General features: G+C 47.1%; 3 protein-coding genes across 4 annotated transcripts in view; 2 read left to right on the top strand and 1 right to left on the bottom strand.

Annotated features, from left to right (window-relative positions):
* The first annotated feature begins 24658 nt into the window (after positions 1-24658).
* Positions 24659-46492, top strand: Psmf1 (proteasome inhibitor subunit 1). Its single transcript, XM_050151103.1, has 7 exons — positions 24659-24959; positions 30627-30779; positions 32408-32490; positions 37647-37832; positions 42462-42515; positions 43489-43647; positions 44421-46492. The coding sequence occupies exons 1-7, from the start codon at positions 24831-24833 to the stop codon at positions 44470-44472; spliced, it is 816 nt and encodes a 271-aa protein (XP_050007060.1). The 5' UTR covers positions 24659-24830; the 3' UTR covers positions 44473-46492.
* Positions 46493-46628: 136 nt separating this feature from the next.
* On the bottom strand, positions 46629-60223 carry Tmem74b (transmembrane protein 74B). 2 transcript variants are annotated; one of them, XM_050151106.1, is made up of 3 exons: positions 59951-60223; positions 58055-58115; positions 46629-56688 (listed from the first exon to the last, which is right to left on the bottom strand). In XM_050151106.1, exon 3 carries the CDS (start codon positions 56645-56647, stop codon positions 55949-55951), a length of 699 nt encoding a protein of 232 aa, XP_050007063.1. In that variant the 5' UTR covers positions 56648-56688; positions 58055-58115; positions 59951-60223; the 3' UTR covers positions 46629-55948. The 2 variants fall into 2 exon arrangements, with proteins under 2 accessions (XP_050007063.1, XP_050007061.1); XM_050151104.1 differs by lacking the exon at positions 59951-60223 and having other exon boundaries at positions 58055-59860.
* A 7934-nt stretch (positions 60224-68157) lies between these two features.
* CUNH20orf202 (chromosome unknown C20orf202 homolog) overlaps positions 68158-71036 on the top strand; it is a 4203-nt gene continuing 1324 nt past the window's right edge. Inside the window, exon 1 of the mRNA XM_050150728.1 lies at positions 68158-68274. Coding sequence (XP_050006685.1) covers positions 68209-68274 — 66 coding nt within the window. The 5' untranslated portion in view covers positions 68158-68208. The remainder of the gene's footprint in view (positions 68275-71036) is intronic.

Raw genomic sequence — 71036 nt, forward strand, 5'->3', positions numbered from 1 at the left:
GCTGGCATTTGGATTCATTTAGGCAAGTAATGGCATTTTTTTTTTTTTTTTTGGTTTTTTGAGACAGGGTTTCTCTGTGGTTTTGGAGCCTGTCCTGGAACTAGCTCTTGTAGACCAGGCTGGTCTCGAACTCACAGAGATCCGCCTGCCTCTGCCTCCCGAGTGCTGGGATTAAAGGTGTGCGCCACCACCGTATAACAATACATTGCTGTCCCCAACTGGCTCTCCACTCCTCAGCTAAGCACGAGCCTCCCCAAGATATTTGCAGTGATTTCTGTTTGTTGCAATAGTGTCTCACTCTGTAGCCCACTCTGTGCTTGAACTCACCACAATCCTCCTGCCACCGTCTCCAAAGTGTTGGGATTACAGGCATGCACCAGTGCACATAAGATTTATTTACAAGAAATCTTTTGAGAAATGAGTTTGGGGGAATGCAGGCCTTTTGCAAGCGATCCAGCCTCCACATTAGTATTGTAAAGAGTGCCAAGCCCCGCAATGAAGGGACCTTTATTAGATCAGCATTTCCTGACACCACTTGAAGCCGGGCCCCATAGCCTGCTTGAGAATGTCTAATGAAAGTTTGCTTCACAGGTTTTTCTCAAATGATTTTTTTTTCCTTGAAATGACAGACCATGGAGAATTAGTGGGCTGGTTTCAAAAGCAAAACTGAATTCTCTTGTTAGCGCACCAGTCATTCCTCATCCACAAGCATGGTCCTCGGGTCCTCAGTCTGAAAGAAGAGCCTTGGAGAACAAGACGCTCCCCCAAGTCCCTTATCAGGAGAATAAGAGCAGCTCAGGTAGAAGAGGCCACGACTGACCCCCACCCCAGGATGGAGGTGGTCAGCACCCCTAGCTGCCCTCCACGCTTCCTGACATTGTGCTTTAATCAAGTCCCACTCATCCCTCCCAGTTTCAAAGCCCAGTGAGGAACCACAAACTCCCACAGCCTCTGGCGGGAAAGCCAAGGGAACTCTTTGAAAGGTAATTAGCGTCCTTTGAATCCTAGACCCTTTGATTCTGCTTCCTGGGCTTAAACGGTCACAGGAGATTTTGAAAAAAAAAAATGGGAGGAAAACAAGGCATGAAGCAGAGCCCCTTCCATTGGTGCTTTTCAAGTTGAGCCGAGCCTGAGAGAGGACACTTGTCACCGTGGGGGTTGGGGTGGCAGCAGAAGTGGTAGTGATGTTCCCCCAAACCACTCATTCATTCAGTTAGTCAGTCTGTCAGCCAGTTAGTCAGTCAGTCAGTGTGCCAGGCACAATGCCAAGTGTCAAGCACACAGTTTTAGTTACCATTCCTTCGTTAGTTCACTCAGCCCGACGTCTCTGTGCAGACACAGAGCTGGACTCCAGGGCTGTAAACGTACACTAGAGGGCTAGGCAGACAGTAAACAAGCGACTGAATAAAGTTGTGACTGTTGAGAATGGCTCCGTCAGTGAAGGGTTTACCACAAAAGCCTGAGGGACTGAGATCAGAACCCCTCGGACATGTGAAAGACCTAGAGGTGGCTCTCAGATGTGTGACCACAATGCTGGGAGGGGCACTCCCAGACTGGTGGATCCCTGGAGCTACTATCTAACCTATCTATTAGCTCTAGGTTCAGAAAGGGACTCTGCATCAAAGGATGAGGTAGGGTATGGCCTGGTGTCACATGCCTTTCTTCTCAGCACTCAGGAGGCAGAGGCAGATGGATCTCCATGAGTTCTAGACCAGCCTGATCTGATCTAAACTCTCATGAAAGACTCCTGACATTGACCTCCGACACACACACACACACACACACACACACACACACACACTTAAGTCCCAGGAACTACTGTTGTTGCTGTTTTGGAAGGCAAGGGTATTGACTCTTTAATGAGTTCATCTGCACAAGGTATCTTGGGGACATCTACAGGAAGGCCATATCTTATCCCCGTCTTCTTCTTCCTTCTCCTCCTCCTCCTTCTCCTTCCTTCCCCCCTCTGCTTCTTGGCTGTCATGAAGAAATTTTGCACAAAGACATTGTGGGTGATCTGAAGTCCGAATTAGAAGTTACTGGAAGATGAGCATTGACGAGCAATGGTTCCAAGCAAAGATGGGACAAGACTTAAGAATGGAGATGTTTGAGTCCACATGATAACCAAGAGGCTTTTTATGCTCCCTGTGGGTTAACACAAGGATGATGTCCAGGCCATGATGGACATCTTTTTTTTTTTAACCTCTCCCTTGAACCATATACATCCCCTCTTCAACAGTCCTATAATGAGCAGGTGGAAAAGAGAAAGAAGCCTTTCCCATGGCGGGGCTGCAAACTGCATGCAGAACTGACATTGGCCAGCTCCTAAGGTGGTGTGACAAGGCTCAACTAAGTCATGAGCTCAGACAGCACAATGCCGTGGGAAGGGTTCTGGGAGCACTGCCTCCTACCTGGTCCCTCTACCCCTCCACACACTGTTTGCTTCCTGTTCTTCCTGCTCCTGCCAGGCCAGTGCTGGAAAAGAGCTGAGTTAAGAGACATGGTCCACCATGGACAGAGTACACACAGCTCATCTGCTGCCAGGAGGTGGGAGGAGAGGAGGAAGGAACAGGAAAGAGGAGGAAGAGCACACAATAGCTCCAGTCTCGCTCCTCAGCCTGGATAACTGTTCTCCAGGGACCTGGTGCCTCCAGCCTCTGAATCCCAAAGTTACAGTAATCAGGGAGAATCTACTGATCACCTCAGCAGCAGTTTTGGGGGTTCCCTAGTGGTTTTCAGTCCCTGTGCCCAGAGAAGGATGGTCCAGAGTCTGTAATTCTGATTGCTTTATGATCTCTGTGAGTTCAAGTTAGAGGTCAGCCTGATCTACAAGAGATAGTTCCAGGACAGGCACCAAAAGCTACACATAGAAACCCTGTCTTGGAAAAAAAAAAAAGGAAAAATAAAAGAAGGAAAGAAGGAAGGAACACGAATCATGAAAACTCCCCCTAAAGTCAGGGCTTCGTAAGAAGGAAAGGAAATGTATGCTAAACAAGCAAGACATTGCAAGCCATAAATCATCCCTTAAAGGGCTTCCTGGGCCTGGACCAGTCCCAGATAGGTTATCCAATCTCAAGTGGTCAGCCCCAAACACATACATAAGTGCAACACTAAATATTCGCTTAGTAGGTTGTGTGTGTGTGTGTGTGTGTGTGTAACAGTAATGATTACAGAAGAGGTCATGGACTTGAGAAGGAGTGGCAGGGGTCATGGGAGGATATGGGGGAGGAAGAGGGGTGGAAATGATGTAAATACAGTAATCATGTATGAAATCCCCAAAGTGAATTTTTTTAATCTCTGGGAAGATGATTGGCAAGCAAGCATCTTCCGTCTGACTCAAGCCCAGGAGGCTGCAAGTGATTATTTGACACCCACATTGAGAGCTGGGGAGGCCTGATGAAATGGATGAAAATTCCCTCTTCTCTCCCTTCCTCTGAACAGTCCAGGGAGGGAGGCTGCACTCACCCACCAGCATCTAGCCTCGGGCTTCTAAGCCTGCTGCTCTCTGGCAATGTCTCTGGGGCAAGACCGTAGTAACCAGACCCAAATGGAGTCGATACAGACTCTGAAATCCCCAGGGAAGGTTTCTAGTGAGTGTGGGAGGAGGAAGAGGAGCTGATCTCTGAGCAACAGCCTGAGGGTGACAGTATGTTGTCTGGAGGAGACAGGCTTCCCCTGTGCTCACATTTGCCGGTCTGTAAGGGAATGAGGCCGAGGGGAACGAGCGTGACCTGGCTGCTGCAGAGCAAAATAGGTTCTGTACACAGACTTTCGACCAGTGTAGAGTCACGGAGGCTGCCTGGTAACGTGATGTTTGAGTTGGAATTTAAAGCATAAATACAGGTAGAAATAGTGGAAGGTCTTCCCTATGATGGAGATGGAGCATATACAAACTCCGGAGAAGCTGTTAGAAAAGCACATGGCTCAGCATAAGTGGACATGCCAGTGGTGAGGGTCAAATGTTATGCTTTGAGTGTTCCCACCAAAATTAATATTGAAATTCAATCTTTGGGGGCTGGGAAGAGCTGTCAGCAAAGTGCTTGCCTTGTAAACATGTGGACCAGGTATGAGCCTATGAAACTATGACCAAAAAAAGAAAGGAAGGAAGAAAAAAGGAAGGGAGGGAGGGGGGAGGGAGGGAAGGAGGGAGGAAGGAAGGAAGGAAGGAAGGAAGGAAGGAAGGAAGGAAGGAAGGAACCAAACATGGTGGAACATACTTGTAATCTAGCAAGGGACAGGTGCTGATCTAGCCTACTTAGATGTTTCCAGGCTAATGGGAGAATCTGTCTCAAAAAAAAAAAAAAAAGTGGATGCTCCCGAGAAAGGACGTCTAGGATTGTCTCCTGGCCTCTACACATGTATACACATGCACATACACAAAAGAAATTTAATATTCTTTATGTATTAAGAGGTGGGACCAGATAGGACCTTGAAGAGTGATTAGATGGCCAGGGCTTTGTCCTCCTAAATGGACTATTTCATTCATAAATTAAGGAAGTGATAGGTTCTCTTAGAATTGGGTCTTTTTTAAAAAGCAACTTAGTTCTAGCTTTGCTACATACCCCTCACTTCCCTTTCTAAGCATGGACATGTGATGACCTGAGCCACTAGCAAAAGGTCTTCATCAGGTCTGACTCTTCGGTGTGGGGTCTCCCATGCTCTGGAACCATGAGTTGATTCAACCTCTATTGCTTACAGCCTATTCCATCTCTGGCGTTTGGTTATAGCAATAGCAAGTGGACCAACACGACCATGATGCTTTGGTTGTCTGTAGGCCTCGTGCCCGTGTCCTGCTGAATGGTTAGAGCTCTGAGTGATGGATTCCAGGATGGGTGACACCATATGCAAATATGCAGTGACCCTAGTCTTGCCACAGCTGGAGAGGGTGTTAGATGTATGGATCAGCACCCCCGCTGGGAAGGGACGGAAGGCAACCAGCTCTAGGGATGGTGGCGCAAAGCACAGTCCAGACAGGATCCTGTGGTAACTTGTCATCACTGCAAGCTGTGTGAAACATCTGGAAAGAGGTGACAGCGTGACTTGGTATTTTCTTTCTGGGAGGCAATGGGCCAGATGAGTAAATGTCTGAATAATCTTCTACCTGGAAAGTTCTCTCTGAAGAATTTACCCAAAGGAAATCATTAAAGATGAGGAAAAGACTTTACCTCAGCGATGCTTCCTACTTAGGGAATAACAGGAAACAGTGTGAATGACCAATCTGCCCCCCACCCCAGGTCTCATAATGACTAGCAGCCTGCTGTTGGGTGCTCTCTAGCGACTTCAGCCACCGCTAGAGTAAAAATGGAAAATTCCCACAGATGTTGTTTGTCCATGGGCAAAGTTGCTGCTTGAAACTTTTTGCTAGCTCATGGTACACTCGGAAAAACAACAACAGAAGATGTTCATCGTGTCTCTGCTCTACTTCTTTGGCTTCTCAGTGATAAGGGATGTTTATTATGTCTTCTAGAAAGGAAGAGACCCAGTTTAATTGTGGCCTAAACACAAAACTAAATCTGGAGGCAGCAAAGACTTGGGGAGAGCCAGTGTTCACCAAGGGCGCACCTGGGAGGTTCTGTGAGTCTTTTACCATTTCCCTCAAGGTTCTAAGGCATGGAGCGGCTCTTATCACAGTTCTCTCATTTAAAGCAGGAAGACAGGCATGAGAAGATACCAGTGACATTTCCCCACTACTAAAAAGCAACAGCTGACACCCAAGTCTCCAGCAGACTGCTTATATTCCACAGCTTCAGTGAATTCACAGGGACATAGCAGCAAGGGAGTCAGCAAGGGAGGCAGCAGTAAGGGAGTCAGTCCCAGAAATGCAGACTCCAGCAAAGGCAATGGGATTAGCATACCAGGCTTTCTGATGATGACTCAGGGCAAGGTACACCAGTCCTTTGAACAAAATCCAGAAATGAAGTGACAGAGCAGTAGGAAATGACTATTCAGAGAGCAGCCACGCCTGCCACACCTTAGGGAAAAAAGAGGCAACCCCAGATTAGTGCCCCCTGATTTTTGAAAAGCAGAGTGTATTGGCCTACGGAGGACTGAAGACTCAAAGCTATTAGAATGATAACTGATTTCAAACCAGACTTCTGTGTCACCCTGCTATTTTAGGGACTGCTACTGGAGTGAGAAGGAAGAAGGAAAGGGTGTGGGCCCAGGGTCTCAGTCTTCAACACAAACATCTTCCTTTTGTCTGAACATTATACTGAGTGTACACATAAAACTCTGCTGAATTTTATATGTGTGTATTTATCTGTATATATGTGTATGTACATGTATATATATTTATTTCATATATATGTATATATACACATATGAAATTATCTAGAAGCCTACCTAATAGGGATTTTAAAGTGGTGGTTTCTGAAACTTAAGTCTATACTTAAAATATTTTTAAGAGACTGAGTATGGTGACACACTCCTTTAATCCCAGCACCAGGGAGGCAGAGGCAGGTGGATCTCTATGAGTTCCAGGCCAGCTTGGTCTACACAGCATATTCATGCTGGCTTCTATACATAAGACTCTGTCTCAAAAGAAAATTCTTTTTCTCTTGCCAGGTATGGTGGCACACACCTTCAATTCTAACACAGGAAGCAGAGGCAGAGGCAGGAGGATCTCTCTGAATTCAAGACCAGCAGATTCTAGGCTAGTCAGGGTTTCATAGTAAGACCCTATTTTAAAACAAAGCAAAACACCACCTACATAATCTATATTACAAACTACCCTAGTAACTTGCAGTAGTCACGAGTGGACTCATGATGATAATAGCACAGTCGCCAGGAGCTATATATCTATCAACAGCCCTCCCTGGTCAGAACAAACATGTGTGATAGTTCTAATGTCACAGTTCACTCATTTATAATAATTTTCACATGAACTAATTCACTCTATGTACATATACATGCTAATAAATGGGTTCCTGCTCAGGTAAACGCACATGAGCATATGAGTATGTGTGCATGTATGTGCTGTGGAAGCTAAGGCAACAACCTCAGTTCTTTCCTTTGGGGCCATCTATTTTATATTTTGAGGCAGACTCTCTCACTGCTCTGGAGATCACCAACTGGGCTAGATTGACTGGCCAGTGAGCCCAGGATTGCACCTGTCTCTGACTCCCCAGTGCTGGGATCCCAAGTAAGTTACCACCATGCCTGAGTTTTTTGCATGGGTCCCAGGGCTTAAACTCAGTGTCTCATGCTTACATGCAAGCACCGTACTGACTGAGCCACTTCTCCAGTTCCCTGCTATTAAGTTTAACACCCATTTCACATTTACATTTACAGTCTGGCCCCATGGGCATTCAGTTCATGACTCCCGGATGTACGTGGGTGTTAACAGCTCTCTGTGGGTCATGGGTCGTTTTTAATTTTTCCTTTTTCTGGTCTGTCTTTTCTAATTTTGATAAAATAAACAGACATGGCTTTTGTAATAAGGGGGAAAGACGCCGTTTTAATTAAAAAGTAATAACCATGTGGCCTGTGACCTTGTGGGCTCCCACAGTCCCCACTGAGCCTGGCTCTTCTGGGCCTCTGCTCTTCCTGCCTCCCCAGCGTGCCTCAAATGTGCAGCCAAGTGAGTAGCAGGGTCCCTGCCCTGCCTCATCCTGTCCTATGAGTGGAGCCAGGGCTAGACACTTCTGAGGAGCAGGGCCCTCCTGGAAGGGCTCTGAAGCCCAGCTGGGGTCTGAGGGTTTTCAAATGCCAAGATCAAATGTGGGGATGCTGTGCCTGCCAGCGCCAATGGCTGCGCTCTGTCCGGAGCTGTTGATAGATATATGGCTTCACACTAATGCACTGTTATCACAGTGCATCCACCCTCGGCTACTGCAACTCAGCAGCACATCTGGCTTGAATCTTTCCTTATTATGATCTAAAAAAAAAAAAAAAAAAAAAAAAAAAAAAAAAAAAAAAAAAAAAAAACTGAAGTCCCAGTCACCCCTTAACACCCCGTGTCCCTCCCTCCTTCTTCTCCCTTCCCTTCCTTTCTCTCCTCTGCCCCCACCCTGCCTTTTCTCTAGCACTCCAGAAACTTCAAGCAACTTTGAGGGAGGACTTTAGAAACTACCCAGAGTCCTCTTGTCCCCACTTTACAGATGATGGCACCGAGGTCCAGGAAGAGCCAGCCCTAGCTTGTCATATCCATTCTTACTGAGCTGCTAGGTGATGTGTAGTAAGCAGCCCAGACCCCTTAGGTTCCTGATCGAAGGACAGAGAGGTGCTGCCAGGCTGTATCAGTCGCTTTTCTATCGTGTGATAAACACCACGATAGGGCGCGCAACTTACAGGCAACTTACAGAAGGAAGAGTTTACCTGGGCCTTACGGTTGTAGGGGATAAGAGTCCATCAGCATCATGGTGGGGAGGGGATGAGGATGGGAGGCAGCAGCAGGTGGACAGGATGATGCTGGAGCAACAGCTGAGAGCTCACATCCCAGCTCACAAACAGGAAGCGGAATGTACACTAGGGATGGTGGCAGAATTTTGAAGCCTCAGAGTCTGCCCCCATGCCATCCAACAGGCCACACCTGATCCTTCCCAAAAAATTCCATCAACTGGGGACCAAGAAGTCAAACATGTGAGCCTGTAGGGGCATTCTCATCCAAACCACACCATGTGTGCCTTGGATTAGCATCTTCCTAAAAGTCCCTGTGTTGAAGGCTTGGTCCCCAGAATGATACTGCTGCTGCCAGTGTGGGGTGAGCTAATGATGGGTCTTTAGATCCCTGGGGTGTGCGCTGCCCTCTTAGTCTTTCTTCTGCTTCCTGGCTCAAAGCCTATGCAGTTTGCTTTGACATGGCTGCCTCCATGATGTCCCATTGCTTGATCAGGGGCCCCAAGCAACAGGACCACAAAGCTAGCCTGCAATCCCCAAAACCATGAGCTGGAGTACATCTTTCTTTTTTATAAATTCATTAGCCCCAGATACTTCATTTCAGTAATGGAAGCTGACTAACCCAGGTTCCCTACAACCAGCATCACAGCCCTCAAGACAGCCAGGGAAAACTAGGCGGAGAGAGACCAGGGAGGCAGACGTTAGGATCTGGCGTTATTGCACAAGGGTTCCTAGCTCACTGGAAGATCTGTTAAATCTTCGCAGAATCAAGTCCTCTTACTTCTAATCATGGTTTATTATGCATTTGGGAAGAAGCTCTAGGGACACAATAGTGGCTTTTAACAGCTTTTTGCTGCACTGAGCATTTTATGAATACCTCATGAGGCTTTCCTCCAGGGACATCCCATGGCTTTGGCCCCTCCAACATCCTGGGTCTCCTCTGCAACTGAAGGTTTCACCTGCCCAGCTTCATACTAGGGTCTCTTTGGGCCTCCTTCAGAGACACACATTGGCTAGCCACACAGTGACACTCTGAAGCTATGGAGGGAGACACAGTGATCCTCTCAGCATTGCATCTTTCATGCCTGTGAAACCATCACAATGTGGACAATGCCGCCCAGTTCTGCTGTCAGCCTGGCCACCCTTGGACCACAGTGCAGTGGTCCCTGTGTGTCAACCCTAGGGAGACACTCTCCCAGGCAGTCGCTTTCCAGGAGCAGGGACCCCTTAGGCATTCTGAGCTTAGGCTCCTTCCTTTCGAATTATTTTGGATTTTCACATGTTGGAGCCTTTGATGGGCAGGGTCTTGCCCTGGGCTCCTTTCTTACTGCTCCAGTGCAGAACACTCTAACAGTTACATCCTCTTTCTTATTATGCGCCTTGGCTGTAAAGTTAATCTTGCTTGTTGCTATTGTTTTTGTTTTTGTTTTTTTTAACAACTGCACTTTTAAAATGTGTTTCTGCCCTGCTTTCTGCTCTTCTTCACTGTAGGTCTGGATATGTGCAGTAATAGTAGCCATGCCTCGGCCTGAACCTTCTATTATCTTGAAATTACCCCCACCTATGAGATTAGCCTGTCGCTTCTCACTTCATTCAGGCCCATTTAAGCTCTCAAGCCCTAGGTCAAATGCAGTCAGGTTCTTCGTCAGATAATAATTTGAATAGATTCCAGCCCTGTTTGTGATAGAGTCCTTCCTGTTCCCTGTCTGAAACCTCGTGAACTGCGCCACCCACTAGCTTTCCAAACTCCCACCAGAATGACCTCTTAAACTCTGCTTACAACATTCAACGTTTTTTTTTTCCTTTCTGTATCCGAGAATTTCAGATTCTTCTACATTCCTCTTGCAAACCAGATCTAAAGGCCTAAGAACCACATGGTCAGGGTTACCATAGCAACAGCCTCACTTCTCAGTACCAATTTTCTGTATTAATTACGTTTCCTATTGTAATAAAACACTTTGACTAAAGAGACTTAAGGGAGAAAGGGCTTATTCTGGCCCACAGTTCTGAGAATTGTTCTGTCATTGTGGGGAAGACATCTGTCTTTGTTGTTGTTGTTGTTTTGAGACAGGATTTCTCTATGTGACAGTCTTGGCTGACTTGGAACCCAGTTTGAAGACCAATCTGGCCTCAAACTCAGAGATCTGCCTGTTTCTGCCTCCCAAGAGCTGGGATTAAAGGTGTGCACCACTATCATCCAGAGACATCGTTATTCTTTTTCCTCACTTTTTAATATATCCATCCTAGTATGTGTGAAGTGACACCTGACTGTGGTTCTGATTAATATTACCCTACTTATTAATGATGTTAAGCATTTTCAAGTGTATATTAGACAGTCCTGTATTTTCTTTGAAATATTATGTACTAAAATTCTATTCCCATTGTGAATTGGTATACCTAATTATTTGTTGAGTTGTAAAAGTCCTGTATATATTCTAGGCATTATACCATTATCAAAAATACAATGGTAAAATATTTTCTAGTTGTATGTTGTCTTTTCATTTACTTAGTGGCATCCTTTGAATTTAAAATGTTTAAAGTTTTCTTCATTTGGTTGTATGTATTTGGTATTGTATTTATTGCGTGGTGATAAGACATACTCCCCAGCATTATTCTGAGAGTTTTATTGTGTTAGTTTTCAACGTGAAGATTTGCATCCTGCGTGTGTATGTGTGCATGTGTGTGTGCATGCATGTGTCTGTGTATGTGTGTGTGTGCATGCATGTGTGTGTGTGTGTGTGTGTGTGTGTGTTGAGCTAGAGAGAGACCTTCAATCCTCCCCACCTGGTTTTTCCAGCATTATTTATCTAAAAGACTGTTCTTTCTCCACTGAATTATGTTGATGTCTTTATCAAAATTCAATTGCTCTTAGAGTACAAACTGTCTATTGTATTTCAATAATTTCTGTCCTTAAGCCAGTGCCATACAGTCTCTGAAAACTTTGCAATAGATTTTAAAATACAGAATTAAGAATTTTCCAATGCTATCTCTTAAAGATTATGTTGACCATTCTAGGTCTTGTGCATTTTCATATGAATTTTAGAATTGGCTTATCGGTGTGTAAAATTTTTCAGCTGAGATTTCGACAGAAGTGTATTGAATCTGTAGTCCGAGAATACAAATACCTTCACATGTACTCAGACTTCCTTTAGATGATATTTTGTACTTTTCAGTGTGCATGTCCTATTTCCTTAACTTTATTCCTAGGCATTCCATTCTAATTGTGTTCTTTTTAAATTTTTGGATTGCTCATTATTGATACAAAGAAATATAATTGATTTTGGGGGCTGGAGAGATGGCTCAGTGGTTGGGAGAACTGGATGTTCTCCTAGAGAACCTGAGTTCAATTCCCAGCACCCACATGGGAGCTTGCAACTGTTTATAACTCCAAGATCTGACACCCTCACATAGACATACATCCACACCAATGCACATAAAATAAAAATAAAGAAAGAAAGAAATATAATTATTTTCATATTGATTTTGTATATTATACTTGCTGAACTCTTACTTCTCTCATTTGTAAAGAGATTAATTTTTTTTCATATGTATGAGTGTTCTGTCTGCATATCTGTCTGTGCACTGTGTGCCTACCTGGTGCCCATGGAGACCAGAAGAAGTCTTCAAATCCCCTAGAACTGGAGTTACAGATCATTGTAAGTCACGTGTAGGTTCTGGGAACTGAATGAGCAACAAGTGCTCTTAACCACTGAGCCAACTCTCCAGTCTCTAAACTCCTCTCTCTCTCTCTCTCTCTCTCTCTCTCTCTCTCTCTCTCTCTCTCTCTCTTTCTCTCTTCTCTGTGTGTGTCTTTATCTCTATCTCTCTGTCTGTGTCTATGTCTCTTTCTCCTGTGGGGTGTATGTATGTGTGTGTGTGTGAGAAAGAGAGAGATCCTTGAAATTTTCTACAAGATCATGACGATGTTATCTACAAATAGAAATACTTTTATTTATTCCTTTCCAATCTGGGTGTTTTTTCTTTCTTTTATGCTGTTATTGTTGTACAAGTTGTGTCTTTATAGATTATATGCTGTCAGCACAGACTTATAATCAGTTCTTTACATAATAATCTAGGATATATATATATATATCCATACTGTGTACCTTTATCTTTTGAAATGGAGGTAAGATAGACTTGTTTCCTTTCATTTAATCAAAGAATTCTCTAGGTTTTTGTTTTGTTTGTTTTTGTTTTGTTTTGTCTTTGCTTGGTTTTCGCTGCTTGTTTGTACGGGGACCAGGGAATGAAATGATAGTCCTCCACATGTACACAAGTTCTCTCCCATGGAGCTACACCCCAGCCCTGTTTGATTGGTTCGGTTTGGTTCGGTTTGTGATTTGGTCTCACCATGTAGCTCAGGCCGGCCTTGAACTTGTGATCCTGATGCCTCAGCACCTCAAGTGTTGGGATTATAGCCACAAACTTAACACACCACACACGTGAAATAGGTATTTGCTTGTTTGTTTTGGTGTTCAGTATTGAACCAGGGCAATGGGCCAACCTGGACAAGCCGTCTACTACTGAGTTACGACTCCAGCTCTTTGATGCTAACCACATATTCTCTCCATGCTTATGTTCCTCTAGAAATGTCTTCATTTTTCTTGCTTTCTAAATACACCATGTTTTTTACATTTTATTTATTTATTTTGTATCCATGTATACGAGGCCGTATGTGCATGCCATGGCACCCGTGTGGAGGACCGATAGTGAGGGTTGATTTTTCTCATCGTGTGAGTCCCAGAGAAGGAGCTCAGGTCATCAGCCTTGGTGACAAGTGCCTTTACCTGTTGAGCCATCTTTCTGGCCCTGGATACATAATTCTTATTGACAATCTTTGTCTTTCAGTGCTTTGGGAATGTCATCACTGACTTCTAGCCTGCTTGATTTCAGGAGGGAACTCAGCTGTTGAACTTGTTAGACCAGTAATACTAGATGGACCACATCTTACTTTTTATTTTCAACAATTTCACTGTGATGTGTCCAGATAGGGAGCTTGGAATGTGTGCTATTTAGACCTGTTTATTTTTATCTTTTCTTCAAGTATTCTTTCTCTCCTAGGAAGGCCATGGTGTGTGTGTGATTATGTCCCGCAGATCTTCACAGTTCTGTTCATTTTGTCGTTGTTGTTTTCTCTCTGATGCTCAGACATGGAAATCTCATTTGGCCTACTCAAGCTCCCCAATTTCCCCTTTTGCCAGTTTCAGTTTGCTGTTGCCTCCTTTTAATGAACTTTTTATTAAATTACATTTTTCAAGTCCCAAATTTTCACCTGCTTCTTTTTAAAGCACCTTGCAACCCTTTATTATTATTGCCTCTCTAATGAGGCATCATTCCACTTTTCCTTGGCTCTTCATAAGTAATTTCTTTGGTTCTCTGACTGTATTTTAAATATATTACTTTAAGTATTTGTCTGGGAAAGTCCGACACCTATGCTTCCCCAGAGACGCTTTCTGTTGACTGCTTCCCTTACTGCGTGTCTTCTGCAGTTTGTTGTTTCTTCGTATGCTTGCTCATTTTTTTTGGTTGTTGAAACCTGGAGTTTTTATATAGCATAGCGTAGATACCCTAGGTGCTAGCTGGGTTCCCCTCCCCTGCACGTGTTGCTTGCCGCAGTGACTTCTTGGGACATATTCGGGAAGGGTTGCATCCTTCTGTGAGGATGGTACTGAGATTTCAACTCAGCTACTTTAGTGGTCAACCAATGACTGGGCAGAGATTTCCTAAAATACTCGAAACTTGCAAATCATCCTGTCTATGAAGAGAGGTTCTTTGTGGATGCAGATTTGCTCTCAAAACTCAGCCAGGGACTTGGTTACCTGTTTGGCTATCATTTCAATGCTTGTTTAGAGAGGAAATGAGCCCTTTGCTGGGCCTATGCATGATTGTGGGTACTGCACAGCCCTGCAAGCATATAGTCTTGTAGATTCCCAGTAATTGGTCCGAACTTTCTGAAGCCCCTATGAAGCTTATCATTCTCTAGTTATTCAATTTAAGTTTTTTGGTTAGTCTATTGTTCTCCCCAAATTTTATCTTCCACCAAAGTCGTTCAAAAGTTGCACAATTGCTTACAAATGCTTTAGCAAACATTGCCCAGAGAAAAAGACATAAAAAAAAAAAAAAAAGCCTTCTGTGCTGGGTAAGTTGGAAGTCAGGTAAAACAAAAACAGTCTTGCAAAGTGGGGTCTTCCAGAGACTCACCAGGAAAAAATGCCTAATTACAATTCTTAGGCCCTGAAGGAACTTTTGCCCCCATCCGCCCCTTCTGGTGGCTGTCGGGGTGATGTTTCATCATGGATGGGGTGTTGTTATCCAGAGCTATCACAACACTGGAAATGAGTTAAGGTCCACCAAGGCCACTGCCTCAGCTCACACTTAGCCTTCTTTCCTCGTGTATGTGTGCTCATATGTGTGTATGTATATAGGTGTATGTGTGTGCACATGTGGAGGCCAGAGGTCAACATCAGCTATCTTTTTCCATCACTCTTACTTTTTGGGACAGGGTCTCTCGCTGAACCTAGAGCTCACCCATTGTCTATAGACTGGCTGGTCCCAAAAGCCAAGGGATCTTTCTGACTCTGCCTTCCAATTTCTGGAGTTAGAGGCATCTGCCCTTTGCCCAACTTCTCACACGGGCACTGGAGAGTCAAACTTAGGTCTTCAGTCTTACAAAATGAGCATTTTTTTAAACCAACTTTTCCCTCCAGAGTTGCAAACCAAGACCCAGACAAGCTGAGAAGAGCAGAATTTGCCCAAGATAAGAAGCTGGAATCTCCAAGCCTGTAAGCCTGTCCCTAATGCTTGATGCCCGGCCCCCTACTCCTATAAATTATATTTAACTATAGCTGTGTAAGCTTTGTCTTGTCTGGTAGAATCTTTTTATTTCCCTGTGTGGAAAAACAGACGTGGCTTTTATAGTTCAATCCCTTTAACAAGTTGTAACATCTGTGTGGGTCGTCCCCCCCCCCCCCCGCGGTTTAACAAGTGAGCTAAAATCTTACGATGTGGTTGTTTTCATAGCTCTGCAAGAGTTATGATCTTAGTTCCTTTTCCTGACAACTGTCTTTTAACAGGGCCGTAGAAACCAATGGCTGATTCTTACTAAAGTGGCCAAGGAAAGCGGCACCTCTATGCCTCCAGCTCCCCTTCATTGACGGGGTTCCGGGAAGGGTGTACTTCCAGGATCAGAACATCAGAATTCCCTGAGGACTGCCTCTCCTGAAGTCAAATGAAGTGAAGAGCTGGAAGTCGTGGTGTGGACACAGCTTGCTGGGGTCTTGGGCCAAGGGCTCCCTGGAAAACTGAAAAAACAAAGTAGAGTAATGATGTATGCCCCGCCCCCTCCCTGGGCATTTGGATGGATACTGGTGCCCTCTAGTGGCCTCCCTCAACTCTGCACGGGCCATTCTAAATCCCTGCAGGTGGAGGGGCTTTTCTTGCTTTTACTATTCCTCTGTTCCAGGTTGGTCTCTCTTCCCGATTCCTAGCCCTTCCTGGCCCCAACTGACACCAAATAGCACTTTTTAAAGTGCTCCTTCTCCTTTTTCCTGCGTTGACCTCAGAATTCAGGGATGGGTTCCTGCAGGACGGGAGAGGCACTGGTAGAAGGACGGGGTTGCAGTGTGTGTTAGTTATTAACGCTGCTCTTTTTTGCCATTAGATAGCAACCCAACAGAAAGCCGATGAGGGAGGTGAGTTTACTTTGTTTTGCTGGTTCCCTGAGAAGGCATGGTGGTGGCGCTGGCTTCTGTCTCTGGCTACAGGAGAGGATAGCACAATTAGCTCACAACACGGTGGATAAGGAGGCAGAGAAACTGGGCTAGCTTTGGGATGGGCCTCCCAGAAGCCTCTCCTTCCAAAGATTCCAAAGGCTCTCCCACAAAGCACCACTAGTTGAGGACTAATTTAAACAGACGAGCCTCAGGGTGAGGTGGGAAAGGGGAGACTTTTATATCTAAGCCATAATAGCGTTCTTTTTTTAAAAAAAAATCTTTTTATTATTTTATATTTTATATATATGGGAGGTACTGTGCAGGTGATGAAAACCAGAGTGTAGATAGCCCTGGAACTGGAGTGATGGATGGTTGTGAGCCACCTGATGTGGGTGCTGGGAATTGAACTCAGGTCCTCTGGAAGAGCAGTTTGTGCTCTTAACCACAGAGCCATCTCTCCAGACTAATAACAGAATTCTTTAATTGTTTATGGTCTCTTAAATAAGCTAAGACAGGGCTGGAGAGATGGCTCCGTGGTTAAGAGCATCACCTGCTCTTCCAAAGGTCCTGAGTTCAATTCCCAGCAACCATATGGTGGCTCACAACCATCTGTAATTAGGTCTGGTGCCCTCTTCTGGCCTGCAGGAATACACGCAGACAGAATATTGTATACATAATAAATAAATAAATAAATATTAAAAAATAATAAGCTAAGACATTGGAGGCTGGGTTCATTTGACTCCCTAGTTGGTGCTGTTGTTGTAACTGTCAACTCGACACGCTCTAGAATCACCTGGAAGAGTCTTAATGGGGAATTAACTGGGTAAATTAGCCTGTGGGCGTGTCCATGGCACTTGACTTGATTGTTAATTGACACAAGAAGACCCAGAGCACGCTCAGTGACACATTCCTCTGGTTTTGAACCCTGAGATATACAAGAGCAGAGAAAGCCAGCTGAGTACTAAGCAAACAAAAGTCCCCATGCTTATTGTCTCTCTCCTCTTAGCTGGACTGACGCTTTAGGTGTCCACCTTGGCTTCCCCACAATAATGCCAATCCTGGCAGCCATTCTTATCCAGGAGTGAGGTGCTGCCGCAAACACAGTCCTCCATCTGCATTAAAGACTGGCATGGTTGGTGCAAATGCCTTTGCTGTCCCGCCCCTGGTTTCGGCTATATAAGCAAGGGTTAGGCTCTCTTCTCCAGCCAGCTGGGAGACATCACCTGTGCTGCAGCATTAGGCCGGTTTAAAGGAGCCTCTTGAATACTTTGCTTTTGTATTGTTTTGTTTATTTATTTATTTATTTACTTACTTATTTTGAGACAGGGTTTCTCTGTAGCGTTAGAGCCTGTCCTGGAACTAGCTCTTGTAGACCAGGCTGGCCTCAAACTCACGAGATCCACCTGCCTCTGCCTCCCGAGTGCTGGGATTAAAGGCATGTGCCACCACCGCCCAGCTATTGTTGATTTTTTTTTTAAGACAGGTGTCTTAGTTGCTTTTCTATTGCTGTGAAGAAACACAGGCAACTTAATGGCCAAAGTCTCTTTAAAAAGAAAGCATTTAATTAAGCTCTTGCTTACAGTTTCAGACGGTGAGTTCATGACTGTCATAGTGGGGACCACAGCAGCAGACAGGCAGGCCGGCATGACACTGGAGAAGGAGCTAAGAGTTAACATGTTGAGACAACAACTGTGTGTGTGTGTGTGTGTGTGTGTGTGTGTGTGTGTGTGTGTGTGTGTGTGGAGAGAGAGAGAGAGACTCTGAAAATAGATGGCTTGGGATTTTGAAACTTCCAAGCCTGTCCATCCCCAGTGACACTCCTCTTCCAATAAGGCCATGCCTTCTAATCCTTGCCAACTGGTAATCAAGCATTCAAATCTATGAGCGAGCCTATGGGGGGGGGGAGGCATTCTAATTCGAACTGCCACACAGGGTCTCCCTGTGTAGACCAGGCTGGACTCAGAGTCACTGAGACAGCCCCCCACCCCCGCCGCTTCCCATGTGCTGGGACTGAAGGTACGCCACCACACTCCTGCCTACTTTTAATCTTTAGCATTAATAGAGCAGGGATGAACTGATAACATGAAGGGTGGGCACAGATGCAGAAATGGCAAGAGATGTGCTGGAGAGCTCCAGAGAGTGGCAGGTGGTGGGGAGCGGGGGGAAGTGGCATCGGCCATGAAACACGACTGTGGAATTCTGCCCTCCTTGGCATGGTCATCATACCTCAAAATCAGAGCAGCTCTAATACCCACATGACTCTTACTGCGGCACAAGAGGAATTGTGGGAGCAGGGGAGGTGATCACAGCCCCTCCTGCATGCCAGAGTCTCATGATAGCCTCTCGCCAGCTGGGACGCCAGAATTCCAGCCCGGGTGAACATTGTTATTAAGGTGGCCATAGAGAAATCACAGTCCTTTCATATGTAGATTAAAGTAACAAAGGTCCAGGCTTGTAGCCAGAATGCATAAGTCCTTGATCTGGGACTGCTAACTTTGCTTACAATAAAGGTAACCCGTCTCCTGCCTCCTGGAAATCTCATCAAGGGCAATCCTCTCGGGCGTCCATCAGGAACCACTCTTAAAGATAGTGTCTTATTAAGGTTTCTTTTGCTGTGGTGGAACAGCACAGCCAACAGCAGCTGGTTGCGGAAAAGGTTTGCTTCCATTGTGCGTCCACATCACAGTGCACCATGAAAGGAAGCCCAGGCAGGAACCTGGAGGCAAGGACTGATACAGAAACCATGAAACAGTGCTGCTTACTTCATGGCTTTCTCCTCATGGCTTGCTTAGCCTGCTTTCTTATAACACCCAGGACCACCAGCCCGGAGTCATCGCTGCCCACAGCAAGCTGGGCCCTCCCACATCAATCATCAATTGAAAATACACTGCAGGCTTGCCCGTAGGCCAATCTGTGGAAACATCTTCTCCACTGAGGTGTTCTCTTCCCAAGTGACTCCACCAGAATCCAATATATACTTCTTTTAGAGCGGTGGGGCGAGCTCCTCAACTCATCTTGGAGAAGCCTACATCCATGCTCTTGCGTGTGCCTTACTGTCTTCTGAGAATCCCTTTAACCCTAGGGCTTAAGCTTAAGCTAAAATATCTTTATTAAATCCTAACCTGACTTGTAAACTGTCTAGTCCTGAAATTCTTTTCTGTTTGGGCCCACGACGAGATCCCTAGAGGTCTAGAGGAACTGCTCAGGCTGCCGAGGGTGACAGTGGGGGAGCCGTGCTCCTGTGGCCATACCTCACGCCTCTGACACCCCATTGGCATTCTGAACTGGAAGAGGGTTAGCAATCACTTGAAATTCCAGCGCTCTCCCACACATACCTCCTCCTCCTCCTCTTCTTCCTCCTCCTCCTCCTCCTCCTTCTTCTTCTCTCTCTCTCTCTCTCTCTCTCTCTCTCTCTCTCTCTCTCTCTCTTCTCTCTCTTTCCACATACTCTACCCCCCATGTACACTGAGCCCTACTCCAGCTGGACATGGCCTCAGAAGGTGTTATAGCATGCAGGAAGTAGAAGGCTAACTGAAGAAAGACTTCATCTATGCAGTTTTGGGGAAGTCATCACCCATGCTAACATGGGACTTTTCAGTAAAACAGCTGGTTCTATCCTGTAAGTAACCTTAATAGACCCACTGATTCCCCCAACATGGGTTTGGATGGAATCATGTCTTTGGTATGTTGCTGGTACTGTACCAGGGATGAATAGAAAGAGACTCTCGGGAAGCGTTACACTATCCAGCTGTTTCACAAGCACATTCTTTATTAAATCCCTTCCTGCTGGATATGAAGCAACAAGGACGCTCATTCAGTGCTGGGGGTGAGGGGACGGAGTGGCATAACCATTTCATAAATCCATTTGGCAGTGTCTGATAAACATGGGCCAGTATAACACAAAGCAATCTCACTCCAAGGAGGTCTCTCAAGACTAAAGGAAGCATATGCCCACACCAAGACTGGTACATGAATGTTCACAGTGGCGTGATCCATTTGGCCTATGGAAACAGTCCAGATGTCTATTAATAAAGAAATGGGTACATTGGGCTACATCAGTACAACAATGTTATTAATCAGAAATAAAAACAAAAATGAGATTAGCACCTCCATCAGCATGGGCAAATTTCAGACATGCTGATGAAGACAGGCACAAAGAACTATGTATTTCATGTCAACCATAGCATAGGGGCTTCAGGAGAAAACTTAAAAATATTTGTCAAAAGATGCTATCAACAGATATTGAGGACGTAGCTAGGTTGGTAAAGTGCCGCTGCACAAACTCGAGGACCCGGGTTTGATCCTTGGTGTCTGCATAAGAAATAAGGCATGGTGGTGTGTAATTATAATCACAGCATGAGAAAGAGAGGCAGGCAGATGCCTGGGAGTCGCTGGCCAGTCAGCCTCCTGATTCAGCAAGGCCCAGCTCCCATTGAGAGGCCCTGTCTCAAAAAACAAGGCAAATAATAGCTCTTAAGGTAAACATTAGAAGCTATCCCCTGACCCCCAACACAGAGAGAGAGAGAGAGAGAGAGAGAGAGAGAGAGAATAAAAAAGCATCCTATAGAAGGAGAGGGAATATTTGTAAATCACACAGCTGATAGGGAAATAACACTCAAACCATATGGGGGAAAATCCTGAAAAGTAATTCGAAAACAAGCCAGGGCACCAGAGGCTGTTCAGCAAGAGGGAAATGGAAATCAAAACCACAACGAATGCCATTAATGAAACTAACACTGTGTCTCCTAAGAAAAGAATATCACCTCATTCCCATTAGGGTGGCTCCTGTTGGCAAAAATGTTGGCCAGATGTGAGCAGAGTGGAATCTTTATGTGCTGCATATGGGAATAAGAAGTAATATAGACGCTGGGTAAACAGTGTGGGGGGACCTCAGAAGCTTAAAAACGGGGCATGGGGATGTAGCTTCCTTGGTAGAACGTTTGCCTAGAATGCAGCAAGCCTGGACCCCAGCATCACATCAGCTGGGGGAGGTGGCACACACCTGTAATTTCAGCACTCGGGAGGTGAAGGCAGGAGGAGCAGAAGTTCAAGGTCGTTCATAATGAGTTTGAGGCCAGCCTGGGATACACAAAACCCTGTCTCAAAAGTAATTAAAAATAGAAATGTGAGACGATCCAGCAATTCCATTTCTAGGCTTGAACCCCTCAGGGATGAAAAGCAGACTTGAAGTCATATAAGTGTGTCCACCCATGTCCGTAGCTGTGTTGTCCATAAGAGTCAAATTTATAGAGATAGAAAGTAGAACAGTGGCTGCCACCCACGGAAAGAAGGGGATGTGGGAAGTGACTGTTTAATGAGCACAGGGTTTCAGTCTGGCAAAATGAAAAGCTTGGAGTTGAAGGGTGGTGAGGCTTACACAATCCGAACGCCCTTAGTGTCACTAAATTGTGTGATTACAAACAAATGATTAAGATGGCAAATGAGTTCTGTTCTGTGTGTTTGGAAACAATACAAAGTCTTTGAAAGACTAATAGTATTACATTAAAATTATATTTCAAAAGAAAGTTGTCTGCTCTTGGTGTCAATTATAGTGTAACCCCAGTGGCAATGGGGATGGGAAGTCTTGGCTCCTGGTCAGCCATTTGGTGGAAGTAAAGGACAATATCTATGACATAGATGCCTCTGGAGAAGGTGGGTGGATGAGCTGAAGCTGAGGGAGAAGGATGCTGCTTGGATTCCTCATTGCTCCCATTGCCTGCCCTGTGGCTCATCTCTTAATAGTTTCCAAGGGAGCACAAAGCTTGGAATGTACACATTGCTCTCACTTGGCAACCAGGAACTGGTGGCTGCAGCCACCACCAAGTCCTTCCTTTCACCCTGTGCCCTTATCTGGCATGGGTCCTTTTCCACCAAGATAAACACGGCATACCTGGTGGGGAGGCATCTCCCACCTGCTCCCTGTCACACAGGCAGACTGGGGCTCTTGCTAATGTAGGTAAGTCCACAGGAAGATCTGGGTGGACCAGGGAGGTGCAGAGAACTTCTAGTCTAGAGAATCTTCTCACTTGTTCTCCATGGGTGGAAGATGCAGGGGACGGGGTGAGTGGAACACAGTCAGGCCCTTGCAGGCTGGTGCGGGGAAACAGAGCTCAGCTCCGTTCTTTCAATGTGCTAATGCCTTTTCCACATCGACTGCTAAGACACAGACTTTCTAAGGCACAGATCACCATTAGCTGGGGATAGGAGGACAACAGACGCCGTGCCCTGACCATCTCAGCAGTCACCTGTAAGCACCAAAGCCACTTCCTTGGAATTCTGTAACGCTCACCCGAGGGTTCTCCGTAATGCTAGAAGTAGCTCTTACCTGGGTGAAACATTCCCAGTACCCCAGTCTTGAGTTGGGACATCTCTGAGATCTTTCATACTCTCCTCTCACTGGTCCCCAGCAAGTGTGAGCCCCAACTGCCCACAGAGGCTTGCTCAGGCACCTCCTTTAGCCCACCCCTCCTGAGAGGTACTGGAATCCGCTCCCAAATAAGCCACTCAGAACGTCTTTCCCCAACAGGATCTGAAGCCCAGGATGGCCTTGAACTCATTACCCTCTGCCTCTTCCTCTCAAATACTGGGATAATAGACACGTGCCCCCATACCTTCAGCATCAACTTTGGGAGAAGTCCTGCTAAGATAGCCCCTGGTGTATAAAAGAAAGGGGAGGTGTGTGGGCTGCAACTCACAATCAAGACTTGCAGTGCGGAACCAAAGGATAGGAGAGAACTGACTGCTCGTGAAGTAAGAGGCTGCATTAAGAACAAAAACAAAGACAAAAAAAAAAAAATAAACCAAGACAGCAGGGAAGAAAAAAAAACTTAACACATTAATAAAGCTGACCAAAAGTCTAGCCTGCCCTTTATTATCATCATGAGGCAGCAATTCTCACCTACCTCAGTGATAAAATTCTCCCCCTACTGGTGCCGATAGCTTTCTCTGCTGCATGCTAAAACCCCCCCCCCCCCACGCCCCGCCTTGGCATGCCGCCAACTTCTGGGGCAGTGTAGAGAGTAGTTAAGATGAGCAGGAGATGAGAGGGGCGGTGCTGCTTCTCTGGTCTCACAGGAGGAGCTTCACTTCACATCGCTGCCTTTGCACATTCTGGTCCCTTTCACAAGGAATTTTTTCTTTATTCTCCCATGAGAGCTCTGTGCAGTCGGTCATCACTTTCTCCAAGAAACCCATCCTGACCCTCCCATGCATGGACCACATGATTCCTGTGGCCTCCTGTGGGCCTCTGAGCACTTCCAAAATGGCAGTTTCACACTGTATTGCTTTTGTCTGTTTTGTTTTTTAAAAACCACTAGACAGCCGGACAGTGGTGGCGCACGCCTTTAATCCCAGCACTCGGGAGGCAGAGGCAGGCGGTTCTCTGTGAGTTCAAGGCCAGCCTGGTCTTACAAGAGCTAGTTCCAGGACAGGAACCAAAAAAGCTACGGAGAAACCCTGTCTCAAAAAATTAAAAAAAAAAAAAAGATAGAAAAAAACACTAGACAGCTCCATTAGGACCAGACAATGGCTTGTTCACCTAGGCACAAGAGCTGAGGGAAGTCAAGCTCTTATAGGCAGGAGAGCAGGGGGTGAAAGGACACTTGGAGGTGACATCAGAAAGGCGTAAGGTCTGTGGAGTAAGAGGGTGGCAGACCTAGAGTGGACTTCTCTTCTCCTGTGTGGTGGGAGTTCTGGGTGGTTTGGACTTAAGGAACGTGATCTTCCCTGAGTGGTAACACTCTTTGGTTGCAGGCTGAAAACAGCATAGCAGAAAAGGCTGGTGCCAGGTACGCAAGTGAAAAACAACAATGGCTTGCATCGTGGTACCAACCAAAATGGGGAAAGTGACTTTATTTGACTACCAATAAGTACTGAACTTGAAGAAACTCGGAGAAATAATAGGTGGTAAAAATCTTGACGGAGACAGACTAACAAGTGACTGACATTTGACTACTGGCTCACGGGCTCCAACAATGCTCTGATCTGGTTTGTCACTTGCAAAGGGAAGGTGGGTAATAGAATAGACCCCATGAATTTGTTAAAAGGGTGTGTAAAGGTTTTGCCACAGGATTTGGCATGCGATCTGCATGTACAAAAGCTATCCTAGAAGCCAACTTACCAGCTCCCAGGAGCATCTAAACCACTTACTGGCTGACTGTGACAGGGCTTCCAAATCTACAAAGTGCTAGAGTGCTGTCGTTAATACCAACTGCATACGAGATAATCTGGGGAGTTCAATAAATGCATCCAAGTTTAGCAAGTAGAATAAGGTGCCACCAGGCAAGCACTACAGGCACGCTAATAAATTACTATAAACACACACACACACACACACACACACACACACACACACCTAAACCAGATGGTTTAAATTCTTCCCCAGCTTAGTACACACTCCACTTCGCAGATGAGACGGCTGCTGTAGTTGGCAGCAAGGTGGCCTCTCTCCAGGAATGAACTGCCTGACACTTAGCGGTTGGCCTATTGTATGCGGAAGCAGAATCTGGCTTTGAGAAACCGAGTCCCCGCCCGCGTGCTCCCTGGCGGAACCTTCCAGCGAGGCGCCGACAGTTCCAGCCCGGAGCGTATACAAAGCTAGGAGCTATTTCCGGCGCAGGTTTCTGTGTTTCTGCGCAGGTGCGTACGGAGCACGGAGCCGAAAGCGAAGGGAGTTTCTACCCCAGCCATCGCCACTGCGCGCAGTCTGGCTCCTCCGAGGCGGAGCGGCTTGCGGCACTGCCAGCTCCTTTCCTTCCTTCCCCACAGAAGCCGCGAGCGTCCATGGCGGGCTTGGAGGTTCTCTTCGCTTCGGCCGCGCCGGCCATCAGCTGCCCGCAGGACGCGCTCATCTGCTTCCTGCACTGGGAAGTGGTGACAAACGGCTACTATGGCTTGGGCACCGGCGACCAGGTACGCTGCGGAGCCGGCCTGGGTGGAGGGGAGTCTGAAATCAGAGGTCCAGAGGCCTCGCCTGACCCTGCCGAGCTAGGGCCACGGGCTTCTGACGCCGCACTTTCGCGCGCCTGGAGCTGGTGCCAACAGCTGGTACAGCGTATGTGTAAACCCGAGAACGGAAAGGCGCCCCGGCACAGCCCAGCAGTCGCTCAGGCCTTGTTGTGTGGATCTGACACCGAGACAAGCTAATAGCTTCCTCAAAGTCCCCATCCGTCCAATTTCCACAAAGCATCATTATCATACAGTCATGGAGTGGAATACTCAATGCTACACACCTCACTCAAGACTCACACCGCCCCCCCATCTGGTTCCAAGCACAGGTGTAGTGAACTTTGACCTACTCAGCCATATTCTAGAACCCCCACTCAGCGATGGACCAACCACCATCTACTCACTACTCTTCTTCCCGTTCTTCCCTTAGCTGTCTCCACCAGAATTCCATCTACTCTCCTATCTCCAGATTCTGCCACTTAACTGGTGGGGCCTTGTTGACATCCACATACAGGCCCAGTATACATGATGGATTCTCTGTCCTGGCCGCCTCCTTTTCTCTGCCCCTTCCTCATGACCGCTATGTCTACCTGTATGGCAGGTTTTTGGGTGAACTGGCCCTAGTCCCTTTACTGCCCCCTAAATACTCATGCGCTCCGTCAGAGGAAGTATCCTCCCGGCCACAGTCCCACGTACACATCCTTGGGGACTCAGGGACTCCAGGCCCCTCTGTCTCTGTCTTGACAATCAAAATTCAGACCAGTTCTGGGAAGGAGGTCCTCTCACCCCCTGGATCTTACAGAGAGATTTTCATCTTCGTCTCATCTCTAACTGCATCAGTTCCCAAGCCCCTACGCATTTTTAACTTCTTTGATATATATGTTAGTACGCTTTCGCTCCTAACACAACTTTATGAACTCATACTTTGACACACTTTGAACCGTCTGAACATTTAACCAGGCGTGACCCTGCTGGAAGTTCCATCCTTGTCTGAACTAAGACCACTCTACCCCTTTCACGCTTTACAACCCATCAGAAGGAAGTAATACACAAAGATTTTTATTGATTTCTTTCCTCTCTCTGTTCCTTACCAAACCTCAAGTAGCTCCCCAGGACTAGAAGACGCAGAATCCAGACATCTCCCAGAAGGACAAGGAGCCTGGAGGCTGGGGGTTTTGGAAGGCATTGCTTGCTGGCCCTTTGTCTACCTGCATGCCCTTAGAGGGGACAGGGTTGTGGTGTGTTTGTTTCCTGTGTCCCATCTCCGAGTCCTTGCGGGGCTCAGGTCGCACTTGTCCACTCGCTGCAGATGGGTGTACTCGTGTTCAGAGTAGAAGTCAAAAGGATTTGGGAGTCATCTTTGCTGTTAATTTATCTAGTAGAGAATTTTATTTTCCAGCCGGGGCCAGCAAGCCAATAGTGCTTGCCTGACTCAGAGGGCATTTATATTGTCTCTCTAGCCGCCTCCTGCCACCCACCCTCCCTGGAGTGATAACAGGGAAACAAAGTCCTCAGAGTATGCACTGGACTGTGTGACACCAACTGGGCAGCTAAACGGAAAGCTATCTTATCCACTTTCTCTTGGGCTTTGTGTCTAGCACTGTAGAGCTGTGCATGTAATATTTGATTTGAAGACCAACAGATCCCTTGACTTGGAACAAAAATCTAACATTGGTTTGGCCTCCTTATTGAGGTCAGGACAAACAGCTCAGTAGCTGTGTGGGATGACTTAAGTGGTGGGGGCATGGAGATGGCCATAGACATAGAATTTGGCTTTCTATTGTGGGAGTCTGAAGATTATGAAGAAGGAGAAAATGACCTGTTTGTTTGTGTGATTTTGGTAGTTGGTTGGTTGGTTGCACTCTAGTCTGTTGGCACTGGGATGAGCTCAGCGACCATTAAAGGATGTTTCTAAAGTTCCCCTTAGCTTCTTAGGATTAGTCTGCTGGGGAAGCTCTCCAGCCTCCCTGCACTGCCCTGCACTGCCCTGCCCTTGAACAGGTCTCAGCTCCTCTCAGGCCGTTGAGTTCTCATCTGAGAGAGTTAAATTATACAAACACACATTGGTCACTTGCCAACCATCGCCTTCTGGGACACTTGATATTTATATCAAGGTGCCGAGGGCGGCCACACGAAGTGTTGGGCCTGTGCCACTGCTGTTTTTTGGGGAACACCAGTCTTACCACAGTGAGGCGTCAGCTTTACCTGACCCCAGCAGTTCTCTCTGGCTCTGGAATGAAGTTGTTGAGGTGGGGAGCAGAACAGGTTGTCTGTATGCCAAGAGCACATGCCAGTGGCACACATGTAGGAGGCAGGAGAAAGCCAAAGGCCTTGACAGAACATAGATAAGGTATGTCACTCCGGCTTCCAAAGTAACCCTTAAATCCACAGCACTGTAGGAGGCACCCAGTTTAGGCAAGAGAGTGGTTTCTCAGGGCGGTGGTTAGTTTCACTTTCATTTCCCCGCGGTCTCCCCTTGAGGCTTGCATGATTGTCACCTAGCCAAGTTTGACTGGGCCTCCTCTGCCAATGGATTTACAAGCACCAGGGGTGGCTTCCCATGTCCTTGTGTGTAAAATCCTTCACGTCTGGACCCTTTCTTTGTCAGTGTTCTCCATTTCTAGCCTCCTTCCCTTCCACATGTTCTCATGAACACAGCTTCTAGTCATGTTCTACGTTGGCAATGTAAATGTGTGGTTTTTAAGGTTTTTTTTTTCATAAATGATATTGGACCTTAAACCATTTTCCAATTCCTCCCACTCCCCCTGTAAATTCCCACTTCAGATAGCTCCCCCACATAGCCCTCCTTGTAAACCCCAATCCAGTTAATGCTTCCTGCTGGAATATTGCTTCTCTTGTTGACTTGATCTTATGTAGGTAACTATGTCAGTGTGAGCTCAGGAGTGCAGTGGCCATGTGTCCCGGAGGACAGTGATCCCTGGAGTTCCCCCGCGTCCTCTGGCTTCTACATTGTCTTTGCCAACACACATACATACACATATGGAGTTTTCTATAGAATGCTATGATTAGATCTAGAGTGTCCTTTCTAATAGCCATGTTATATCTGCTGTCAGTGCATTTTACATTTTACCTCTGCTTTGGCTGCTCAAGCCCAGACTGAGGTGAAGATCCCAGTTGCTTATCAGGTCCCATGTGTCTCCACAGGTTTCTTCTAGGAGGACATTTGAGTGTTGGCTTATAGGCTAACCTAATAGTACTAAATACAGCTAGATGGTATCCCAAAGGGCCTGTGTAAGTTTAAATCCCCATAAGTAGTGTCTAAAAGTCACTCATGCCCAGTCAAACTCACAGTCATAGGCTGATGGATGGGTATAACTAGATCTCCTTATTTCAGCCGTGCTTCTCCGATAGCTAGTAAATTTGAATAAAAGAAACTTTTATACTGTTAGCTGCTTTTTCTGTTGTTTGCTTTCCAAGTACCCCCTTATGTGCTGGTTATTAATAATTGCCATTTGTGGGTCCTTTTGGCTGCAGTATCTGTGACTGAAGAAAAGTTTTATGTTATGGTTGTCTCACAAGTGGCATTGTGTTTCTTATAGGGGTCCAGCTTAAGCCCTTTCTTCCCATCTGGAAATAATTGTGCTTATTTTTACTATAACTTGGAAACTAGTCTCATACTTCAATGTATAAAAGGGAATGTCCTAGTTGGTTGGGTTTTTGTTTTTGTTTTGTTAACACAAGCTAGAGTTATATGGGAAGGGGAATCTCAATTGAGAAAATGCCTCCATAATATAGGTAAGTCTGTAAGTAGGCCATTTTCTTAATTAGTGATTGACATAGGAGAGGCAGCCCAGCTCACTTTTTAGTTGGTTCTAGGGTACATAAGAAAGCAATCTGAGCAAGCCAGTAGGCAGTGTTCCTCCATAGCTTCTGCTTCGGTTCCTGCCCTGTCTTCCTTCTGTGATAGACTGTGATGTAGAAAACTAAATAAAATAATAAAGTAAATAAAAATAAACCCCAGTTGCTTTTGATCATGGTGTTTTATTGTAGCAATAAAAGTCATAATTTAGCTTAGACAGGGAAATCTTAGAATTATTAAAAAGGGAAAGCAAGGAGACCATCACAACGAATACACAGAAAGATACACCAGACTGGCAAAAACAAGCAAGTAGATAATAGCAATGCTGCAAACTGTGTGTAGCACCAGAAGCTCGCCTATTGCAAATTGAGCACATTAGTACACAGTTTGCATTTATCTTATAAAAGTTCATCCCCTGGCAAACCACATGTATGCCAGATGTGTACAACAGTGTATTCATAGCATCATTGTTTATAATGGAAAACGAAGTCAACTAGAAGCACTTCTAATGTCCATCAGACAGTGAATTAGTGGATCACAGCATATTCATTTAATGGAACGCTGTATAATTGTATATGTAGACCAGCTATAGAATACATCTACATGGATATCCTTCTTAAAACAACATTAAACAAACTGTGCAAGTGTTGGGTCAAGAAGATGACCCAGTCTGTGAAGTGCCTACCTTGTAAGCATGAGTTCCTGAGTCCTCATTCCTAGTACCCATATAAAAGCCAGGCACAGAGCTTAGCAGAGGAAGAGGCACATCCCTGGATCTCATTGACCAGCCTTGCTGAACCATTGAGTTCCAGGTTCAATGAGAGACTATACAGGTCTCAGAAAATAAAGGGGGAAAGCATTGAATTCCACAGCTTTTGAACACACACAAATTAGTGTATTTAGTGTATATGGGTGTTTCGTCTGCATGTGTGTTTTTCACCTTGTGCATGTCTGGTACCCACTAAGACAGAAGAAGATGCCAGATCCTTTGGGTCTGGAGTTACAGGTGTTTAAAGCTTCCATGTGGGTGCTGGGAATCAAACCAATTCTTCTGGAAGAACAGCCTGGCTGAACATCTCCAGCCCCTGATATAGTATATTTTTATAACTGCACATGTAGTGATGCAACGTGAAGGAAAAGTGAAAAATAATAATAAAAGTACAGAGTGTTGGTTACTCTTGAGGACAGGGACACCCCTAAGATACACAGGCTTTAGTGATAATGTTTAGTGGCTGATGACACTGAATTTCCTATGCTGGTGGTGACTACATAGGTGTCTGTTTTATAACTTTTAAATCTAGTTTGTGTGCTATGTGTGGAGTATATGTTTATGCTTTTTATCAGACGACTACAGTTGGTTGGCGAGTCTCTGTTAGGACCTTGCTTTTTGTGACTCTATTATAGATAACTCAGCTTCTGAACCGTGGGAAGTACTACTTTGAATTTCACACTGGTATTATTTTTGTCATGATGATAAATGATTATTAAGCCAAGACTGTAGTTATTTTAATTCTAATTTTTGGTGATTCTGGGAATTAGCACATGGTCCTCATACATGCTAGGCAAGCACTCTACTAATCTGTATCCTAGCCCAAGGCTGTAGATTGCTGACAGGTTCCTCCTGTGCTGTGTTGCCAAGGCCACCAGGTAGCTGAGTGAGAGTGCTGGTTCCCAGACCTCTGACTTTCTGTGCATCCTTGAGCACATATCTGTGATGTGAGGGACGGGATTAGGTTAAGAATAAGATGTCCTTTATAGTTCTGTGTTCTGAGGCCAAGATCTTTCTTTTCTCAACCCTTCTGTCTTCTCAGCCAGGTCCTAGTGATAAGAAGTCAGAACTCCTGCCAGCTACATGGAACAGCAATAAAGAACTGTATGTCCTCCGGTATGAGTCTAAGGATGGGGCCAAAAAACTCCTCCTGAAAGCTATCCCTGTGGAGAACGGCATGATCATCAATGTGCTGGTGAGTCCGCACCCCAGCCTGTCGATGGTGTGGGGCTGAATGCCTGTCTAGAAACTCACTCAGCAGTGCATTCGGAAATGTCCCCAAAGTTTAATCTAGTAATTCTCCTGAGGAGAGAAACCATAGTAGATGTAGAAAAGCTTTGTGTATTTATTGCCTGTATTATACAGGAAAGGAATATCCTGCCCACAGCAATGCTCACTCAGTGACAGCACAAGAGATGAAGGCTAGTGTAGTCTCAGCAGCTCCTTTAGTTTCTAAAGTAAGAAGCTTTTCTGCCTTGGGCCCTTTGCATTTCATGTTTCTTGCTCTGCAGACTCTCTCCCACATCACATCATACACATATGTGCCCTCCACCATTCCATCATTCCTTTAGTGCCTCTCTCTCCTTCTCTCTCCCTCTCCTTCCCTCTCTGTCTGTCTCTGTGCCTCTGCGTGTGTGTGTTCATGTTCATCTATTCAAACAGTTCAGTCCTGACTATCCACCTCCATCTGCCAGACAAGTCTAAATGATAGCTCTCATGCCTGTTTATTTTCCAGTTGATACACATAACATCTTGTATTTCTGTACTTATATATTCTCTTTTTTAATGCTGGTATTTTGCCCCTGAACTGTGAGCACCCTAAGGCAGATGACTTTCTTTCTGTTCCATTTTGTGGTGGTGGTTTGTATGTGCTCTTGAAAGTATCTGGCTGTATTATTTGTATTTGGCTTTTTCCACTCAGTATGTTTTGGAGATCTTTACATAACACAGATAGATAGACAACATTCTCTGTAGTGATGAGGTGAGCAGGCCTGCTTTTTGTCCCGCCCAGCTCCCGCATGGTTAGCTTTACACCCGGGCTATGGCCCGGCTCCCAGCTAGCTTTACCCGAAATAACAACACACAAACTGTATTCATTTAAACACTGCATGGCACATTAGTTTCAGCCTCTTATTGGCTAACTCTCACATCTTGATTAACCCATTTCTAATAATCTATGTAGCACCACGAAGTGGTGGCTTACCGGGAAAGATTCAGCATGTCTGACCTGGTGGCTGACTCCATGGCGTCTGCCCTGGAGAGGAAAGGCATGGCGTCTGGCTCACTTCCCTTCCTCCCAGCATTCTGTTCTGTTTACTCCGCCTACCTAATTTTCTGTCCTATCAAAGGGTCAAGGCAGTTTCTTTATTAATCAATTAAATCAACCCAAAACAGAAGACTCTCCCACATCAATTCTCTTTCAGTATTATATATTATTGATGAACTGGGTTCTTAGTTGCAAACAATTCCTTCAGATTAATTTAAGTGGCTTAACAGAACTGAGATAGCTTACTGAAGTAGGTTCTAAGCTAAGCTTCCAAAAGTAGCACCCCAACCCCTAGAAACCACTGTTGATTGCCCCTTTCCAGGCTTGGGTATTGATTGGTACTGTCAGTGTGGAGTGCCCCATGCTGTGACTCCTGCAGCCTGGTTGCTTCCCTCATGAGCAAGATGTCTACCCATAGCTGGGGCTGCTTTCCAGTGTTGCCCTAAGTTATGATTATGTATCCATTGGGTACCTCAATTCCTTGCCCACCTTCCCCTGTATACCAATGAACTGAGAACTGTACCCACATCTCTCATTTTCTGTTTTCACTTTTCTAGGAACATGGCACACAGCAGGTGGCAGACTTGACTCTGAACTTAGATGATTATATTGATGCAGAAGACCTGAGTGATTTCCACAGGTACTTCTAAAGGATGTCTTTTCCGTGAGAAAAGGCAGAGGGAGTCAGGAGCAAGAAATAAGGAATGGTATGGAAGTGCCCAGAGAACCAAGTCCTAGGCACAGTCAGTTCTCCATTCTCTTATTGTGTGTTTGTTTGTTTGTTTGAAGATAAGACTCACATAGAAAATATCCCATGAAGTAAGGTGATGCATTCAAGAGTCCACAGATGCTACAGTTGCTACAGACTTGGGTTAGGCCAACTCCAGCAAGTGCCTCCATGGGTAGAGACACTTTGTGATAGAGGCTCTTGTGCACAGGCATGACAGCCTGAGTTCTGACCCTGAATCCCACAGGTGGCAGGAGAGAGCTATGAGAGACTTGTTCTCTGATCTCTACACATGTGCCATGGCACGCACACACACACACACACACACACACACACACACACACACAAATATATTCTAAAAAGGAGGAGCTTCCTTAGAGAAAGTATGCTTAATCAAGTCTTCACTCCACTCCCACCTCTTTTTTTTTTTTTTAATAAACATTTTAGAGCCCATAGTTAGTTTCCACGTGCCCACTGTTCCCATCATCATCTGGTACCAGAGTATCTGTTATAAGCCCTGTACCTACACTGACACCTCACCCCCATGTTGGGGTTTACTCTCAGTGTTGTGCCTTATGGAGTTTGGGCATATGCGGTGTTGTAGTGTCATGGGGCACTGTTTGACACTGGAAACGTCCTTTGTGTTCTCCCTCTTCATGCCCCTCCCACACTGTCCCTGGGAAATGGTGATCCTGTTACTGTCTCCGTAGTTTTACCTCTTGCAGGATGTTGTGGCTGGAAAAGGAGCCCACACGAACTGTCTTCTGATGCGGCTGTGCTGCTTGCAATCCTGCTGGCAGTGACTCGAGAGAGTTTCCGCGGTCCCACACCCTTGTCAGCCTTTGGCAGTGCAATAGTGGTGTCAGCTTGTTTCAAGTGTAGCTCTTTGGAGATAGGATGTGGATCTTCTTTCTTAGGCTTATTTTTCCATGTAGCTGTTCTTTGGTGAGGCTGTTCAGATCAGTTTTTCTCAGTTTTGACTTAGTTGTTCATTCTCTTACTGAGTATTAAGAGTTTTGTTTAATTTGGGTGACGGTGCTTTATCTGGTAAATGTTCTCCACATATTTTCTCCAGCTTACGGTTTCTCATTCTGCTGACATCCTAAACTTTTAATGTTAAAAACTGTAAGCTACTTGAAAGACGGTTTACAAAAACACAGTGGATACCCATCTACCATTACCCAGATTAACCAACTCTTAACATTTTGCTGCTTTTGCTCAATAAGAAATTATGGCATTTTTTATTCTTGAACCATCTGAGGATTATTTATAGACTTTATGTAGTTTGATCCCTAAATACTGTAGCACGGAACAACAGAGAGAGTCTGGTGTGTGTGTGCATGTGTGTATATGTGTGTTTGTGTGTGTATGGTGTATGTTCATGTGAGCATGCAGGTGTGCATGTTCTATACTATGTGTTTGCAAGTCAGTGCAAGCCAGAGGACAGCCTCGGGTTTAAGCCGTCACTTGTGACAGGGTCTCTGTTGTTTTGCAGCTATGTGCACCAAGCTAGCTGGCCTACAGTTTCAGGGGCTCTTCTGCCTTTGCTTCGCCACAGGATCGCTAGGATTGTAGGTGTATGCTACTGTGTATGGGTTCTGGGGGTGTGAATTTGGGTCCTCACACTTGAGTGGCAAGTGCTTTACCTGTCCTTTCCTCAAGACCCCAACTCAAGTCATCTCCTTAGACTAGCAATCTCATAAGGATGTCATCTTCCTTAACTTTAAAACAATTATCACACATAGGAATGTAGCATTAGTATAATGTTTAATATGCACTCTGCATTCTGACTTCTACACCCATCCCAACAGTGTTCTTCAGAGCTGTTCTTTTAGGTTTTTTAACCACCTAAAAAGTGCCCGTTGCATTAATTTTTGTGTGTTTTTAATTCATTTTAATTAGCATAGTTCCTAGACTTTTATTTTTTTTCATTCTCTTGTTTTATTAAGACTTGAAATGTGTAGCGTGTGTGTGTCTGTGTGTATATTCCCCCTTGTTTTTGTGGTGCTGGGATCAAAGTCTTACTCATGTGCCGTGTTCCTGGTATTGCACAAAGGAAGAAATCATCTCATGAAAGCATAGGCTCTGAGAGCTGACTGTGATCACCTCTTCAACACTCGCCCCTTCTCTCCCGCTGCTTCCACCTGCATTGTGGTGCTCCTAGCCACCTCCTTCTATCTGATTCTCCTTTTAACAGGCATGAACACCGCCTCTTCTAGGTAGGAGTTTGTGCCCCTTGGTAAGCTTGCTGGCTAGCTAAGAAGTGGAACCCTGGTTTATCCCTCTTTGCCTTGGCTGTTCTGTGTCAGACAGCATAGTAGGCTGTCTTTGCCACTACCAAAATGAAATGGCATTTGTTCTTCCAGGGAATACTCTTCTGGGAAATTCTTTAAGGAGTTTTGCCTCAGGAGGTAGTAGTTCTTGAAATCAGGGCTCCTTTCTACAAGTGAAGCCCGTAAAGGATGATGCCTTCTCATATCACATCTGCGTAGGCGGAGAAACAAGAGTCTGTTGTGTTCTGTGTACTAAGTAGGAACACAATCGGTGTAAAGTTTAGTAGGCAACGGGCTCTCAGATCTTCTGACCTGTGGCAGCTGCTATGCCATTTGACTTTTTGTTTTTTTTTATAGTATTTTGGTTTCGTTTTTATGAGACAGGGTCTTATTCTGTAGTCCTGACTGGCCTGGGACTCACTTTGTAAACCAGGATGGCTTTAAACTCACAGAGATCCACTTGCCTTTGCCTTTTGAGTGCTGTGATTAAAGCTACAATGCTTGGCCCTCTGTTATCTTGGGGTGTGTGTGTGTGTGTGTGTGTGTGTGTGTGTGTGTGTGTGTGTGTCAGGATCTTGCTAAGTAGGCCAGGATGCCTCAGCCTTCCTGGCAATTTGTTCTCCATTTCTAGAATTTTATCATTTCAAATGTTTTATATAGAATTCATATGTAATCTTGAGTTTGCCTTTTCCATTCAGCATAATCTTGTGATCCATCTAAACTATGTGCACATTAACTGTTTGTTACTCTTGTTTACTGAGTATACTTTATGCTGTGCATACAATAATTGGTTTAACAACTCACTGAAAAAAGGACAAATTAAATGACTAGACTCTGTCCAGTTGGTGCAATTTTGGATAAGGACGCCATAGCATTTAAATACAGACTTGTGTGCAGTTAGTTGTGATTTTCATTTCTCTGTGGAAAATGCCCCAGAGTGCAATGATAAATTCATATATGGTTTAGTTTTGCCATGTCTACCATTTTACATCCACTACCGTTACCAGTGAGCCCACTTCTGTTCATGTGTCCTAGCATTTGATTTTGTATTCTTTATGCAGTGTGCAGTGATGTGCAGGGATCTCTCATTGGGACCATTAATTTCCATTTCTCTAATACTGAATGACATTTTGAGGTGTTTCATTTTGTTGGGGGCAGACTTCTTTGGAAATTTGTCATAGGAAAATAGTTTCATTGTTCACTTTTTAATCTTTATGATTTTCTTCTTTTCCCTTATTATAGTGCCCATAACTTCCACTGTTATGTTAAATGAGGGTTGCCAGAAAGCACTTCCTTGCCTTATTCGCACAGTTAGGAGATAAAGGATTCTAGTTCCACTGTTGATTGTAAGGAATATAGCAGATGCTTTTTACTAAACTGAGGATGGGTTCCTGTGTTCTTCGTTCTTTGTTAGTGCTGAGTTTTTATCTTGAGTGGATTTCTCATATTGTTTTGGGAAATGGTTTTGCTTTATCAGTTGGTTTGATTTTCTGATTTTTTTTTCTTATTTGTTGGACTGGTGGGCCATACTGATTTGTGTCTACTAAACCTTGCTTACCTAGAATAAATCCTGTTTGGTCAAATTGTATGGTTTTAATATATTTCGAACTCAATTTTAATATTTTGTTGAGTTTTTTATTTTGAATTGGTAAGGAAATTATTGAGTTTTTGCTTTCCTTAGTTTTGATATAGACTAGTGCCAGCTTCCTGAACTAACTGCGAAGAGTCCCACCTGTGTTTCTGAAAGTGACTGTAAAGTTTTGTAACTAGACTTCACTGTGTTTCTGTCTGGAGTCTCTGGAGGAGGCTTAAGTTTCAGTCCCTTTTCTGTTGCTATGATAAACCGCCATGACCAAGGCGACCTGTAGAAGGGTTGATTTGGGCTTGTGATTCCAGAGGGACAGGTGTCCATCATGGAGAGAGAGCATGGCAGCAAGCAGGAATCAGGATAAACTGAGAATGATGCATGGCTTTTGAAACCCACCCAAGTGACACACTTCCTCCTGCAGGGCAACACCTCCTCAATCTACCCAAACAGGGCTCCAACTGGGACCAAGTATTCAAACACCTGAGACTATGGGGGACATACACCTTCTAAGCCACTACAGTATGGGTCCCTACACTGTCTGGAAATGCTTGAGTTCCATAAGTTCAAAGACTTATTCTATTGTGGGTTCTAATGTGGTTCCATGTGACACTGCAGGCTCTCAGGTGTGCAGTTTGCTTTTTAAACCAGGGTGTGGCTCGTTTTTAAAATGCGAGTTTTAAGAAACACTAGAGTCCTGCCCACTTGCTGCTGCCTCATCTGGCCACCACACCTCAGCCATAGCTCAAGTTGCTTATTTCTCACAGGCAAGAGGGAACGGACACCTGGAAGGGACAGCCTTCCCAGGATCTGGCTGAACTGAGCCCAGGACCAGGAACCTGGTTCATCCTCCCACAGAGCCTTTGCCTTCCATGACACGTGATGAACACACAATGAAGCTGAGGGAAGGGTGGCATGGGGATAAGGAGCAGCCAGTCCAAGCCCTGTGCCCCTACCTTTACCTCTTTCTAATGGGGTGGTAAATGAGGAGGGGCAACTCAGATGCCTAAGAAGCTTAGGCCCAAATCTCGGAGACAGCGCCAGGCTGTTGCCCCCCTCACCCAGGTCCGCCGGACGGCCTGTTCCCACCATAGAAAACAGACCAAGCGCAAGGCCAAAAGTTCTCAGGGCCGCTGCCCCCGCCACCAGAATACTCTACACAAGAATCGCAGCCACCTGCAGGAACCTGACTCCTCGTCTCCTTCCTGTAGGACCTACAAGAACAGTGAGGAGCTTCGGTCTCGGATCAGATCTGGAATCATCACACCTATCCATGAGCAGTGGGAGAAGGCTCGCGCCAGCAGTCCCCACCGGGAGCTCCCACCTGCCATTGCCAGAGAGGTGGACCCACTCCGGATTCCTCCACACCACCCTCATTCTAGCCGCCAGCCTCTTTGGTGAGTACGGAGCCCCCAGTGGCCAGCCCAGGAGCCTATGGTAGGATCCCACTGTCCATCCCATCCTGCTGTTTGACCCCTCCCTGGCCTCCAAGTGTCTTCAGCAGAATTGTTGGAAGTCTTGCTCTGTGGAGGTAGATAACAAGCATTACTAGATCCATGCATTCTGGTGCTGCTGCTGCCCAGGTGAATCGGTTACTCTTTGAGTGGGGCTGAGTGAGACTTTTGGGGAGAATGCATAGGGACAGAAGTGCCATCCTGGAGGGAGGCAGCCCCAGTGTCTTCTCCATTTCACTGCCTCTCATTGTGTACCTTCACACTGACAGCTTCAGAAGATGACCAAAAGGCTGCTACGTGAATGAATCATCTTCAAGATCTTTGCAGAGTAGTTTAGCAGCAATAGTCCTAGAGACTATTATTCTGGTGGAGGGGACAAAGACGGGACTGTAGTCTATCTGAGACCACATGTCCTACAGTATAGTTGTATGCTTTTGGTTAGTTGACAATAGCTAATCAATTAAAATCTTATAATTAATAGTTAGCGAGTCAGTTTGGAGAACTCTGAGAGAATGGAGAACAAGAAGTACTTGGAAAGTCTAGGGACTGCTTATGCTGCAGCCTCCTTATTTCATGGAAGGAGACTGGCAGCTGCCCTCCCGAAGGTCCCCAGCCACTGGTAAAGAGGCAGAGGAAAGGTTGGGGTCCAGGTGTCTTCACTCCCACCCCAGTGCTCCAGCTGTGGTCTCAGGGAGTATGTTTGCAAGATCTAAGAATAAGTGCTGGGCAGTTTTCAAAATGAGTGCTTTTTAGATCTGAAGCAGTGACGCCCATCACTGAAGAGCTTTACACAGAGCTAGGAGCCTCTGCCCTTCACACATGACACAGACCCATGTTTCACTTGTCACTTCCCACACTTTGCCTGCCTCACTCCTGGGTTTATTTTCCTAAGTGTGGAGTGGCATGTCTGGAGCTTGTGGGGGATACTGGGTGCATCCACCCAAGAGTATAACTGGAGAGTCAGTCTTGTAGTGGGGATGCCAGGTGGATAGGGCGTGGCTCCTGAACTCTCCAAATTACATGTGATGCTCAGACTGGGGAACAGACTGGAGAATAGCAGAATTGGAAGTACCGCCGAATTTCCAGGCAGTGAATTAATTCACCACCGTTTGCCTGAGGTTGTACAGTCTGAAATCAAGGAAGTCTGGGAGGACACTGGCCTAGACAGAGTGCTCCAGGTTAGCACTGTGCTTCCAGCCTTTTCTCTACCTATTTGTACCCTAAACTTCAGTCTCTAGACACCTACAACTGAGAAAGAAGAACCTTCTTTACAGTGGGAAGATTCAGTGTCTCTAAGAGTGTAAGGCTGAGCCAGGTGTGGCCTGTAATTCCAGCACTTGGGAAACTAAGACAGAATTCAAATTCAACTCCAGCTGGTGCTACATAGTGACTGTCTCAAAATGCCACCACCACCAAAGTGTGGTTTTTGCTCCCTTTGTCTTAGCGGCACTTGAGATGGACATTGGCACAGTTATGGGAAAATATATAGCAGAGCACTGAAACTAAAACCGGTTTTCCAGCAAAGGACAAAAGTAGGGGCTTTCCCCACATGGAAATGGAATGTGCCAAAAAAGACCACAGAGAGACGAGACCTCAAAGGCCCCCATAAGCAGTTGATGGGTTTCTGGCTTCAGCTGCAGACTACACAGATATATTCAACTTTAAAGAGTATTTCCAACATTTCAAGAGCAGAACAGGAGAGCCTACCATCCAGGTAGACAGGCTGCTGGAGACCACACGTGTAATATGGAGCTTAGTGGTATTGGAAAACCTATAGAAACAAACGGACCTGGTTTGTTGGGTTTGTTTTAAGGTGGTGTCTCCCTGTACAATCAAGGCTGGTCTCAGACAGAGCTCAAGATTTTTCTGCTTCCTGGATGTTGGGATTATAGGAGTGCACCACCATATCCAGCTCAGCACCGATACTGGAGCCAGAATTTAAACCAACTGCATTGGTTGCCCTTTAAAATACAAATAAGACGATTTTCCCTCAAGACTTAGAACAAAATATTCAAACTGTTTGAGGTAAAGTTCAAAGTTACTGTACCTTAAAGAACCAAAAACCCTTAGCTCCCAGAAAGATAGTCAACAGATGTCCGTACCAAGAGTAGTACAGATACTGGGATTATCTGACTAAGACTTTAGAAGAGCCCTTGTAAAAATGCTATGGGGAATGAGGGAAGCCATCTTAAATGCAATGATAGGAAGTCTTAGCAAATAAAACAGAAGATACCAAGAAGGACTAAATGGAAATTTTAGAACTGAAAAATTGAACAAAGTTTACTAACAAGGTTTGCCTCATTGGATAGATTAGTAGTAGAATTAAATCTATTAAAGAGTTTGTTAACTTATAATCAAAGGAAATTACCCACCTTAAAAAAAAAAAACAAAGGAAAAGAAAAAGATGTTTTCTTTTACATGTATGAGCATTTTGGCTGCATGTGTGGGTGTGCACTACATGGGTGCAGTGCCTACAAAAGCTAAAAGAGGTCACTAGATCCCCTGGAACTGGGGTCTCACAGCAGATAGTTGTGAGCTGTCACTTGGGTACTGGGTACTGAACCCAAGTCCTCTGCAGGAGAAGCAAGTGCTCTTAATCACCGAGCCATCTCTCCAGCCCCAAAGATTTAAAAATGATATTTTCAGAACCTGTGGAGCAGTTATAGACCTAAGAAGATGACTGCGGGAGTCATAGGAGAGGAGAGATTGCAGTCAGAGGTATACTGCATAAAATGGTGACTGGAGGTTACTTGATTTGGCAAATTCTAAACAATGGGAACCCAATAAACTCAGTGCTTGGACACATAAACTGCTAAAATTTAAATACAGAGAAAAACATCTGAAAGCAACAAAAGAAAATGCATTGCTTGTGCAGAAATAAGAATGTGAGTGAGTGTTTCAGAAATTGTGGAGACCAGAAAATTAGATCCATATTTTAATATGGAGAAAGAATTATCAATCAGTAAGTCAAGCAAAAGATCTTGGAGAAAGCCTCACAGATAGAATAAATCAATGAGAGAACAGAATGTCAGGGTCTGAGTATAGGGTAGAATAGTGGTTCTCAACCTTCTAAGGTCACAACCCTTTAATACAGTTCCTCATGTTTAGTGACCCCAACCATAAAATTATTTTTGTTGTTACTTCATAACTGTAATTTTGCTACTGCTATGAATTATAATGCAAATATCTGTTTTTCCAATAGTCTCAGGCAGCCCCTGTGAAAGGAGCATTCAGCATCCCCACCCCTCTCGAAGGGATCACAACCCATAGGTTGAGACCACTGGGGTAGAGGAATTAGAGCATTCAGACAGTGGCAAAGACAAACTGATAATAATAGCCATGAAAGTCTGAGCACACGGGTTGTTGGGCAGGCCTTGCAGCTCCCTCCTTCATTCTGTTTCTTTCCTCCTCACCCTGGTCAGGAAAGGCAAACGGAGATGCTGGTTACTTAGGAACCTTTAATTGTGCTCTTTATTCATTCTCATTTTTGCTCCAGAGCTTTCTCAGAGAAGGAAGGACTTGATCCTTTGGAGGGAAAGGAGGAAATATTAGAGATGGCAGAGGTTTATGGATAATGGCCGTCCAGCAGGCTGTGGTGCGAAGGTCACAGTGGACAGTGGGACTAAAAGTATCCAAGGACCATGATGAGCAGGTCAGGAAGCTCATGAAGCTACACCATGCTCAGGCTCTCATGTCTCTATCTCGCCCCACCTGAGAAGCTTCTTTATTTTAGCTGTCAGGTTTTGGTTTTGAAGTAATATTTCATGTATAGTGGAAGTTCCTGAATCTTATGTAAAAATACAAGAACTTTGACAAAGTATAAATAAAATAGAATGTATCTGGGGTTATTATTTTATCTTGATTCAGACTCAGCTCTTCATTATTTTAACATTTTAAAGATTAATTAATTTTATGTATATGTGCCTATGTAAATTTATGTATAGTTCATGCATGCAGATGACCATAGAACCAGAAGAGGGTGTCAAATCCCCAGGAACTGGGGTTATAGGTGGTTGTGTATGTGGTTATTGAGGAGGGTGCTGGGAGCCAAGCAAAGTTTCCTGTAAGAGCAGTGTGTTCTAGCTGCTGAGCCATCTCTGCTGCCTTGGTTTTAACTTTTTATTCTTGATTTTATGTACTATGGGTATTTGGGCTGCATGTTTGCGTGCCATGTATATGCCTTGTGCCCATGAAGGTCAGACAAGGGCATCACATCTCCTGAAACTGTAGTGACAGATGGTTGTGAGCCATCATGTAGTTCTGGGAATTGAACCCAGGTCCTCTGAAAAAGCAGCCAGTGCTTTATCCACTGAACCATCCTCTCAGGCCCTCCCATCCACCCACCCAGTCTTAACTTTTGTTCAGCTTTTTTTCACATGATTTTCAGTTTAATATGATCAATGTTAATCACTGCTAAGTGCCACTTTGAAGTATTCCTTATGTTGTGGTCTTATGAAAGGTTCGGCTTTGTCTGGTGTTCAGTGTGCCCCCACTGGCATCAGCTTTAAGCTCCTGGGAGCCTAGGTGTTTGGCTGCTCTGGGAATTGTGGTAATTGTTCTTGTTTGTTTCAGGCGTGATCCCCTGAGCCCATTTGCTGTCGGGGGAGAAGATCTAGACCCCTTTGGGTGAGTATTTCTGGGGAGGCAGCAGCAATGTAACTTGCTTAGTGACTTACAGCCCGGCTCATCTAATTTTAGAGTTTTCGTCAGCCTCCCTTTGGAGTGAAGGAGGTAGCTGCCAAGTGGCTGAGGAATCATGCTACTTTCTGTTCTCTGCCATACATAGAGGGCATGGGAGGACCATTTCCATCCCCTCTACATAGAAGGATCTCAGCCCTTCCTGAATAAGAGTCATGAGAATTTACCAGATGAGGAATGAAGACCCACAGTGGGCCACAGTCTGTAGAGTGATAGTTCGGGGATATTTGGTGGTTACCTCTCTCTACAGAGGGAGTCTCTAAGCCCTGCTGTGTCCTCTGGTTCTCATCCCACATCCAGCAGACTCATTCTGCAGTCTCAGCTGTGCACTCTGCTCTCTGAGCAAGTCAGGTGACCTTTAACTCCTGCTGAAGAGTGACCCCACTTTGATCATCTCATTTTGATAGTAGGACTCACTCGGCTCTGCAGGGCTGCTCAGACAGTGCTTAGCATGGGCAGAGCATTAGCCTGTCCATCCCAGTTGGAGCGTATGAAGTCAGGTCCACGGTTGTTAGCAACTGTACTGACACCCTTAAGGAAATAGCAAAACCACAACATGAGCGGTCACGATGTCATTACTTCTAGGTTTAGAGTAATACTCTGCAGAGTCTGACAGTTCTGTATTGAACCTGGCCAATTCTAGCTCTAGTTCTTGACCAGTTGACCCCACTGGGTGTAAGACATGGCAGAGATCTCAACCCTGTGGGCTCAGGAAATCTTACAGAACTTCTTGCATCAGCAGCACACACTTTTGTGTTCTTGCTCACTTGTTTGATCTTGTGTCTGCCTGGACCACTACAGTAGCCACGGTCAATTTTTACTTCACTCTATGCCTGTCTCGCGTCTTCAAGGGCAGTAAGTCCCTGTTGCAGCTGCTTACCCAGCTTTATTTCTGTCTCAGGTGTCAGAGAGGTGGCATGATTGTGGATCCCCTGAGATCTGGCTTCCCAAGAGCACTTATTGACCCATCCTCGGGCCTCCCGAACCGGCTTCCCCCTGGTGCTGTGCCCCCAGGAGCTCGCTTTGACCCCTTTGGACCCATTGGGACCAGCCCGTCTGGGTAGGTATTCATTCAGGTATGCTGAAACATGGGATTTGATGGCAGCTCAGCTTGGCTTCGTTCAGCATTGCAGCCCAGGTATCTGACTCCAGGCACAATTACCACTGCTGCCTCCCTAGAGCCTTCCAGGAGTCCTCTCCTCACCTCCTCCCCTTGGTGTCTTAAAGTTATCATTGCTGTGATAACACACAATGAATGAAAGCAACGTGGGGTGTAAAGGGTTTATTCTGCTTACAGCTCCACATCAGTGTTCATCATCGACGGAACTCAAAGAGAGCAGGAACCTGGAGGCAGGAGCTGTTGCCAAGGCCATGGAGTTCTGGTTACTAGCTTATTGTCCTTGGCTTGCTCAGCTTTACAGAACCCAGGATGGTCCCACTCACAATGGGCTGGTCTCTCTCCCATCAATCACTAATTAAGAAAATGGCTGTACAGGCTTGTGGAGGCATTTTTTTCTCTCAATCAAGGTTCCCTCCTCTCAGATGACTATACCTTGTATCAAGTTGACATAAAACTAGCCAGCACACTTCGTGACCCACCAGGGAGGACTCAGAGGAAGAGGTGCTTGTGCCCATATTCCTTTTACAGATGAGAAGGGCAAGGTCCAGAGACTGGGCATTTGAGCCAAAGTAAGATTTAGACCCAGGCCATCTGGCCCTAGAGTTCATGGTCTTAAACTCCATGTCACTCTGTAGGCCTTCTCTATACTGGGCATGGTTCCTGTGCACTCAGCCCTCATCCCTCCAACTCACTAGACCCTCTTTCCATTGCAGACCTAATCCAGACCATCTCCCCCCACCGGGCTACGATGACATGTACCTGTGAAGGCCTCAAGAATGTAACCTCTCAGCCTCCCTTTCACTCTCCTGGAGCTGCCACCACTAGCCCCATCAGTGTCTGTGTTCTTGTGGGCTCAGGGCAGAGGATTCTGCCAATGTGTTTGCAGGCCCGCTGGGGTTGCATCCCCAGCCCTTGTCAAAGCCAAGGTACCTGCTGCAGCATCCCACCCAGCTGCAAATAGGTCTCAAGGAGAAATCAGTGTGTCTCTATCATCACCAGCTCCTCCCCACTTTTAAGGGAGACTCCGGCAACATAAACCCTCCACCCGATGCGGTCCCGGTCACAGCGCTATAAGAACAGAACGCATTTTGGATGTTATTATTAAGAACCAAATGTCAATACAGAATTCATGTTGCCGGTCTTCCACTTTCCTTTTTATGCTAATGCACAAACTCTTAAGAGTTTAATCCTTCATAGGACTAATTGACTCCTAGAAGTGCCCATTCTTCTCAAGCGCGCCCCCTTTTCCTAAGTTACTCTTGCTCCTAACATCACTAAGATAAGCCTCACTCGGACTTTATGCCTAGTAGTGTGACTGGAACCCCATGAACCACAAGGATGATTTCACCAAAGCAGGCACACTAGAAAACCTGCCATCACCTTCAAGGACAATCCCTTTCCAGTTGCTCCTGTCTGTGCAGCCCTGTTGGCTGTCTCCCTGGGCTGCTGCATCCAGTAAGTAGAGGAATAAACAGAACAGACCTGTAGGCTAATCTCATTTTCTCCCCATAGTGACCCTAAAGAATTCCTTTCTCTTAGAGCCTAGTGAAAGCAGAGGCTCCTTAGCTGAGGCTTTATGATGCATCTTTATGTGCCCAGGAATAGCCCTAAGGACTAAGTGGGAATAAGGAAGGATGTCTAACTGTGCTGCTTGTCCTCTTGGGGCTGACGAGAGAACAGGAACATGGGTGCAGCCAAGTGTGGTATTACACTTCAGAAAGGAAAAGGACTCCCAAGCTCTGGAAGCCTGTGTCCAGGCCTGCCCAGTCTGTAGAATTCTCTGGATCCCTTGATGCCTCAGCTGACAGGCATTGGCAGTGCTCAACCCTGTGCTTTAGTGATGGAAGGAACCAGGCCAGGAGACACCAAATCAAGATATCCCACAGCCGGCGTTCAACCATGTGGCTCTTCAACATCTCAGCTCCTTGCATTTCTTCCCCCAAATTAGGATTTACCCTTTTTGCCTGTATGGGGCAAGAAGCAACTGTAGCTTTTCTGGAGTATATTCTAGGAGGGCGTCCTATGTGCCCAGCCCAAAAATGGGTAGGTAAACTGAGCTAACAGGACCCTGGCCAGTCTCAGCAGGAGGCTAGGCCTCAGAGCCAAGCTAGCATGAGTAAGCTCCCTAACTCTTGAAGAAGGTCACATGGGTCAGGCACTGACAAAAGTCAGGGAGTTAAGGTGCTGACCACCTTGAAGCTCTAGAACATCTGTGATCTGTGGAGGTAAAGACGACCATTCATTGTGTATCACCTCATCCTTGAGTGCCGGCAGAGGGAATGTTCGGGTTTGGTTTTAGAATTGAATCACACCTGCTCAAGAGCTTGGGGTACTTTGCTCATTAAAGCATCCCTTCTTATTCAAGGGCGCATTTGAAGGAACAGCTGTCTGAATTCTTAAGATAGGTTGGAAAGGGTAGATAACTCTGGGCCCTGATTTGAGGAAAGGTAAAATGGAAACATTCTTCAATTAGGCTTTTTAATAACAAAGATGAAAAATAAAAAAGATAGATGTACCTTAGTTCTATTTTCTGGAAACACAAGTTATGGTGGTTCTGTAGAAAGGACTGTTTTTATTGTTACTGTTTTTACCTGTGGTCTTCCTTATAATATCCTTGAGAAACGCAGTATCACAGATGCAGGTAAGCTGTTGGTGCTTGTTTGGGTCTCTGTCACTTCTCTGCTTCCAACTGAGTTGCCAACAGCAAGAGTTGGAATATTTCAAGCATATGTCCTATAGAACCTCCAAATCAGAGGCTTCACAATAAACAGATAACACTTTGTAATCTGGTTTTTTTTATTAACAACTTTATTAAGAGAATTTACATACTCAGGAAATTCACCCTCTTAAAGTACACAACTCAGTGAGTTGTAGGGTATTCACAGTTCTGCATGTGCACCCACCCCCAGATCTAATTCCTCCAAAACAACAAAAACCAAAAACCCACTATCCCCATCAGCAATCACTCTCAGTTCCCTCCCCCAGCCCAGGCATCCCCCAGTCAGTTGTCTACAGTTTGCCTATTCTGGACAGTTCTCATAAATGAAGTCACTCACTATATGGCCTTTGGGTGTCCCACATTTTCCACACCTTGCTTTCACTGCTCATGCGATCGTAGCAGCAACACTTTATCCTGTGACTGCATGGTATGGCTGCATCACGTCTGTCCTTTTGCAGTTGTTGGATGCTTGGATTGTTTGTCCCTTTCCTTGTTGTGTTGAATGATGTTAACATTCGTGTACAACTTTGTTGTGTGGGCAGATGTTTTCAAGTTGTTGAATAAGTCTGGGATGGATTTGCAGGGTCCCATGGTAATGCTTTAACTTTTTGAGGAACTGCCAGTATTTTCCAAAACAGCCACACTCTTCTTACTTCACCAAACACTTGCTTGAGGCCAAACTAAGGGTGTCAAGTCATATCTTGTTTATATTCTTGTCCTGTATTTTGTATTCTTTAATGGAAAATTTTGAACAAGACCATGCAAGGCAGAGACCAGAGCAGCTTGCTTTTGAGGAGGAGGACTTGTGGCTTTGATAATGGCCACCATGGGGTGGCTGTGGCCAGTCATGGAGTTGGGTTTGACTTTGGGGGTGTTCTGGGCTGGATGTGATGCACGATGGTCTTTTCTCTGGGGGAAATTTCTGAAACCTTTGGACATGTAATAAGATGCAGAACATCATTCTCACTTGGTTTGAAATTTCATAGCTCACCCAGTGGCTTACAAATAGAAGCAAGGTCTACTTCTAAATCCATTGTCTTTTGGTGCTAAATAGACCACTCATACTATTTCTAGGATACACCGGCCCACATCCCACCTTCTCTTCTTGGCTTGCATTCTTTTCTATTCTTAGAGCTGACTGAGTTTTGCATTACATTTATCTCCTTAGTCATGAGCTTCAGCCAACCTCCAGTCTAAGGCATGAGTCTCCTAAGACCCTGACCCCAGGATGTATCAAGTACTAAATGGGGCTGCATTCCTGTGCTAGAGTTAGCACCTATTAACACACAGGTGAAGAACAGGTAACGAAGTCTATACAACCTCCCTCTGGAACCTAGCTTTCTCGTGATTTCTCTTGTCATTGCTGACATTTTTGTCATTGATCCATGGCTGTTGTCACAGAGGGAAAACAAGTCCACGGATCCCTTCAAACTCTCTTACCATCTGATCTTGTACACTTGGGTGCAGTTCTAGCAAAGACAGGTTCCACCAGCAGGCATAGTCCCAGCTTTACCTGTCAGTAATATTTGTTTGCTCGCTGATCATTGTGCATCTCTAGATGCTCACGGCAGGTACCTAGCCACCAGGCCTAGGCCTTATTTGCCCTTGGAATGCCACATTCTCAATCACTTCAGCTGGGCTTGAGCCAGAATTTGCTCCCGAGAAAAGGTCAAAAGGAAAGCGTGGCCAAGAGTGAGGGTCTGGGCAGTAAGAACCAGCAAGGCCCTGATCACTGGACGGATCCTAGAACGCATCAGTCAGTCTGAGCACCTCACTAAGGCAGTGCTTGTGGCAGTGAAAGGCCCATCCACTCACAGTAAAGGACCTGGGTAACCACTGAACCGTGACAGTGGTTATGAGCTACATAAAGCAAGTGCTGGGAAATTCACAGTGTAGTGGTTTACAGGGACAACTAAATGGGACGGGCCAGTCTGGAAGTTCAGTGCAGTAAATACTCATTTAACCCAAGGGCCAGTTAGCTCGTCACCATGGTCTGAGAAGTGGGAACTGTAAGACAGCAGCTGCCCAGATCTGCCTCAGAAAGTGAATGTCTTTCACTGTCTCCTTGTGCCCACTCAGCTCAGTTCCAAGTCAAGGCTCAGTGGACTGAGTACACATGGGTGTGGTAACCTGCATCACCTCTCAGACTAGCAGCAAGAGGGCCCAGGGAGGCCTCATGCTCGTCCCATCTCAGCCACTGGGAGGGGCATTGGCACAGGTCTGCTGAGCCCTTTGTGACTGTGTCCCATGATGTAGCCGGGTAACACACTCTTGCATGCCACAGCCTCCTGTCTCCTAAATGCTTGTTGTATGTCGACAGCACATCCTGGGCCCCAGTCCACAGCTCTCAGGAAAGGCCTTCAAGTTCCTTGTTGGCAAGGGCCCGTTGTAACTTGTGAATCATGCAGGTTGGAGAACTGCAAAAGGAAGTCTTTCCACATAGCACCAACAGCAGTACTCCCTGGAGTCTTGATAGAAACGAACACTCTCGGGGCCGCCTCAGACTTACTATATGTGAACTTGAACTTTAATTCTTTTTGTGTATACGGGTGTTTTGCGCGCATGTATGTATGTGCACTGGTTGCACGTCTGGTGCACACATGGGCCAAAAATGGCATCAGAACCCCTGGAATTGGAGTTACTGATAGTTGTGAGCTGTGATGCGGGTGCTGCGAATTGAACCCAGGTCCTCCGGAAGAACAGCCACTGTTCTTAACCATTGAGCCATCTCTCTAGCCCCAGTGAACTTGCCTTTTGACAAGTTCCCCACATTCCATGTGTACACTGAATTGGGTTGTTCAAGTGAACAGATAGCCCTTTACCTTCACCTGGATATCAGGAACAAGAGAACTAAGTCAGCCAGTCTTGGTTGACGGCATACATGATTAATGCATTCATATTCACATTTTACCTGGTTGTATCCCTAATAGCCACTCCATTCCCTTAGCCCTATGGCTCATTCAAGCATATTTCATAAACGTCTTTAAATATATGGGTGCCCTTGTGAGATAGCCACCCTGAGATCATTAGTCATTGAGCCTCACTTCTAAAGCAGAGAGGGTTAGAAAGGTCTGGTAGACTGACAGAAACCAAGTGTGGGAATGACTCCAGCACACGACTAGTAACAGCCTTCCTCATCTGTGAAATGGGTGTTACACATGCCTGCAGATTGCTGGGAAGTACCACAAAATGTGTCTTATTAAAGTGAGTGGGGGTCCAGTGGGTGTCGGCAGCTGTCATTACTAAAGACATATGGGTAAGTGAGAATGGAGCTCAGACACATAGGAGAGGAACTCTGGGCCAAACCAGTGCGGAGACAAGTGTTTATCTACTGCCCATAGTATGTGCAGCTTCTTATCCCAGACTGTACTTGCTACAACCCAAGATGAAGACTGGAGGCGTTAGTCAAGGTACTGGACACAGCCCTGAGGGGTGGCAGAACTAAACCAGCCTGGCTCTAAAACTCCTAAGTTCTTTTCAGTAGAACCAGACCTCACCTGGCCATGACCCACAGGCAAAACCCATCCCAGAATCTGGGAAAGAGGAGCTATCTGAGAAAGGAGAAATTCTGCGTAATCCCAGGGATGGACGTAGACTCTGAAACTGAGCCTGCTGGCTGGGCTTACATGTTCCTGAGCACTCAACAGCTACCTCACTAGCAGCGCCCAGATTAGAAGGGGCATCTGACACCATGCGACACCACCTCCACTCTGCAGGAGATAGCCCCCGTTAAACCCCTCTGAGGGTGAGGTAAGGGGCTCCTCTAGGCCCCAAAGCTGGGCTTGGGCTCTGTGCTGGATCATTCCACTAGATCCCAGCTGCTGCTCCTCTCCTTGGCCCTCTGGGGTTGGTAGGATGGAAGCTACTCTGCACTAAACAAAGGAAAAAGCCAATCAAAGGAAACAGTAGATGCATGAGAAAGATTTCCCCAGGGCCACACAGACCACAGAAATTTTGGTTCACATCCAAGCTTTCCCTGCTCAGTGTGGACCAAAACAGTCACAGGGGTCCTTAGTAAAAAATAAATAAAACACACACACACACACACACACACACACACACACACACACACACTAGCTCTCCTTCCTCCTCACTCAGCTACCCTGTTAGGAATTACCATGACAATTCAGCACCCTGGTCAGCACCCAGCCCCCCTGGTCCTGAGGAAAACTCTACATTCAGGTTGGCTGCTCTCCAAGCCAGGATAGCCCATTTCTGGAGGCAGGCAGACATATCTGAGAGGACAGGACCTGCCCTTCTTCCTGATCCCTGACACCATCATCCCTCCAAGCCTCCATAGGTCCCTCTGTCAGTACTCCTTGAGTTTTCGTCTCTTAAATGCTATAACTAAAACGGAACATAGCAACTACTCAAACCTCTGCTGAAAGAATGACTAGAATGCTTGAGTGGGTCCGAGCAGACACTCCCTTTAATCTTGCCACCACTGCCATGGCCAACTACTGTGTTAGTTGATATACCTGCAAAACTCTGGCATTTGGACTCCTGCCTTAATCTCTGATGGAAAGAATCATGATCAGCAATGGTGACACAGCTCGCCCATGAGTAGCTTCAGTGATAGATGTGGATACACAAAGAAATCAAGTAGGGAAGAAGAGAAAAGAAGAGAAGACAGGTTTGGTGAATGTCATTGGCCCCAGAGTCAATACTGACCCAGATGCCACACCTCCCAGGAAGAGGTTGGCATGGCAGCTGTCTCCTTTCCCTGTCCTTGTTCCCTTGGGCCAGAACTGATTAGTGAGTCTCCTTTTACTTGCTGCTTTTCTTTAGACCCAGGAGACCATCAGCCGCCACCCTGGCCTTGGAGACTGAGAAGTCAAATATGAAAAGGCCGCCAAGTTGAGGCATGGAGTCAAGGCCATGTCCTCTAGCTGTAGTTCTTACCCTCAAGGAGGGTCAGAGGATGCTACAGTATTGCTCCCACAGTGCATCTGACATAGAAGTCTTCCTTCCAGACAAATCTGAAAGTATAGGGAGGACAGGCCCTGTCACCACAATGCCACATTCATGCCTTGCAGCCTTCTCGTGGTATCCTGCACCTGTCCCCCTTCTCCAGATGATGAAGCCCAGGAACCCACCAGGGGTCCCACTACTCACTCCTCAGTCACCTGTGTACCCCCATCTACCTCATCTCACTAGCTGCTGAGGCCTAAGCCTCTGATCACATGTCTCTCTCTGCCTGGAACCCTCCCAATTCTCCACATCAATACCTCCTAGTTGTTTAAGATTCTTATTAAGCACTCCCTTTCCAAAACAAGCTAACCTCCAACTCACACAGATCTTCCTCCTCCTCTTCCTTCTCTCTCTCCCCTCCCCTCTCTCCCTCTCTCCTCTCCCTCTGCACCCCATATCACAGCAGTCTTGCCATCCTGCACAAGACAGCCTGGGTGCAGCCCAGCCAGGACTGTGCTCATCTGTCAAACCATGGCAGGATACCATGGATGAATGAGAGAACATGAATAGCAAGGCTATTAGAAAATGCAGGGCACTGTGCTAAGTGCTTTAAAGACACATTTACCCATCACCATAGTCTCACGGGGTAGCCATTGCAACTAGCACCGCTGCTTTCCAGAAGAAACAGGCCAGGGAACACTGACAATTGCCAAGCACATGAGCAGTCATCCTTTACACTGACGAACCAGCCTCCATGGACCCTCAGGTTCGGCCTCTGTCCCTCTGAGACTCATGTGCAGGCAATGCTCCAACACTGCGCCACCCTCTGCACTATGCAGGTGTCCTGTTGTCCATCTGCTCGGGACAAACGAGGAAGGGGAATGATGTAGGAAAGAAGATGCACACGGACTCAAGAACAAGAAGCTAGAGCAGGACAAAAATCAGGCTCTGGCCCCAAAGACTCTGGTTCTTCTCAAATGAACAATTTGGAAGCTTAGGGGAGTCTCAGCTAAATCCAACTAATTCCATTATGCTCCATGTCTGAAGATACCTAACTCCTGGCAATGTTAACATATCTATCTCCACTGATGGGCACTCCCTGCCACTCCGGTTCAGCCATGACCCCAGCAAGCTTCCCTCTCAGATCAATCTAACCCTGGAGAAATTAGAGAGAAAACCAACAAACTAAATGGGAGACATATCCCCACCATTGTCCATACCACTGACATCCGACTTCTAACGTAACCATGCCTCTAGCTTCTTGAAGCCTCCCATCTTCTTTTCCTGCCCCGTGCTTGCTGTCATCCACTGGATTGTGGTAACCAGCATGACCTGGTTCCCCTAGTTCTCAGCTCAGTCCCCTCCCCGAGTGCCAGGGTTCTGGAATCCCCCAGAACTCTCTTCTTTTCCCAATAAGGAAACAGGAGGGGAACTATAGAGGACACTGGACTGTTGCCAGGAGGGTGGCGAGCTTAAAACCATGGGGTCTGTGGCAGACAGAGGAAGAAACCATCATCAGCTTCCAGAGGATGCCCTGCCTTAGAGCTCCGCAGCCAGAGGCTGAGTCCTTGGCTCCCAAGCAAGGTCAAATGAGAAAGCTGCAGAGGTATAGACAGGGTGCAGTGTGTGTGTGTGTGTGTGTGTGTGTGTGTGTGTGTGTGTGTCCTCGTGCACAGAACTGTGTATGCAGGGAGGAGGACATTTGAAAGAGAATCCCTAGGAAGGTGATGCTATTCCCAAGAAAAGGAGCAATGGTGGTCGAATCAGCCAGCAACCCCTGTTGGCTGGGAGACTCAGACAGTACCTGTAAGGAAACAGAGATGGTGATGACAGGCCTGGGCCTCAGATGAGCAAGAGTCAGGATCACAGATTCCTCTGCCTCAGCAAGTGTCTCCTGGGTCCAGTTATCACTGGCTTATGTCATACCAGGGCCGGGAAGAGAACCTTTCTCCCTCAGGGGAACCCCTAAAACAAAGCTAAACCAAGGCCCAGAGAGGACGTTCCAGCTGCAGACCCACTGACAAGCCATGCCCACACTGCTAGTCATGGGATCTTCTGACCCTAAGACAGTATTCCAGCAAGGCTCCAGGGAGCTGGGCAGGTACTGTGGGGCTCCAGGACATTGCACAGGGCACTGCCTGCCCTGTCAGGAATAGGATGTTTTTGTTTCATCCTCTCATTCAAACATGAACACCTACTACATATGCCAACCATGTTTCTCACCCTAGGAATGTGGTATGACCCAGTTAGCCCACTTAAACAGAGAGGTGGGGTAACTTGCCCAAGCTCACACAGCCAGTAAGTGGCAGAGCTCATATTCAAACCCAGATCTTACCAGTTCGGAAAGCTCTGTCTATTCAGATACAATGAGGAAAGCAATATTGGGAACCTAATGGGGTGGCAGAGGCAGTTCTTAGAAGGGAGGCAGGCATGTTCCAGCGGCCACAGAGACAACTCCACATCTAATCCCAAAGAGACCCACAGAAGGTTCTCAGCACCTCCTCATCCTTCCCTGGCTCCTTCCTAAGCCTCGGTCCATGGGCTGTGAGATCTCAGCTGCATCTTGGGGAAATTCCGTCAGCACCTCTCAAATCGGCTTAATTCACGGACGAGGTAATGCCTGCCTTGATCCATTTGCATGTGGTTTCTAAAGAAGTTTCCCATCGGAATGCAAAGCAGGTTCCGCTGGCTTGGAAAAAAAAAACTGCCATTCCTATATTTTCCAGCAGATTTAGCCCCTAAGTACATTTCATTGTGCTTAAACTGACCCAAATGGACAGTGGTAGGCAGAGACTCTCAGTAGGAACTGTAGCCTAGCAGGCCTCCTCTACTGCCACCGGAATCCAAACTGCTCCGATTGATACGTTTATTACCATCACGGACTGGGGAAGCTGGGGCCCATCACTGGCAATGTCCTACCTCACTGTGATTCATCTAGCATGGTTCCTGCCACCTTGTCCAGTATTTCCCTGCTCCAGCAGGGGAAAAACCAACATATTTGATGAAGCCCTGGGATCGGGACCTTTTGCTCTCGTGACCTTTATCCTAGTTAAAGCCACACTAGCAGAACCTCCGAAGCCAAGCTGCACAATTTTGTCCCCCTCAGCCCTCCCCCAGCTCTCTGCTCTAGGCAAAAACCGCCAATGAGCAGACATTTGATCTGTCTCGGAAGCTGTGATATTATACTGCCCAGATGTTCAAGCTGCCTGAGCTGAAGGCTCATGTTCCACACAGTCAGGACCTCTCCAGCATAGACCCTGTGCCACCCCGGATTCTTACCCCCACCAACAGCTAGGATCTCAGCTTATACAGGCAGCTAAGATGGAGGGTGAGGGATCTGCCTGGAGCAGGGGCTCAGGGAAATGACCCTTTTAGAGTCTTCCCATAACCTAGACAGTATGTGCTCTGGAAGTCCTCTGAGGCCTTTTGGCCTGGACAGTGCTCCCCAAATTTCTGCCACCATCTCCTTGCCCCCTAATGCCTACTTCCATAGTCAGAAGTTTACATAGAGTTTGGAGGGATCCTGGAAATACTTCACTGAAGACAGAATGCCAACAGCAATCCATGTGGCTGGAGTCTCCAGGCCACTTAAGTGTGCCTTATATGTCACCAGATGACTGGCAACTGAAATTCACTGAGAAGGAAAGGCAGACATTACTAATTCAGCATTAAGGAAAACTGTTTTCTGCTACCAGGATGAGATCAGGCCTAAGTAACAGCTCACTAAGGGGGAGGGGGAGGTGATAAACCCCCAACATGCCCACAGAAATACAACCAAGTCCTCACACCTAGGTGCCCAGTGCGCTTCTGAAAGGAACCACTGCAGAAAATTAGCCACCATAGGAAACCAGATTCCAAGACCAATTCACACCGGGTCAAATTCTGGATTGAACCAAACCCATTCACCCAGGCTCTGTAGCAGGACCATGAGAACCACTGCTCCTGGCACTGGGAGTCACCAATGCAGGCCAGAAGGTGGCACTGACAATGGTCAGTCCCTGTCAAAAACCTTCATCCCTCTTTGTAGGTGGGCCAGAGGCAGACTGGCTTCCTATTCCCAGGGCAAATGTGGCTCATGGTGGCGCACCCAGTCCTATTCCTCACTTTAGAGACTGAGCAACCAAGGCCTGGAGAGGGGAGGGTTATGGTTCAGTCAGTAGGGTACTGCAGGGGGTCAACTCAGAACCGACTTCTCCCATCACCATGAAGCCACGCTCTGTTCCAGATGGTCACCCAACACTCTCACTTGGCTAGTGAAGACAGTAGGGGTCTCAGAATTCCCAAGGCATGAGGAACGGGGGTCACCCTTGCGCATGAGTCCCAACCCTGAGAAATGCCAAGCAACCTCATCTTCTAAGAGCAGTGGTTTCCAAAAATGTATTTTTAGCAGCAGAAGCCATCCTCCAAACAAAGCCTTATGCAAAAACTTCAAGCTGCAAAACACATCAGCAGTGCTTGCCTGAGTAGGGCCTAAGCCAGAACCCAGGCTGCTCCCACCCCAGCACCAAAACTCCCTCCACAGGGCCCTCTGTGGATCTCACTTTGAAGCCCCAAGTTTTGGGGGACTTCCAAGCTCTTCAGCTAAAGCAGCAAGATAGGGTGGACTCTTACTTAAGAGCCCTGTGTGGTATAGCTGGTCTCTGAGACTTGGACAACCTCATTCTCCACTAGGACCTGGCCCCCATCCCCAGCGAGCTGCCTCATACGCAGGTTGATGGAGCCATAGGTCTTCCTGGATCCCCTGCCAGGGACGAAGGTCTGCCTGCGGTACAGCTCACCCTTGCATAAAGAGACCATGAGCAACACAGACAGAAGCATGCCACCCACTGTGAGCAGCCCCAGGCCCGCGATGATGCACTTGTCCAGATGCGAGCCCAAGCGGGCGTAGTACATCTCCAGGCGCTCCATCTCCCTTGCTGTCACCGTGTCAGGGTTGACTCGGGCCTCTCGAGGGATGGCATATGCTGTTACCACCAGGAGGATTCCGCTCACCAAGAAAACCAGAGCAGAAACAAAGCCATAGTCCACTGGGCGGCTCACAGGTTCCAGGCCTGGCCCTTCCTCTGAATGCAAAGAAAGATCATCCCGCTGGGACCGGGGCAGTGAGGGGACACCTCCAGGGGGACTGGGGGAGCTACCCAGTCTGGCATCCCCAGGGTTCTGGAAATGAGTCTCATGCTCCTCAGAGAAGAAGCAGGCATTCTCCACACCCATCCTGGATGGCGCCACTGGGCCCAGCGGGGCTGGCCTCCTTGGAACCTGGGGACCATTGCTCAATGTCTTCAGTTCCAGACCAGGGGGAGATGCCATTGGGAAGAGCAACCCCAGCTCATGCCTTGGCCCCTTGGCAGCTAGAAGAGAAAACATAACGCCAGTTGAAATTGCCTGCTGAAGCTCAGTATCCCACTTGTCCTTGGCACAACTGTGGGGAGCTATGGACAGCAGAGCGATGTAGCCCACGCTAGGGAACCACTCCACAGTGGTGGGTGCAATTAGCCTCTCCGGGCCTCAGTTTTCTCATTGAAAAAGATTTCCCAGTGACAATACTGATACTACTCCCTCCTGCACTGCACTAATGGAGAGGCTGCAGTAGCCCACGTGTAAGGTGTTTAGTAGAGTACCTGGTAAGTATTAATAATGGGTGTCTTCATGATGGAGGAATTTAGAGGAAGCTGGAGAATGGAAAACCTTAACTGAGCTCAAAGCCAAACACCTCTGTGTAAGCAGGCAGGGACTGGAGGTGGGGGCAAAGAGGAAACACTACCAAATTCCTGGACACATACCAGACAGACTCAGTACACACATGCTTTTGTGCCAAAAGGCCACCAACCTACAGCCACGGGCTGGACTGAGTTCGCTGGAGTTCTGCTTATTTCACTCCCGATTCTATTCAGTGAGTTTTGGTGCATTAGTTGCCAAGATAAAGAAAAAAAAAAAAAAAGATTTCACCTCTTAAGCTTCGAGTTCCTGTAGAAAGCAGGTGAAGTTATCAGAGAAGGTACTGTTGGCATGGGCACGGCAATCTCAAGGACTGGTCCCACAGAAGTGGCAAAGCCTTCCCCACATGAGGCTCAGAGAGATGGCAAACCCTTCCCCAGGTCCAAATGCAAATACAGTGTGTGCAGAAAGTGTCCGCTTTAGCCTCTCCGTCCCCCACAAGTCTATGGCCTGGTGACTTCCGCTACAGAGACCGCCCCTACCAAGTTAGCTAAACTTGATCAGCAGTACATCAAAACCCTGCCCTCTTGTCTATCTGTAATATCCCTGCCTCTTGCTTTAGCCATATACAATAACCCTGCCTCCCTGTTGAGCTGCATATAATAAACCTGCTGATCAGGATTGCTGTGGTCTCTCACTATAGAACCCAGACCACCTGATCCCAGCTTTTCTGCATGTCCACGTGTCTGTCTTTTCTCCTTTCCCTTACTGCCCCAGTCAGGCCAATCCTTAGAGCCATGCAGATGCAGCAGGCTCTCATTCCCACCTTCTCCTGCAAATCTGACTGCCATGGGCCACCATCCCCTCACAACATACACCAGGCATTGGTAACTGGACGGGTTGTATTCTTCTCCACAGGCACACCTCCCTGGTGTGTCACTTCTGATCTCACAGCAGACGCACAATGTCCCACACGTACATCCACAGCCCAGGCACTAAATGCCCAGGTAACAGAGACCCTAGGCCTGGAGTGACTCTTGTGCCGATGTGTTTACACACCTGAACGCTGGTTCTCTGTGTTCTCAGGTCATTCTCCAGTGCTCTGTGGGCGCCCGTGTTTCTGTGCAAACGGGAGCAAATATATAAAGCGATGGTAAATGAGAGGAATACATGAGCAAAACTCCAAGGGGTTGAATGCGAGTCTCTCTGACCTTCCCATGGGGACTTGTTCTCTTAGCAAGCATATGGTCTTTCATCTCAGTTCAAAGGCTGGTCCTGCTTACAACTCCTTTCCATGGCTGCGTCCCTCCTCTACGTGTCTGTTTAATACATGCTTGCTGAGCTTCGACTGCCTGTTAGACTCTCACCTTAGCACCTCACTCAGGAATAGCTCAGCTCTATCACCATCTTAGAAAACGAGAGCAAGACATGGGGACTAGGGACTAATAGTTGAAAATGGGCACCCCAATAATCTCTATTCCCTACACACTTGCAAACCCACACGCTCCAACTTCCTTCCCTGGATCTTTCAGCCCTCACTTGAGACATCAACCTTGGGCATCCTAAGGGCAGAGATCTGTCTGAATCTCCCTGGGTCCCTGTCTCCTGCTCAATCTCCTCTCAGTTCACAGAGGAGAAATAGGAAGGAGGGAGGTGCTGGTTGACTTTTTGCTCTTGGCACTAAAAGCTAAGACCCTGAAAGTAAGTGCCACTTGTGGCCCCCACCCATCCAGCCCTCAGCAGGCCTGAAGAACTTGGGAGTGTCCCGTAACCCCTATCCTAGACTGGTACATCAGAGCCCCATAGCCAAGAAGATAGCTGGGGCACCCAAATTCTTAGAGCAAGACTCTCTTTTACCCAAAACTTTTTCCTTAGGGTGCCTGGGTGAAGGAGCAGACACAAGGAGGTCGTCTCTCTGATAAGCTTTAGAATGTCTGTTTAGTCTTTAGACACTTGGTAGGTTACTCAAGGGCATGCTCATAAATTACCCAGACATAAGCAGAGCCACACAGATGTTGGTGCCCACGTATCAAACCCAAAACAGCCCCAGCAATTGTATCTGCAGTCCTGTAGTTCCTAAAAGGCAAGCACTCCCGAACCTCCCACTCCCGTTCCCGTTCCACACTCACAGCCTTCGGGACTGTTCCCACAGCAATACCCACAAACCCGGGAAATAAGTGTGACTCACAGATCCACGGGTCACTCTGGTGGTACCCACAAGAGGGTAAAATTGAGGGAGATGGGGAAGGATGCAAGAGGGAAGGAGACAGAGAGAAAGGAAATAAAGGCTACCTCTAGCACTGCTAAGATATAAGCCGGATCCACCCAGACCTGCCCGAGTCCAGCACCCCCACCCATGGCGCACGCTGACACCCACCCCGGAGCTCGATACACTGCGAGGCTGGGTGAAGCTTCGCAAACCCAATCGATAGACACACGCACTCGTAGTACACAAAGCCTCGGGCGCGCAGATGCACACACGCAGGTCCACGCTGTTATACCCAAAGTTCCGCGCGAAAAGCCCCAGAGCCCAGGCCTCCCGCCTCCCCCGCGCCCGCCGGCCCGCAGTTCACACCCCCTGCTCCTGCCCTTGACCACCAACGCCACCAGCCAGACCAGGCCGGACTCGGCCGATCCGCAATCGCAGCGGGACGGTCCAGGGAGCCTGAGCTCGGCTGGGCCGGCGTGCGCTAGGGTGCCCGGGTCGCGTGTCCTTCGACCGGCCGCGAGGTCAGGAGAGCTGTCCTTCGCTGCCACTCCCCGCCTCGGGCCCTGCGCCGGCGGCTCGCGGTTGGCGTGCGGAGCCGTGCCGGGCCTCCCAGTCTCCGCACGCGGGATCACAGGGCTCCCGGCGGCAGAGGGTGTGCGCGGATCTCGGCCCGGTCGCCGCCTCGCCCTCCCCGGCTCCCGCCCCCTTTCCCTGCCCGCCCGCAGCGGCTGCCTGGGCGCACGTACCTGCTCGCTCCGGGCCGGGCTGCACCGCGTCGGCCGCTGGGGGGCTCCGAGGAGGAAGGGACAGGACGGAGTGGGAGCGGGGATCATGGAGCGCCGCCGTTCCAGCTCCGCCCGCGGCGGGCGAGGGCGCCCGGAGAGTTAGCGTGGGGAGGGAGAGGGAGGTGGCTGCTGGTGCCCGGCCCTTGCCGTCCCTGGGGCCACCTCTGTCTAGCCCGCACGCGCTGGCGAGGGAAACCTGAGGCTACGAGCCCGCGGCGCTGGGCGCAGGGGCGGGGCGGGGCGATGGAGAGGCGGAGGAGAAGACCCCTCCCCCGCCACTGGGGAGACCCTGCTGCACCCGGGAATGTCTTTCCCACCCCAGGTAAAACCCAGGATCCTCTTCAAGGCCTGCAGGTCCAACTTCTCATCACTCCGTGAGACTCGATGGCTCACGGGCGCCACGTGAAGGCTGAAACGAAGCCTCTGCCCACCTCAGTTTCTGATGGGTGTCTTCCTGGGGTATTGTCCATGGCCACGCACACCTTTACCCTCCAAAGCCACCTACAAGGCCCCTTCGCGGTCAGCCTGTCTGGCTTACACACACCCTCACCGTGAGGGGTTCCTGCATCTGGCCACTCCCTTGCCCTGGATCGCCCCCTACACAGGTTTCTGTTTTAAGGGGAACTTCTTTGGCTTGGGAGCCCAGGCCAAGCCCAGAAAGAGGACTTACTGTAAGGAAGGTAAGGTTATGATTTCTGGGAAGACTTGATGGCTAGCTCACATAGATCTTACCATCTCTCTGAACATCAGTGTCCACCTTTGTCCAAGGGAATCATGACCATATAACTAGGACTCCACCTGTGTGATCGGATGCCATCCAGAAGATAAGAGAAGGTGAGAAAGCCCCACCCTGGCTCCTTAGCTGTCTCACTGGCAAAGGCTCGTGGGTCCTCCTCCAAAGGCATTTAGTCCTCACCCACCAGGAGTGCAAAGGTTGTTTTGGAAGTCTTGTGGGCCAACACTGCCAGGTCCTGTGCTGAGCCACCAGAGCTGGACAGGCCCGTCTCCCCCATCATTCCGGAGGCCTGGCCTGTTAGGATTTCCACAGGGAAGCTGGCACCAGGTCCTGTGCAGTCCCATTTCCACCGCTCACAGGTATATGACATGGTGCAAAGGCTCCTCTTGAAGCTCAAGTTTTCCGTCCTGTAAACAGACTCAGGACTTACGGAATGACACAAGATCCCAGCCATTAGCGTGGCCGTAATCCCTCCCCTGTCCTGTGCCATCCTGCCTCACAGCATGTCCTCAGAGGTCACTCTGCTCCCTCACTTCACTCAAGTCTTTGCTCACATGTCAGCTTTTCAGGGACACCTGCCCAAGCCATCCTATAAAGAGTAGATGTGGCGCATGCCTTTAATCCCAGTACCCAGAAGGCAGAGACAGGTGGATCTCTGCTATTGTGGCCAGTTTGGTCTACAGAGGGCGTTCCAAGACAGCCAGGGCTACACAGAGAAACGCTGTCTCCAAAACCAAAACACCAACCAAACAAAGAGTAAAGTAGAGGCTTTGTCTGCTTCTCTCCCTGGTGACTCCAGAGACTTTCAAAGGAGCCAACACCTAGGAGGTTCTCGATAAATTCTCTTTGAATAAAGATTGAGACGTGCACAACTTCTCAGTTTTGGAACTCCTGTTGTATACTAGCAACTAGGCAGAGCCCATCCCTGTCTTTAAGAAATTCCTGTGGGATTCCAGAAGAAAGGGATACCAACAGGTCACACTGCAGCTGAGTAAGGGCTGCCGAGCAGGTACAATGTGCTCTACGTGTCTCAGGCAGGATGCTGGCCCAGTCTTGGGGATGGGACAGCTTTCCAGCAGAAGTGAGGACTGAGCTAAGATGGGCAGGTTATAGATGACAACTGGATAAAGAGCAGGGAAGAGAGATTCAGCAGAAAACTAGTGTGGGCAGACACCCTGGAGTGGGTGAAAGGGAGGGCAGGGAGCGTGGGAAGAAAGGGGCATGGTCACCGTGGGAGACCCAGGTAGGAACATGGTAGGAGATGGGGCTGTGCTGGACAAGAGCCAGGACTCAGCAAAGCCTTCGAGGCTGAAAATTTTGTTCTTTGTTCTCAGAACAGTGGGGAGCACGTGGAAGAGACTGGACAGAAAGCTAGCCACCATGCCCTTCCCCTTTTACATGTGAATTTGACTTTTGGTTACTTGTTAAACTCAGACTTTTTTTGGTGTTTTTGTTTTTGTTTTGTTTGTTTTCGGAAACAGAGACATATATGACAAGTTACTGAGCAACACTGTTTAGATAAATCTGACTCCTGGGGAGGGAACTAGCATGAATGAGAGTAGGAGATGCCAAATGAACTCACGTTCAGCGTAATTTAGAGGTGAGCGATTACGTATATAACTGTTTACAGAGAAGTCCTAAGCACTTCTGAACCATGGTTACCATGCAGACATCGCAAAGTCCAGGAACCATACCACACACAGCCAATTCCAAAAATGGCACAGAAAAGGCATCAAGAAACCCCAGTCACAAAGATACAAATTTCTTAAGGGGACCAACTCCAAATATTCCTGAGGAACATGCGCTTTGCCAAGAAGCACAAGAAAGGCCTGAAGAAGATGCAGGCAAGCGATGCAAAGGCAAAGCGCTCACTTGCAGAGGCTATCAAGGCTCTTGAGAAGCCTAAGGCAACCGGTTAAGCCCAAGATACCAAAGCCCCAACTCCAAACTCAACTGCCTTGCTTTCGTTACTTCCCCCAAGCCTGAGAAGCAGATTCCAGGCTACATGGCCAAGGATTGCAGGCTATGCCAAGCATAGGCCAAGCTCAAACCAAGGCTGAAGCTGCGGCTCCAGTTCAGGCTCTCAAAGGTGCGAAGGCTTCTCTCTGCTAATGTGAAGACAGATGGACTGGTGGGACACTCCCACGCACTATTTGCAGGTGGTAAGTTCCAGTGCTGTTTCACAAATAACCTTGAGGTGAGATCTGCTTTAAAATATTTACAAAAACATGCACATATGCATGGGTTCAAACACATATATATTTCTTTGCTAGAAACAATCGTACTCCATAGCAAAGAGCTCACCCAGTGTAGCGATCTTGGTGTCTTGTGTGTGCATGCTTGCGTGCGTGCGTGCGTGTGTGTGTGTGCATGTGTGTGTGTGTGTGTGTGTGTGTGTGTGTGTGTGTACCTACAGGAGTCAATTCTCTTCTTCCACCATGTGGATCCCTAGTATCTAATTCAGGTTATCAGGTTTGGCAGCAAGCACCTTACTAGCTAAGCCTGAGATCTTGGTTTCTAATACTATTCTTCAGTAAAAGAAGCCAGGGCTCCTCGGAGAAATGAGGCAGAAAATAAACAAGATGAACCAGAAAAATAAAGAAATACTATGCATAGGGCTGGAGAGACAGCTCAGCAGTTAAGAGCATTGGATGCTTCCAGAGGACGCAGTTTTGATTCCCAGTACCCACATGGCAGCCAACAAACAGACATCTATAACTCCAGTTCCCCGGGATTCAGGACCCGTTTCTGGCTTCCATAGGAACCGAGCATGCATGTGGTACAAGGATATGCATGCAGGTAAGACACCCATACACATAAAGAAAGAAAAACAAATCCTTTAAAGTGTTTAATTAAAAAGAAAAAAATTGACCAAGGGTGATGGCACATGCCTTTAATCCCAGCATTCAGAAGGGAGAAGCAGGTGGATCTCTGAGTTTGAGGTCAGCCTGGTCTACAGATTAAGTTCTCAGACAGCCAGGGCTACACAGAGAAACCTTGTCTTAACACTCCCACAAAAAGAAAAGAAAAAAAACAACTACACACACATGCGCACAATCACACACACTGAAAGACGCAGGTCAACTTAAAGTGTTCCCAGACAATGCTGGAGGAAGAAATTAAGCAACAAAATAATATAGTAATACTGGGTTGTAGCTGAAAGTATGACATAAATATTCCCAATTCCATCCTGATAGAAACAGCTGAATGAATCAATGAAAAGATAAACCACCACAGTATTTCAGCACACAGTCCTCAAAGCATGGAGCATAATGCCCATCCTGAGGTGCTGACTGCATCTGATAGGAGCCTTTCCAAGAGTGTGTACGGAGATGTCTAAGTACCTGAGAAACTGGTGCACTTACCCCAGCCAGATGACCATGTTCACATTAACAGTCAGATTATGGTACCAGTGTGCACCCTTGTAATGAGACCAAGCATGCTGGTGCACACCTGTAGTGTAGTACTCAGAGGACTGAGGACTAAGTCAGGAGGATTGCTATGAGTTTAAGGTTTGCCTCAGATACTTTGATAGGCCCTCCTTAAAAGATGGCAGGGCTGGAATGATGGCTCAGTGGTTAAGAGTGCTTTCTACTCTTCCAGAGGACCCAGGTTGGGTTCCCATCACCCACATGGTGGCCACAACTGATTATAATCCCAGTTCCAGAGGGATCAGATGCCCCCTTCTGTTTTCCTCAGCCACCAAACACTGCATGTACACAGTACACATACACCCATGCAGGCAAAACACTTACACACACAAATATTTGGGGAAAAAAAAAGAACTCCATCACAATTAACATTTTTATATTTTTAGTTGTGAGCCTAGCCTTTAACAGCTGAGCCATCCCTCCAAGCCCACAATTAACATTTTTAATTGTCCTTTTACCTTTGTGACCTCACAACTCACAACCTCAGTCTAATCATGAGATCGCATGAATCCCAAGCCCTGACTAAGGGACAGGCTATGACATGCTTGAGCAATTCCCCTCATAGCTGTGGAAGCTGCCCCCAAACAAGGGCAACCTCCACAGTCCAGAGGAGCTTAAAGGGGAAGTAGTAACTATATGCATGTGTCCTGGGGTAGGAAAGGGTTAGCATCAGAACTGGGAGATTGGAGAAAGAATGGACTTTGTAATGCTAGCATCTCATATTGGTCCTTAAACTGAAACTCACACAAAACTCTAATTTAATGACACTTTGGGTGAGATACATGAGAACTCTGTACTATCTACCTCCCCTTTTATAAATCTAAAAAAGTTAAAGTTGTTACCGGGCTTGGTAGCACACAGCTATAATTCTAGCGCTTTGGGATGCTGCGGCAGCAGGATAGAAAAACCTTGTCTAACGAGTGAGTTAGTTAATTAATTAATTATCATTTTCAACAGCAGCTGGTAAAAACTGTAACTACCTAATGGGAAATTATACTTTGGGCTTCCTGAACATGGGGATTATATACCTGGAGACAGGCCTTAAGGGATGTGAAGCCTTTAAGCCAAGAGTGGACTTGCACCCACCCTCGGGGATTCTATATTGCACCTACGAAGTACTTCTCTGCCAGACACAGCAAGGATTTCCACTCACAGGAAGGCACGGGGGTCCCTGTCCAACATCTTCCTGAGCAGGCTGATGTGAGTATGGCCTAGTGACTTCTGACAGTGGGGAGAACCTGGGAATGATGTGGGCAGATTTACATGGTGAAAAATTTTCACTCCTTCTATGTAAAAGTGACAAGATCAAGAAGACAGGTCACGTGGGCAGTCTTTGTGGCCATGTTGACATATGAGCAGTTAATTGTCAATAAATTAGCTATGATTCTGTGCGATGTGATTTGTGAAACAGAGTGAGGTCCTTCTAGAGAACATTAGAGCACCACCTGGTGGTCCAGAGCTTTCCAGAGGAGCGGAGAGGTGGTAGGATGCATAGGTGTTTGATTTTCTCCTGCTGCGTTACCAACTTCCTCAAAACTTAATAGCTCGTGGTTATGTGGCAAGACACATTGTGTTCTGTGTGGTGTCAGCCGGATGGCACAGAGATCTGGGACCTTGCTTAAACAGTCAGACTTCACTGTGTATCTGTGATTTGGTTCTCACCGATATCCAAGGGTTTCCATTCTCTTCCACACAAGACCCTCAGTGTGGACAGCTTGGGCTTTCTTACCTGGTGGTGGTATTGGGGGTAGTCAGAAACCTTATACAGCACTCAGATTAATGACTGATCTATCGCAACAGATTAATAGGGAATATATACATATACAATAAATACTAACATGTATTTAATATATATAAATGCAAATAACAGGAGCTAGAGAAATGGCTTGGTGGTTGAAGCACAAGCTGCTCTTCCAGAGGACATGAGTTCTATTCCCAGCACCTACACGATGGCTTACCACCTCTAAAACTCTAGTTCCAAAGGCTCTCAAGCCATCTTATGGCCCGCATGGGTGCTATCTGCAAGTGATGGATAGACATATATGCAGGAAAATGTCTCATACACACCAAACAAAATAATAAACTTTTAAAATACAAGTGGTGATGCTTAGCATACAGGCAGAGGCTCTCATGCTTTCTCAGTTGAGTCTTAGCATATTAAGGACTTTTTCGCTGAACCAGGCCCAAAGAAATGCCCAACCATGATTTATTACACAGTCAGATTCAAGTGTTTAATAATGACTGTCTGCACAGTATCTTATAGACAACATTGCACCTCCCCCGAGCTTTTAAGTGTTCTGCACTATATGAGTATTCTGCAGTTTTGGGGGATGCCTTGGCATACAGTTTAGGGTCTGCTGTCTATACAGATTTAAAAATGGAGCAAGGCTGCCTATGTTTGTCAAGGACCCAGAGCAGAACACCAACAAATGGTTGTAGTCTCACCTGAGGTCACCTCCCGTGTCTCCCACTGCCACCACACCACTGTACTCCCTGCCTCTACCTCCTCCCACCTCGTGGTTTCTTCCCATCGTCTTCTTCAGGGCCCTTCCAAGCCGACGGTCCTGTTCTTTTCCACTCTGCAGCACAGCGTTTCCCCGAGATCTCTTTGTGGGTGGGCCTGCATCTTCGCTCTCAGCTTGGACTTGGTTGTGTAGCTCACCTTGCCCAAAGCTGTGGGCAGAGTGGCAGTGTGCCAGCTCCGAGCTTAGGTCTTCGAGGAACTTCCTGTGCTCTCCTGTTCTTTTATTGAGACAGGGTCTCAAATAACCTAACTGGCCTCCGGTTCTCCATGAAGCTGAGAATGATCTTAAACTTCTGCTCCTCCTGCCTCTGCCTCCCAGCTGCTAGGTTTAGACACATGCTATGTTATTTCTGGTGCTTGGGGATTGAATCCAGGGCTTCGTGCCTGCTGAGCGAGTTTTCTACTACCCACTGAGCTGAATCCCCAGACATTTTTTTAAAGCTAAGATTTGCACTACCAAGAGCACATGCCCAGAGATCTCAGAGGATAGCCAGAGACCTGTGGAGCAGCCTCAGACCTGCAGGTGTGTGGCTGGCAGCAACTCACTATCCACCCGCCCACTAACTTCTCTGTTAAAATAAATGGTTGCTATGGTGTGGGTAAGGGTCCTCCAAGACCCATGGGTAAAGTCCTCTCCAGCCTGAGGTGCTATAGCAGGTAGGGGACCCTTGAACATGTTAGACCTACTGGAAAAGTTTGTCAGTCATACGAAAGGAATATTGGGACCCTGGTGTTCTTTTCCAAGATGTCTCTTACATGGCTGTTGTAAGATGAAAAGCTTGTGGTTCCCCCCGCACCCCCATACATGGTGAAAGGAGGATTTCCAGCCTCTCCTTTTCTTGACTGTCACCTTATGACTTCTAGACGGCTGCTGTAGCTCCGGGCATCACGTCTACATTTCAGGCAGGTGGAAGGGACAGAAAGCAGAAGTAAGGAGGAAGCAGCAGTCACATTTCCTGGTTTTAGGACAGTGAAGATTTCTCTGTGTGAGAGCACATTTCTGCTGTGGTTTTCCTGGTGGAGAACTGGGCACATGAGCACCCCAGAAGTTCAGGGGCGTGGAAAGTCAGCGTCCCTTCATCAGGACTCCACAGATGAGGGGCGTAGGGGTGGGAGACGGGGACCACAGAAGGGGTTTCAGACCCAGAGGACATTGCAAACTGCCCACTTTACACAGAAAGCATGAAGAATCCCTAATAGGACTTGCTGTGCCTATTACCATCACCGGCCTCACTCGGCCACACAGTCCTGGTACACCTGTTGGCATCAGATTCTCTAAGCTCCTGGGACACGAGGCATGAAGACATCCATACCCCTGGTTTCTCCCCTTCTTCCTTGCTTTTTTCAAATCACTCAAGCTTTTAAAAAAATATATCACAAACTGTGTTTTCCAACGAGAACAGCGTCCTGCTCTCATTCGTTCCACCCTTGGTGACTTAGCCGACAGTCTGGAGGAAGCTGGTGCAAGCCGAAGGTCCCTCGGGCTGGTAACCAAGTCATTGCCAAGGACTCTGTCCAGGACGCTGAGATGGAAACACCAGGAGAGACAGCAGAGAATCTTGGGCAGACCCTGGAATGGCTGAGGAAGGAGCTGGTAAGCCTTTTCTTTTGCCTTGTCATCTCCCCTCGTATTTTCAGAGTCTTCTGCACACACACACACACACACACACACACACACACACACACACACATACACACACACTTCCTAGGACCTCACTGGCTGCAACAGGGGCTTCAGGCTGAAGTCTGAACCCTGCAGGCACCCCTCCTTGGGGCAGCCACACAGAGTACAATGGAGTTCTTAGGTACTAAGAAACTGGGTCGTGACCTACATAGGAGACAGTGGGTGCTGCCCAGACCGGTTTTAGCATTGTGCTGGGGCTGTCCCCAGCTCTGTTGCTGTGTGACCTCTAGTTAGTGCCTTTACCTCCCCAAGCCTCAGTTTCTTTAATCACAAGATGAAGGTAACAATGCCAACATGATGGGGGTTGTCAAAAGGCTTCAGTGAGAGGTGTCTGACATTTATCTTATTAGTACTTGGCACCAAGGGTAAAACACAACCCCCGGGGAGCACAGAGGACACCCAGCACACTAGCTGGGAAAGCAGAGGCACCAGCAATAACTGGATAAATGTGGAGGTACAAACTCAGGGAGATGAGATGGAGGAAGTCCAGTAGAGGCAATAATGGTGTTCGGCTGGGCCAGGCCAGGAGTACTGACACCAGTTCTCACTGCAGAATGGGTTAAAAAGAGTCAGTGGCCTGTGGGACTTCTGCTCAAGTGCTGAAGAGCGTGCATGAAGGCATTGTCTTATTCAGTTTGCTCATGCCTTATGTTTCCAGTAAAAACTTGTCCCCACAGATCACTAATTCTCCTGAGTACATATGCCATGTTACCTGGGAAGCCAGGCGCCATGCCTTTCACTGTGGTGTTTTCTCCATGTCCCAAAAGAAAGAGGTGTCCCCAAATAAGTGTGCACAGCAGTCGAGAGAGAGGAGGAGACTATGCAGGAAGACCGGAGGAGAGAGGGACAGACAAGATCATCCCAGTAGACCTTTGGGGGTTGCCAGGCAACAGGCCTGCTGGGAGGCAACCCTGACAGGGTTTCTCATGGGGTTGGGGTCACAGCTGCTGCTGAAGCTGCTTACAAGCCACAGGTACCCCAGTTGCACAACTGACCCTCCCAGCGCACAGACTTGGTGGTCAGGTTAGCACACACAAAATAAAAATCACTTTTCTTTTTGCACTGCTAAGCCTGAACCCCAGGACCTTGCACATGGAATATTCTACTAAGGAGTCACATCCCAGCCCTCTTACACACTATTGGTAGTGGGAAAATAACTTTAATTATTGTCTCTTGTAAAGAGAGACAAGTCTGAAAACCTCTCACCTACTCCCTGGTGGTGCTAGAGGTCAATCCTAGGATGCAGTTGTTACATCCTCATCCCTTGAACACCTACATCTCTGAGCCTGTGTTCTCCTGTGTGGCCAGAAAGCCACATCCACTGATTTCCTCTGTGGAAAAGCTGAGTTGGGTTGTGTGATAGCTTGGGTTGGAGTGGGGCGGAGTTTTAACTAGAGTTGACTCTGCTTTTTTGTAAGGAAGTTTTAGATTACATTTCGTGCTGGATAGTTTTATGCTCACTTGACCCAAACCAGAGTCTTCTGAAAGGAGGGAGCCTCATTTGAGAAAACGCCCCGATAAGATTCAGCTGTAGATCATTTTCTTGATTAGTGATTGATGCGGGAGGGCCCAGCCCATTGTGAATGGTGCTGCCCCTGAGCTCATGGTCCTGGGGTCTATAAATAAGAAAGTAGGCTGAAAAGGTTATGCTGAGCAAGCCAGTAAGCAGCACCCCTCCACAGCCTCTGCATCAGCTCCTGCCTCTAGGTTCCAGCCCTGCCTGAGTTCCTGTCCTGACTTCCTTTGATGATGAACAGTGATATGGAAGTGATAAGGCGAACCTGTTCCTCCTCGGGTTACTTTAGTCATGGTATTTTATCACACCAATAATAATCCTAACTAGGACAGAAATGGTACCAGGAGCACGGGGCATTGTGGTGGCAACAGACCCGACCATGTTGTTTGGGGAGGACTGGAGAAGGACTTTGAAGCCTTGGGCTAGAAAATCCATTGAGTATTCAAAGCTTGGTGAGCTTTTCTGTGGTATCTTGGAAAATAGGAATGTTGAGAGCAATGCAGACAATGGAGGCCTGGCTTATGAAGTTCCAGAAAGTTCCTTAAAGACTCTATCAGGGCCATTTGCTATTTTGAGTTGAGAACTTGTTGTTCTGGTTAGGTGGGGCACAAGAGTGATTGACAGGCGAGCAGAAGCCCTGAAGTAAAACCTTGGCTTTACTGGGACAATTGAGGCTGGTTGGCTGGGGCTGAAACATTAGTGGTGATTAAGAGGAGACCAGCATCACTGGGGTGAAATCTCCTGGGAAGTGTTTCCTCAGAGACAGCATGAGAAGCTGGGTGCCAGAAGCAGCCAGGATTGCACCTCCAGCTGGTAGCTGAGCTTGGGTAGTGTAAAGGGCACCTAGGCAGTACTGGTTTTGAAGAGGTCACAGAGAACAGCTAAGGTTTTGCACTGTGAGAGGCTAGGAATGTAGCTGATGAAGGGAAAGCCCCAGCAGCAGCTGAAGGCCCGGGCGTTAAAGGGCCATGCTGAGAATTTCAGGTTTGGCATCATGAAGAGAGCCCAGGAAAGGTTACTGGTGAAAGTGAAGCCCAGTTGCAGCAGAGACCCCAGCATTTTAGAGGTACCGGTGCCTTGGGGCAACCACCAAGATCAGCAGCAGCGGAGTGGAGCCAGAGGGAGGAAGACAAGTTGTGTGGGTTGCAGAGGGCGG

Source organism: Alexandromys fortis, unplaced genomic scaffold (assembly GCF_014885135.2).
Source record: "Alexandromys fortis isolate MF-2015 unplaced genomic scaffold, M_Fortis_MF-2015_v1.1 scaffold_27, whole genome shotgun sequence".
Taxonomy (NCBI): domain Eukaryota; kingdom Metazoa; phylum Chordata; class Mammalia; order Rodentia; family Cricetidae; genus Alexandromys; species Alexandromys fortis.

Bases quoted from the DNA above. Each gene is read 5' to 3' on its own strand.
- Psmf1 (XM_050151103.1), top strand. From the start codon at position 24,831: ATGGCGGGCTTGGAGGTTCTCTTCGCTTCGGCCGCGCCGGCCATCAGC. The intron at 42,516-43,488 runs GTGAGTATTTCT...TTTCTGTCTCAG, and splicing joins GAAGATCTAGACCCCTTTGG to GTGTCAGAGAGGTGGCATGA. The intron at 43,648-44,420 runs GTAGGTATTCAT...TTTCCATTGCAG, and splicing joins ATTGGGACCAGCCCGTCTGG to ACCTAATCCAGACCATCTCC.
- Tmem74b (XM_050151106.1), bottom strand. From the start codon at position 56,647: ATGGCATCTCCCCCTGGTCTGGAACTGAAGACATTGAGCAATGGTCCC.